Consider the following 63,767-nt stretch of genomic DNA (forward strand, 5'->3'; position numbering starts at 1 on the left):
CAACTTGTATGTTAGACCCTATACCGACTAAGCTACTGAAAGAGATGCTTCCAGAGGTCATAGATCCTCTTCTTAATATCATTAATTCGTCTTTGTCTCTAGGATATGTACCAAAAACCTTTAAGCTGGCTATGATAAAACCGCTTGTTAAAAAACCACAACTTGACCCTTCAGAATTAATCAATTACAGGCCGATCTCAAATCTGCCTTTTCTGTCAAAGATATTAGAAAAAGCAGTATCCTCACAACTATGTTCCTTTCTTGTAAGAAATGATATCTTTTTTCAGTCAGGATTTAGACAGTATCATAGTACTGAGACGGCTCTCGTTAGACTTACAAATTATTTGCTCTTATCATCCGATCGTGGTTGTATCTCGCTATTGGTGTTACTCGATCTTAGTGCTGCATTTGACACAATTGACCACAACATTCTTTGAAATAGACTAGAAAACTATGTTGGCATTAACGGAATTGCACTATCATGGTTTAAATCATACTTATCTGACCGTTATCAGTTTGTAGCAGTAAATGAAGAGATGTCTTATCGATCAGAAGTTCAGTATGGCGTACCACAAGGCTCAGTACTAGGACCGCTGCTGTTCACTCTGTACATGCTACCCTTAGGAGATATCATCAGGAAACATGGAATTAGCTTTCACTGTTATGCCGATGATACTCAGCTCTATATTTCTTCAAAACCAAACGAAACTTACCAATTCACAAAATTAACGGAATGCATAGCTGATATAAAAAATTGGATGACTAGTAATTTCCTACTACTAAATTCAGAAAAAACAGAGATTCTAATTATTGGACAAAAAAACGTCCACACGTAATAACCTAGAATACTGTCTAACACTTGATGGCTGCTCTGTTAAAGGGGCACTTGGTAACTATTTCAACTTAATAAAACCGTTTAGAAATCATTTGAATGGTTCAATAACCTGTTCTGGAGAGAATGGTGACTTTCCCCGCTCCCCCCAGCGTCCCCAGGCGGAAAACCAACCTTGCAACATGGGGACTAACATCCCGGTAAGTTGGAAATAGAAGTCTCGTGAAAAGCGAGAACGAGCAACAAACACGAACTGCTTTATGGCAATTCGACATAATTCTATGATACCGTGTATGATGTATTACCCACTTGGTAGACATACACTACCGTTCAAAAGTTTGGGGTCGGTACGATTTTAAATACTTTTAAAAGAATTCTCTTCTGCTAACCATGGCTGCGCTTATTTGATTAAAAATACAACAAAAATCAGTTATAGTATTAAATATTATTCCAGTGTAAATCAGCTGTTTTCTGTGTGAATATATAGTAAAGTGTAATTTATTCCTGTGATCAAAGCTGAATTTTCAGCATCACCAGTGTCAGTGTCTTCAGTGTCAAATGATCCTTCACAAATCAGTATAATATGAGGATTTGATGCTCAAGAAACATTTATTATTATTATCAATGTTGAAACAGTTGTTGGTCTGTCAGTTGTACAGTTTTTTTTTTTGATTCTTTGATGAATAGGAAGTTCAAAAGACTTTTGTAACATTATAAAAGTCTTTACTGTCACTTTCGATCAAATTAATTATTCCTTGATAAATAAAAGTATTGATTTCTTTCCTCCAAAAAATAAAAATAAAATTCTCACTGACCCCAAACTTTTGAACGGTAGTGTAGCTCCACACGATAAAGTTGGCCGGCTCCGATAATAACAAATGCACATGAGCAGCGGTAGAAAGCGGGAGGAAGGTGCCGCAAGTGAGTTTTTTTTATGACAGTGTTGTGAAAATATACGCCGCACAGCTGTAGGGGGAGCTCGACGAGAAAACATTCGGAAGAAATGACTAGAGTTGCCAAATGCCCCTTTAAGTCTTCGTCGTCGGTTAGGAACCTGGGTGTGCTCTTTGATACCAATCTTTCATTTGAAAGTCACATGTCTAGTATCTGTAAAACCGCATTTTTCCATCTTTAAAATATATCTAAATTACGTCATATGCTCTCATTAACAAATGCGGAACAGTTAGTTCATGCTTTCTGTTGTGTTCTCGTGTTACGTTGCCATTTGTTAAATGTCCGCTAGATGGAGATATTGGGCTAGATATGGAGATAGGAGGTTGGAGAGGAGGAGGTTGAAAAATGGAGAATGGAAAGTAAAGAGATCTGTTCGTTACTCTGTGTGCTCTCGTTTATTTTCATGTGATTACATAACAAATTGGCGACGAGGATGGCAGTTCATCTTCCTTCTACATACTTGCAATGTCCTGGTGAGCCTGCAGTTCCGTTTGGGATATGGACGCAAATGTTTGAGAAATGGAAGCTTTAGCTTAAGTTCTGTCAGGAAGACTCAATCAGCGCGTCATGTATTACCTCATCCCTATCCAATCAGGTGTTAACAGTCACAGTATATAAGATTGGTACTTACACTTGTCTGAGTTTGCAGATGCTGACGCTGCCATTCACCTCCATCCTCCCCAACCACCACCAAGACGGTACCTTCCCCTCCATCCTCCCCATCACCACCACCAGGATGGTCCCTTCCTTACCTCCAGGGGGTCGGCTGCGCCCCCGCCTTCATCTCAGGCGGGACATGCAGATTCGGCTAACCTCGCTTTGCTCGCTAAGGACGGGGCCTACGCCAAAGAACTCATAAATTTATGCTTGCTGAGCTGTCAATAAATGTATACAGCTTTTCCATTTATCTCCCGAGTCTTTCTGGTAGAACTACTTGTTGGCGATTCATGCTGAAGGAGATGACTGGCCTGATACTCGTAAGCGTGCTACACTGCTTCACTGCCTGGGCACAGAAGCGCAGAGAATTTTCTACACTCTTCCTAATACCGGTACGACCTATGCATCTGCTCTTACGGCTCTCAGAACGCATTTTGTACCGAAAGTTAATGTCATTGCTGAATGACATAAATTTCGTCAAAGGGAGCAAAGGCATGACGAAAATATACTTCAGTATGTGGCCGCGCTTCGTGATATGGTGTCCTTATGTGCATTTGGTGACAAAGAAGAGGAAATGCTAAGAGATCAAATTGTGGAAAAAGTGCACAGCACCCGAATTCGTGAATGCTTACTACTTGAAGCAGATTTAACGTTAGACAGAGCACTGCAAGTGGCCGTTCAAGTGGAAAATGCCATGGCTAATGCGAGTGACTTTGCTAAATCTGCCGACTTACCAGTCCAACGGCAATATGTCAGAAAAAAAGAAACGACTATGCGTAGAACCACAAAAGGTAAAACTCAGAGTCAATCTGCACGCAAATGTTATCGCTGTGATTCCAGCTGCCATTTGGCAAATTCCAAGCAGTGCCCTGCTTTAAATAAGACATGTAAATTATGTGGTAAAATGGGACATTTTGCAAAAGTGTGTCGCTCTGGACGAAGACAGGGCATCAGAGAAATCGAAGTCCCTGAACTGACTGTTTTGTACATGACTAACACATTTGATGCTGCAAACAAAATTGTGTGTGACATTGAAATGGGCACATTTTCTGGTACTACGACGCAAAAACTGATTGTTGATACTGGATCATCCGTATCTTTGCTTCCAGAGCATATATATACGCAATACTTCTCTGAACTACCCTTGAAACAGTCAGATGTGCGTCTCGTCACATATTCAAAAGAGGATCTTCCAGTGCTGGGATGTATTGAGACGTCTGCGCGACATGGTGAACATTCAGTACCTGCCACATTCTATATTGTGAAAAGTGGAAACGCACTTATAATTCATTACATTTATATAGCGCTTTTCTAGGCACTCAAAGCGCTTCACATGGAAGGGGGAATCTCCTCAACCACCACCAATGTGCAGCATCCACTTGGATGATGCGACGGCAGCCATAGTGCGCCAGAACGCTCACCACGCACCAGCTTACTGGTGGAGAGGAGACAGAGTGATGAAGCCAATCAGTGTATATATATATATATATATATATATGGGGATGATTAGGAGGCCATGATGGACAGAGGCCACTGGGCGAATTTGGCCAGGATGCCGGGGTTACACCCCTACTCTTTCGAAAGAAATCCTGGGATTTTTAATGACCACAGAGAGTCAGGACCTCGGTTTAACGTCTCATCCGAAGGACGGTGCTCTTTGACAGTATAGTGTCCCCGTCACTATACTGGGGCGTTATGACCCACACAGACCACAGGGTGAGCGCCCCCTGCTGGCCTCACTAACACCTCTTCCAGCAGCAACCTGGTTTTCTCAGAAGGTCTCCCATCCAGGTACTAACCAGGCTCAGCCCTGCTTAGCTTCAGTGGGCAACCAGTCTTGGGCTACAGGGTGATATGGCTGCTGGCTTCTGTTATGCAGTAATACTGCATAATTTACTGCTGTTATTATAGCAAGTACATGTAACGTGTAACAGACACTGTAAAATAAAGTGTTCCAAAAATGGTCATAATGTACTGTGTTTAATCAACTGGAGAATTATAGTGATATATTAGTTAAAATGTTTACCCAATTCACCTGTGGTGTCTTGCCTTAAATATTTCTCGCAACCAGTTCTTATGGGCATGGACTTAATATATTCCTTGAACTTGTGCATAACAGCAAATAAAGTACTCACCCCCAAACAGTCAGTGCAACAAGTGTTCCATACTGATACGCCATCTTTTGGCTGTGCAAAGAACTTTGTACACAAAGTGAAAATGCATGAAAACTTTATTCCTGTGCAACAGAAGCTACGCAGACTACCTTTTTCTGTAAGGGATGCTGTGTCTGCAGAGCTGAACCGCCTACTAGCAGTAGATATTATTGAAAGAGTGGATGCTTCGCCTTGGGTTTCGCCCATCGTAGTGACCAACAAAGCAATCGTTGTGGATAGCTACCCCATTCCACACATTGAAGAACTCTTTTCACAGTTGAGAGGGGCTGTGATGTTTTCTACAATCGACCTGGCAAATGCTTACCATCAGGTATCACTACATGAGGACAGTAGGGACCTTACTGCTTTTATAACACATGATGGTTTGTTTCGTTTCAAGCGAGTTTGCTACGGATTAGCATCAGCCCCAGCGGCTTTTCAAAAAATGATGTCTACTATTCTCAGGGGTGTTACAGGCGTCCAGTGTTATCTGGATGACATAATTGTGTTTGGCGACTCTATTGCTAGCCATGATGCTCACCTAAAAATAGTGCTGCACAAACTACAAGAAGCAGGTCTGCATCTAAATGAGAAGAAATGTACATTTCGCCAGGAAAAGCTCACATTTCTGGGACATACCATCTCCAAAGAGGGACTGATGCCTGATCACAGCCACGTGGAAGCAATACGCAATGCTCCACCACCTTCGGACGCGCCCACACTAAGATCATTTCTAGGCCTCACCGCTTGGTATGCTAAATTCATTCCTAACTACGCAGCTGTTGTTGAGCCTATGAGAGATGCCCTTAGAGGAAATTCAAATTTTGCATGGACTGATAAAGCACATGAAAGTTTCCAGGAAGTAAAAGAACTGATTGCACAGAGTCCTGCATTGGCTTTATTTGATCCTGCTTTGCCCACAATTGTTACAACAGATGCCTCAGACTACGGCATAGGTGGCATCCTGACTCAACTCCACCCAGATAAGTCAGAAAGGACTGTGGCTTTCGCATCCAGAACCTTGACATCGGCAGAAAGGAAATATTCTGTTGTTGAAAAAGAAGCCCTTGCTTGTGTCTGGGTCATTGAGCGTTGGAGAACATACCTGTGGGGCAAACACTTCACATTAAGATCAGACCACCAAGCCCTAACCACCCTTTTGACTACTAAAGGTATGGGACGAGCTGGACTGAGAGTAGCACGATGGTCTGCCAGATTGCTCTGCTTCAACTATACAATGCAGTACAAACGAGGGGTTGACAACCAGGTAGCGGATTGTCTTTCGCGTCTTCCATTGCCAAATGACATTAATTCTGACGTTGATTCTGAACCCGAAACTGTTGCTGCTATCACTACACTCCTGTCAGCTGTTCCTGTGGCCGAGTTTGCTGCTGAAAGCTCCTCGTGTCCTGAGCTTGCCAAACTTCGTCAACACATCGAGTATGGCTGGCCCGCTACATCCAAAGCCCTGCATCCTGACATGTCCAGGTACTTTCCAATACGAGACGAACTGTCTATTTTGGACTCGTATGTGCTACGAGGACCACACAGACTGATTGTGCCACTTAGTTTACGTTCACGTTTGGTCACCCTCGCTCATGATGGCCATCAAGGCATTGTGAGGACCAAGCAACGGCTTAGGGAGCTATACTGGTGGCCTAAGATGGATTCGCAGGTACAGTCTACAATTGCAACCTGCGTCACCTGCCAACTCAATGATAAAACTGCTAGAACCACACATGCAGGGGCGGATCTACAGGGGGGCAAGGGGGGGCAGGTGCCCCCCCACTCTAGAGCCTTGCCCCCCAGCTGCCCCCCTAACTTTGATGATCCAAAAACTGTACTTGTAAAAACAACCCGCCACTATGTCCACAAGCTTCTCAAAACAGTGAACTAAACAATACATTTACCAAAAGTGAACAATTTAATTTTTAATTTTAAATGTATTATTAGCCCCTCCCCCCTGCGTCCCTGATTCAAACGTGCAGAGCGGCGTTGGCGGCTCACACACACACAGCGAGTCTGCTGCGGTGCCCTGCAACCCGACTGGAGAGCTGCCCCAGAGCCTCTGAAGGTGAAGTGAGTTTCCCCAGGTGTAGTTTAAACACACACGTTTAACTTAAAGTTACATTTGTAATGAATGTATTGTATACTAAAGACGTTTCAGCATCAGCAAAAACAACGTTAGCCAAAATCAGCGGTCAAATCGCTCCCTCGTGATTTGTAAGAGCACTCTTCCCTTTGATTAGCCTAATTTTGATTTTAGTAAAAGACAAGAACAGCTTAAGGCGAGACACAAAAACATCGGGGTTTTTTTCACTGGTTAATTTTGAGATTTTGGGCTATTTGTCTTCAATAACATGTCTTCTTTCAGACTTGTCGTGAAAAAAATTCCAAAAAAACACATTTAGGACTTTATTTTACTACACTTTGTCTATTTGCGTCTGTAGATTTCTCCTAAATTCAACAAAAGTTGTCGCTCTAAATCAACATGCTGCTCCGCGATCGCTGCATGTCATCACATACATCTCCATTGGAAAGCTTTCTCTCTCCTGTACATTGTTGTCGTATCCAAATATGGTCATTTCCTTTTAATCAGCAACCAATCGTGAAAGTACAATGGGCATTTAACTCTAAAACCGAAATCTCATTGGCTGATGTCAATTTCTGACAACGTGATTCGTTCAGATGCATCACGTGACCTGGGGCATGTTCAAGATCACAACGGTGCGCAACGTTTTGCTACGGTTTCCAGGTTGAACGTCATGTTTCCTGGAAACGGCGTGCACCGGTGTGCAACGGGGTTTGAGATGCGTTTTCTCTTGTTTGGTGGGCGTGTCAGAACTGCAGTCCAATCAGCAGCAACATGTATATAAAGCACACGGTATTAAAGAGAACTCGCACAATGGAAGTAATTTACAAATGTGTTCGATACGCAACAACTAAGGATATCAGAAGACATGTTTGTCATAAGTATTATTGTAAAAATATAGGATATCAACATAATGATGTAGTTGTTTATATTTTTAGCTTCATTGCAAGTGTGTGACATTTGGTATAGAAATAAACAATGCATGTAAAGTGCTTTTCCTAAAAATGAGAAAGAAAATACAGGGTATTAATAAAACATTATGAACAACAAGAATGTGAGGCTAAATAGATGTGTTTTAGTCTTTATTAGGTAAGATGTGCTTCCATTTCAGTTTCCACAAATCCCTTCACTCGATTGGGATGTTCTCTTGTGTTCTGGGCGGCAAGTGCAGTAACTGTAACATCGGGCATATTTTGTAGTATTAAACATATTTATACCGACTTCATCAGGCTCCGAAAATTCTTCACAAAGAACACAAAAAGCCTTCTCAGCTGCCGTAGTTGCAACTCTTGCGTCATCACAACAGTGCGTTCAACGCATCACCGTTTCTGTTTAAAAAACGTTCTGCAACGTTTTGTCGGCGCTGAACGCAGCCGTGCTCTGACATTTAGATATGCGTTTTTGACTGTTTTTCTGTTCAGGTGAAGGCCATAAATGCTGTGATTTAGGTGGTTTGTATTGTTGTTGCTAATGATTTGATAAGATATTGTGTCTGTAAATAGTTGTTTCCACTAAAAAAAGTATGAATTTTTACATTACAAATCTTTAAAAGCCGTTTTCTCAAAATTAGTTTTTTTTTGTCATTCTCCAGTACAATCTCAGCCTGTGTAGCACCTATGTACACCAAACTTTCCAGTTATACACTTAGCAGTATTCTGAAGATATTTTCAGAGGGATTTGTCATTCCTAAAAACCTTTGTAGTGTGTAAGCAAGGGCATGATTGAAACAATAACTAGCTACTGTAGTTTAAAAGTGTTTTTCTGTTTGTTTTGTTAAAGCAATTCACATATAGGGATTCCCATGTACCATCTACCCCTGCCACCCTGCCAAGACCTCTTGCCACCCCTTTGCCCCCCCATGTAAAATCTTCTAGATCCGCCACTGCACACATGCACCACTTTACCCCAGTTGACTATCCATTAGGTGAGTCCTTTCGACACTGGCCCTGTTAGTTGTAGATACGCTATCACATTGATTGACTACCATTCAAAATGGCCAGAGGTAGCTTTTGCACCTCACGTGACTGCATCTACCATTAATTGTTTTCTGAGGTCAGTGTTCAGCCAGAAAGGGAATCCTCTGGAGGTTGTTAGTGATAATGGACCTCAGTTCCGGTCAACGGAGTTCAAACTATTCCTACAAGAAAGAGATGTAAAGCACATCCGTACTTCTATATATCACCCGGAAGGAAATGGAGCTGTGGAGCGCTGGAATAAGGTGTTGAAGGAGGCTATTCTGACTGCAGAAAGGGAGAGAGCCCCTTGGACATCGTTCATTGCGGATTTTCTGCAAACTTACCGAGCTACACCCCATGCCACGACAGGCATTTCTCCTTTTGAGCTGATGTTTAGAAGAAAAATGAGAACAAAATTGACAATTCTTCCAAAGTGCAATGTGAATCCGGCTATAAAAAAGCTGAAAACAAAAGTGATGCGAAATCAGAGGAAAATGAAAGCATACCTGGATACAAAGCGCAAAGCAAAGACTCCAGGGCTCAAGGAAGGCGACTTCGTACGGGTGAGAAAACCTGTGCTTGTGAGAAAAGGGAAATCAAAATTCAGCAACCCTATGCAGATTGTTAGAAGGAAGGGGACACATAGTTTTGAACTGAGTGATGGACGTACTTGGGACGTATCTCATTTGGCACCACTGCCCCCAGAATTTACTCAGGTTCCTGAACACACTGAGTCAACTCCTACTGCACCACCTGGAAGTGGTAACAATCACTTGGAAGGACGTTGTAGAAGGAAGCCAGTATGGTTGAAAGACTATGTAACCTAAACTGTCATAGTAGGCAAAGTAGAAAGTACTGGGAGGGGAAGAAAAAAAGAAAACCCAGAAGTTTAGTTCAGGAAAGTTGTGGTTTGAACTGAAAGGATGTTCATGCTATATTTGTTTGTTAAGAGATATTGTTAGACATTGTTCTGTGTTTCTAATATAAGTAAAGAAATTGGGTAAGAAAACAAAACGAATGAATATATTGTTAGCAATGTTATCGTAACTGTAGATGGAAACAAATTAAGTCAGGGGGAAATGTTGTGTTCTCGTGTTACGTTGCCATTTGTTAAATGTCCGCTAGATGGAGATATTGGGCTAGATATGGAGATAGGAGGTTGGAGAGGAGGAGGTTGAAAAATGGAGAATGGAAAGTAAAGAGATCTGTTCGTTACTCTGTGTTCTCTCGTTTATTTTCATGTGATTACATAACACTTTCATGACATCAAGGCTAGATTATTGTAATGCTCTACTGGGTGGTTGCCCTGCACGCTTAATAAAGAAACTACAGCTAGTTCAAAACGCAGCAGCTCGAGTTCTTACTAGAACCAGGAAATATGACCATATTAGCCCGGTTCTGTCAACACTGCATTGGCTGCCTATTAAACATCGTATAAATTTCAAAATATTGTTGATTACTTACAAAGCACTAAATGGTTTAGCTCCGCAGTACTTGAGCGAGCTCTTAACGGATTATAGTCCGTCACGTCTATTGCGATCTTAAAATGCAGGCCAGTTGATAATACCTAGAATATCAAAATCGACTGCTGGTGGTAGATCCTTTTCCTATTTAGCACCAAAACTTTGGAACAGTCTTCCTACCATTGTCCGGGAAGCAGACACACTCTGTAAGTTCAAAGCTAGACTAAAAACACATCTCTTTGAACTAGCATACACATATACATTATAGACCTCTATAATTCAATGTTAAGCTGCTTAGATTAGGTCAGCCGGAACTGGGAACACTTCCCTTAAATCCTGATGTACTCGCTACATCAAAAGAAGAATGGCATCTACTCTAATTTTAGTGTCTTTGTTTATCCCGAGGTTTTCCCGCAGCCTGCCGGATCCAGCCCGTATCCAGATCGGACTAGGACCTTCGCCTGGACCCGATGACAACGCAGTGCTGAAGTGCCAACTAGCCTCTCCCTATGGAGGATCCTTTTCCCACTCTACAGATAAAGCGTTGTGATTCCGGTTCGCGTACCAACCCCGAAGTGATAAAATAAAACACAATTCTGTATTAATTATAGGCAAGAGAAGTAGTTTGTTTAGGCATGGTTTGTAAGGAATTACAAACCTGCGCACATATATTCAAACGCACATAACTATAGAATAAATTCTTAATGCGCATGTGAACGCCACCAGCATTCATCACAGGTTCACGTTTAAAGTCTGTTTAGAGAGAACGGCGTCGTCTTTGCTGCCCCTAATTTAATAACAAATGATCATTTCAACAGAAGTAATCAATCAAAACAAACTTTAGCTGGAAATAACATTATTCGAGAATCGCTATAAAGCCAAAACAATCTCTGTTACCTTAAATTATGTTTGTCCCTGTAAAGCTGCTTTGAAACAATCCATTGTTAAAAGCGCTATATAAATAAGGATGGCTTGACTTGACTTGACTTGACTCTTAGGGTACATTTACATGACAACGAAACGGTTAAAACGGAGAAGTTTAAATCCCCATTTACACGGATCCGGAAAAAAGGACTAAAAACGCTGTATTCTGCTGCCAGGCCATTAGGAGGTGATGAAACACTAGACTGAACATGTAATACGCATGTGCATGACGTCATCGTCTTCAAAAATTCGCGTTTTGTTCTTTACCCGAAGACAGTTTACAAAAACTTGCACTTTGAAACCCATTTTCCAAACTTTGCGTTTTCAGGCACCCAAAATGGCGTTGTCGTTTAAATGAACGGCCAAAAGCATTTTACGTTTTTAGTTGGTGTCTGGGTGCCTGAAAACGCAAACTTTTGAAAATGGGTTTCAAAGTGCAACGGTCTCAGTGTAAACAACAAAAATGCGAATCTCTGAAGACGATGACGTCATACATGCGTATTACGTGTTCAGTCTATAGTGTTTCATCGCCATCTAATGGCCTGGCAGCAGAATACAGCGTTTTTATTATTTTTCTTTTCGCAGATCCGTGTGAATTGGGATCGTTTTGACAATGGTGTCTGTACGCCAAAAACTCAAAGGAAAGACAGTTTTTAGCATATCGTTGTCGTGTAAACGTACCCTTAGTCTCTCTCTGGCTCACTCTCTCTCTTATAATACTGTAGGCTACTTATGACTCCCCTGAAGCAGCAAGAGACTTTCTAGTTTCTAGTTCTAAAGTGACGATTTTGAATTATGAAGGTTTGGGTGTATCAGTCTTTGTTTTTCCTTATTTATTTACATACTCTTGTCAAACTGTTGTATAAAAGCACAATCCCAGTCTTGCAATACATTATGCATGCAGACGCCACTTTAGACAAAGATAAAATGTTCAGTGAGACAAGTGATGCAAAGTCATATTATTGAACTAAGTCCAGTAAGCCAGAACCGCCATTGCGTTGATCAATATTTTATTAAGACATTTCCATTACAGAGGATTTGTTAATGGCATCATCTATAATTCTTTTATATATACAATCTCAGGTGAAACCCTATTACATTTTGGTGTGTCACTCTCATTAAGTAATATAAAAGAAAACGAGATGATGCCACAATGTTGCTAACATGGAAGATAATGTGAATTAAAAACCATTGTCAATCTTGTTGTGTTGAGTTAATACATCACTAAATTATGACACATGATCAATTAATGTGTTTTTGATGTCAGCTTCAGCAGTCTTTGAATGTCTGGTTCAATATTGACAGTCTGAAACTTTCTACTGTATCTCTTGAAGGGTTCACCCTCTGGCCCAATTAGAAACTTTTCAAAATTCCATGAAATATCATTCCGACTGATGGGATTCCAGACCAGATATTTGGGGTCCTGCATAAGTGACATAGGATCATCATCTGGATAAGGAAGCTTGTCTTTCAAGTAGGAAAAAACAGGATGTGTATCACTCCCATTTACAACACACTTTTCAAAAATGGTGAACGCAGGCTTATACCCTTCACCGGGACGTACATACTTCAAGGAATTTAGAATTTCTGCATCAGAGCAGTTCTCCTGGAAAATAACAAAATGGAAAAAGTAGGGAGAATTCAGTGATTACAATAAAAATAAAATGATGTACAATATTCCTACAAAGTTCTTCATCAATACTAATAACAGCAGGAATAGTTACATTTACCATTTATATGACACTGAGGCTGAGCCCACAAGTAAAATACTTATGTAGAACTAAGTGTAACTAAAATCGTGAATAAAAGGTGAGTTGCACTTCCTCATTTACAAACCTGGTATCCAAACTGGTTGCAGGGAAAGCCCAGGACCACAAGTCGGTGAGGATATCTGCTCTGGAGCTCATTAAGCTGGATATAGTCCTGGGTGGTCGTCCCTCAGAGTGATGCCACATTTTCTATTAGTACCACTCGTCCTCTGAAAATATTGAAATCAATTGTTTCTCCTTCCAGCGTAGATGCATGTAGATCATAAAACGTCTTAGCTATAAATGTCATGTTCAGTCTTGCTCTCCTCTTCACAATGACATAAGCAGTGTCTTTTTCTACAATAATGTCGACAAAACAGGTCATGTGATGTCATGTATAATGCATGCCAGGTGTCTTTCACAGATATGTGATAGTCAACCTTTTGTAAAGATAACAGTCTTAAAATATGGAATTAAAGACCGGTGCAATGAAGCAAACAATGTAGTTTTGAATCCTGAACTTTTTGCCTGAACTATTAAATTTAGCTAGAATACTACAAAGTATTCATAAAACATTGAAATGTAAGGCCTGCTACAGATAAAATAAAACTCCATTGAGCTCTGTGGAAATTTGTAGCAACCGTATCAGTTTCTGGGCCATATTTTATTAATGATGTCTCGGTCTCCATTTCTTTGAACGTTATAAAAAATGGATGACTGCACAGGTTAATCTTCTTTAGATTGCCTAGATCGTTCATGCAGTGTAGTGAAAAAGAAGTCACTTAATTGCTCCTGTTAACGTTTTTTTTTATTTAGTACCATTAATTTCTTTGGAAATAGGTCAAAGCGTGGTGCAAATATGTATGCAGGGTTTCAGTTTCATGACCTTTTGTAGAAATCGTCCTTTGAAACTCTTTGAGATCTCGTCAATTCTGTTGACTTTCTGCACATAACATTTCATCTGACTAAATTAGATCATAACGTGAATCTCTATGATCTCTTGTTGACGGTACTTTGTTATTTATTGTGTGACAGTGAATTTGATGAGGTAAAGGGTTGATCCTTGCTCTTGCAATGATTCCTATTGATTAATTTTATGATTGTGGGGTTTAATGGAATGTCTGTCTTTATGAATAAGAGAAAGGAATATCGCAATTTCAAGGTTTTATGAAATGTTGTTGTCAATCAGTTTGGTAAAATATCAGTTTGTTGTATTTGTGCTGGTCAGACAAAGTCAGGGCTTTGAAACAATTCAATAAACAGCTATTTTTTATAATCATCACTTTATCTCCTGCTTTCTGTTCTTCCTGGCTTCCTCTGTCAACCTATCAGTTGATAGAAGACTTTTAAGTTAACTTGCTGTGACTTGCTGTTAACTGGTTTTGGGTATCAGACAAAACTCTGCCAAATGGTTTTGTCATAGACTTCTTCTGATGGGATCTGGTAAAAAGAATGGATCATCCAATCTTCCTGGAGATTCAGACTAACAATGATGTACCCTCCAGGGGCCCCAATTAACTGTTTTCCATTGTTGGAGTGCTCTGGCAGTGCACGTCACCTTTATTTTTATAGTGCTTTTTACAATACAGTTTGTTTAAAAGCAGCTTTACAGTGATAACAGGAAAATAATGCAACAAAGTTTGTTTCTGCTGTACAGCAGATTTAGAAGAAAATAGCGTCATAGTCCAGCTTAAGTAAGTTAAGTGATGGTTCATTTTTGTTGTAAAAAAGTTATTAATTTAGTTCATTTATATATATAGCCGCTCTGGAGAAAACAGTGATGTCATCATCCAGCTCAGTTCATTTCTCATATAATGGTGTCAATGCATGCAGATCAATAATGTTGTTGAATATTAATGTTAATGTGTGCAGGTCTTTACTATGTGCTAATTCTACCACAGGGATGAACTCTGAACTCTTGCACAAGTCTCTTTACTTTGTGTGGACATTATTATTGCTTTAGAATTAGCATCATCCAGCTTGAAGGACCATATTAAAGATTGTAGCATTTCAATGACAATGTTAAGGTACTTAGGTATTATTAGCAATCACCAATGTTCGATTCGAAAAAATTATGTTCAATTGGTGAGGAAATATATATGCACAGACCACTCATAGACCACTCTTTATAATAAAAACTTTTCTTATAAAAAGAACAAGTCTTAAAAACTCTTATAAAAAGAACAAGTCTTCACAAACTTGATAGATGCAAGTAGAGTATTTTAAAGGTGTGTAGGTGTGGTTTTAGATGAAAGAAACAATGCTATATAAAATATACACGCACCTAAAGGATTATTAGGAACACCTGTTCAATGTCTCATTAATGCAATTATCTAATCAACCAATCACATGGCAGTTGCTTCAATGCATTTAGGGGTGTGGTCCTGGTCAAGACAATCTCCTGAACTCCAAACTGAATGTCAGAATGGGAAAGAAAGGTGATTTAAGCAATTTTGAGCGTGGCATGGTTGTTGGTGCCAGACGGGCCGGTCTGAGTATTTCACAATCTGCTAAGTTACTGGGATTTTCACGCACAACCATTTCTAGGGTTTACAAAGAATGGTGTGAAAAGGGAAAGTATGCGGTAGTCCTGTGGGCGAAAATGCCTTGTTGATGCTAGAGGTCAGAGGAGAATGGGTTGACTGATTCAAGCTGATACAAGAGCAACTTTGACTGAAATAACCACTTGTTACAACCGAGGTATGCAGCAAAGCATTTGTGAAGCCACAACATGCACAACCTTGAGGCGGATGGGCTACAACAGCAGAAGACCCCACCGGGTACCACTCATCTCCACTACAAATAGAAAAAAGAGGATACAATTAGCAAGAGCTCACCAAAATTGGACAGTTGAAGACTGGAAAAATGTTGCCTGGTCTGACGAGTCTCGATTTCTGTTGAGACATTCAGATGGTAGAGTCAGAATTTGGCGTAAACAGAATGAGAACATGGATCTAGAGACCTGCGCGGGACACAATTTTCAGTCCAGCTCCCGCCCGCTCCCGCAGTGTTCAGTCCCGCTCCCGCCCGATCCCGCAAAGATTTGTCATTTTTAGTCCCGCTCCCGCCCGCATCTGTGATATTATGTCCCGCTCCCGCCCGCAAGACGGCAGACAGGATGTTCACTTTCTGTCTCACGAAAGGTCTAGGGGGAAACATGCGTGCGCACTAATTCTTGATAAAGCTTAAAGCTTGGTAGGCTAACATATTTATTGGTAAGCCTGCATATGTTCAACCATACAAAATATTAAATAGGCATCAGTAACTAACGCCAACAAAGATAAACATTAATCGGCAATAGGCTTAATTATCGTGTAGCCTAACATAAAAACAGCCTTAGGCTGTAACCAAAAACAAAAATATAAAATATATTCGATGAGGTAATATTATTATCTATCTAATATATATAATTATATATTAGATGTTCTGGTCACATTATAGGGTAGCCATGAACATTCGTAAAAGGCTAAAAAAAACTATTTGGGCTTTGAGCTCAGTGAAGGTGTTAAACTGAAAACAGCCTGTGCATACCTTTTAATAATAATAATAAAAATAAAAACTCAGCAGGTCGCTACCAGCATGTCTAAATGAAAATGATCAAAATAAAGGTAAAAGAAGCAGCTGCTGCTTAGGCTAGAGGCGCTGTTCCTCGTCCATGCTGTCTATTTTGAACTTGAAGCTTTTGAATTCGAACACGGAGCAGCGGGAAGGACGTCTCTAAAACAAGTGTGCGTGAGATTAGGCCCCGCCCTACCCCAAACGACAACATCCACAAGTTTTGGCTGCTTAAAACGTTTTTATTGCTGCCAAATAGAATATCCCTCACAACTACAAATTATGTACGCTTCTTTAATCATTTATTTTACTTTACACTCATATTTAATTTGTGGGAGTGAGGCGTAGGCTATCATCCCTCCCGCCCGCACCCGCAAGTGCACCTCCATCATCCCGCCCGCTCCCGCAATGACCTTTCAAAATTTGTCCCGCGCCGCACTGTTTTGCGCCGCGACCCGCGGGACGCGGGACGCGGGACTCCCGCGGGAGTGCAGACCTCTACATGGATCCATCATGCCTTGTTGCCACTGTGCAGGCTGGTGGTGGTGGTGTAATGGTGTGGGGGATGTTTTCTTGGCACACTTTAGGACCCTTAGTGCCAATTGGGCATCATTTAAATGCCACGGCCTACCTGAGCATTGTTTCTGACCATGTCCATTTCCATCCCTTTATGGCCACCATGTACCCATCCTCTGATGGCTACTTCCAGCAAGATAATGTACCATGTCACAAAGCTCGAATCATTTCAAATTGGTTTCTTGAACATGACAATGAGTTCACTGTACTAAAATGGCCCCCATAGTCACCAGATCTCAACCCAATAGAGCATCTTTGGGATGTGGTGGAACGGGAGCACAAATCTCCATCAACTGCAAGATGCTATCCTATCAATATGGGCCAACATTTCTAAAGAATGATTTCAGCACCTTGTTGAATCAATGCCACGTAGAATTAAGGCAGTTCTGAAGGCTAAAGGGGGTCAAACACAGTATTAGTATAGTGTTCCTAATAATCCTTTAGGTGAGTGTATGTATGCAACGTCAAGGCATAAATAAAAAAACTCTATAACTATCAATAGTCGGTAACACTTTGCAATACGGGTGCACTAATATGCATTAATTCATACTTAACTAATGCACAGATAGTCATGAGTTAATGTATGACTCATGAAGAACTAAACCATTAATTAATTATTACTGCATCAGCAACTAATAAAGAGTCTATATGATTAATAGATTAAGTAATACATGAATTGCTATTAATTAAACGTGTCATCATGTATTAATTCCTTAATAACATATCTTATTAACTAATAGTGTAAATTAATGTGTAATTACCACAATTAGTCAAAGCTATGCACTTCAAGTTCCAGTTGTCTGCTTTAATTAATCATTAGCTAATGATTTGCGAATCTATCATTATGTTATGACTTTACTTGTTGAGGCACATGACTATTAACTAATTGTTAAGTAATATGTAATTTTGGTTTTGACACTGTGGATTTCAATTTCCAGCCTTCTACAACCAGAATTCCACTGTGCCAGATGAACCGCCGCATCCAACAGTTCATGGCACAGGAGTGTGTCAGGTTAAGCTTGAACTCTAGGATTTAAAGGAAGAACACTGAGAATATGCGGCCGGGCTCTGCTATTTCATAACACTGTGTCTAGACCGGATAAAGAAACCAGAACCTGTTATAATCAGTGATACAACACTGGATGCGACACAATGCAACACGACACAACAAAACCCCGACAGTAAACTGATGCCTCACTCTATTTCTGACGTACTCCGAGCTCTTGCGCTACTTCTGTTATGAAGGACAAATGGACTTGCAATGGTCTGTCATGTCCAGTGTAGACAGCTGTAATGGTCTCGTCCAGTTTAAACACGGTGTAACAGCGTCAGTATTTCAGATTCTGGTGTGCTGATATTTGTCTGCGGCCCAACTTACCCAATCCTTCAAACACTCTCTGACATTACACTCACTGGATGTGCAACTGCCCCACAGACCTTTAGTTGGGATGACAAAACCCATAACCATAATGACATATTACTTAACAGTTAGTTAATAGTCATGTGCCTCAACAAGTAAAGTCATAACATAATGATAGATTTGCAAATCATTAGCTAATGATTAATTAAAGCAGACAACTGGAAGTTGAAGTGCATAGCTTTGACTAATTGTGGTAATTAACACATTAATTTACACTATTAGTTAATAAAATATGTTATTAAGGAATTAATACATGATGACACGTTTAATTAATATCAATTCATGTATTACTTAATCTATTAATCATATAGACTCTTTATTAGTTGCTGATGCAGTAATAATTAATTAATGGTTTAGTTCTTCATGAGTCATACATTAACTCATGATTATCTGTGCATTAGTTAAGTATGAATTAATGCTTATTAGTGCACCCGTATTGTAAAGTGTTACCAGAGGGAATACTATTAATTGCACACACACAATATGAATCAACATTAATTACAATAGTAGTAAAGAACATCTTGGTTGAATTAAGCAACAGATTCTATAATCATCATGGTGACATGCGGCTCAACTGACTTTCATCATCACTATTGGTCATTAGCACAGGATGGGTGCCAGTTGTAGGAAAGTGACTGCCTGATTAAAATCTTAAAAGAGGATGAGTTATACTATTGCATGAACACTACGGTATAAACATATTCAGCTGGCCCTCAATTTAAGACAACTACTGAGGAAAATATAGACCATGGGCATATACCATGAAGCCGGTTTAGGTGGATAGCTAAACTATGCTCTGTGTCCGGTTATATTCTACGTAGGGATGCTCCAATACCACTTTTTCCAGGACGAGTCCAATACCAATACTTTCATCGATAATAAGCACCGATACCAGTATATTCATTGCATTTGTAATTTTTGTAAATATTGGGTTGAGAAACCAAAAGAATATGAATCAAATTAGTTGGCTAAATTCGTTTTGAAAATAGATATTTTCTTCAGTTCTTTTCCACACCAAATTATGCTTGTTAAAATGTATTGTAGATGCTTCTGTTACTCTTACTGTACTGTATTTCATCTTTCATTTAATAGCACAGTGAATATTTAGAGCTGCTTCAGCAGGGCTCAACGCTAAGGATTTTTTTCTACTGGTCCGGTTGGGCCAGTGGTTCAAATTTTTATTTTAATGCCTTGTTTAAGACTTGAAGCATTACTTGTGACTTGCAAAAACATGACTTAGACCTACCTCTGCTAGAATGTTCCTGGCAGCTAATCTGTTGCTACAACAAACAGTAATGTTTGATGTTAACCAGCAGTTAGAATTCAAACTGAATTCATTTGGAGCGATTGTGCTCAAGATTATATTGTCTGTCAGTAAAAACAAAAATCCCTCTTATCTTTTGCTCTTGCTACAATAGGCCCCCAGGGCCCTATACAGACTTCCTTAAGGAATTTGGAGATTTTCTCTCAAAGGTTGTAGTTGACATTGATAGAGTTTTGATTGTTGGAGACTTTAACATCCACATGGATAATAAAAAGGATACATTAAGCTTTATGGACATTCTCAACCATATTGGAGTCAGAAAAAAGTGAAAGGTCCTACTCATTCTCATAATCATATGCTAGATTTTGTTTTAAGTTGATGTTTAAAACATAGCAGTCTGAGCGATTACATCTCAGATCACTACCTTAGCCAAGGTCAGTTGCTCCACGCCGCATTTTCAAATTTGTAGAACCATTACATCTTCTACTAAAGTTAACTTCACTAATCTCCCACACCTATCAGAATTGGTCAGTGCATTAAGTTTTAAAAAAAACCTAATTGTTGCAACAAAAACGATAAATACAGGGCAGTGTGGGGTGTTGTGCTGTGGGCCCCTAGAATCCTCACCACCTTTCGTCCCGCTAGCATCAGCCCTGAGTACAGTATGGAGGCCAGCTAGTAAGAGCTGCATGAATAAACCTCATTCTAGAGAGAAAACAAAACTAGAGTTTTTTCGCATTTCATGGAAAGAGAGCACGATTGCGTACGAGAGGCCTTAAAAGCTGCTAGATCTGCTTATTTTTCAACCCTATTAGAAGAAAATTTAAAACCTAGCGTTTTGTTTTTTGAAATACCTTCAACCAGATGGAACTGGATAATATTCTGATTGTTCCAAACCAATCTGACTTCTGACCTATAATGCTGCCTGAATCATAATCATACACTGTTCATTCATTGGCCAGAGGAGAACTTCTCCCAAAGTTTTTTTCTCCATTCTGCCACCTGATGGAGTTTTGGTTCCTTGCCACTATCACCATTTTCCACCTTTGTTGCCATTGGCTTGGCTTGCTTAGTTGGGGACATTAAATTTACCATTTAATTTAATATTCAACAATAATATTGATCTGCCTGCATTGACACTATTATATGAGAACTGAACTGAGCTGGACGATGACATCACGGTTTACTCCAGAGCGGCTATATATATATATATATATATATATATATATATATATATATATATATATATATATATAAATTAACTAAATTAATAACTTTAAAAAAAAAAAATTAAACATCACTGAACTTACTTAAGCTGAACTGTGATGCCATTTTCTTCTGGAAACAAACTTTTTTGCATTATTTTCCTGTTATCTCTGTAAAGCTCCTTTGAAACAATCTGTATTGTAAAAAGCGCTATATATACGTAAATAAATGTGACTTGACTTGAAACAGTGGCTAAACTAACAAAAAATAAAGCTTCAACCCCAGACGTTTCCAAGCAGCACAGCAGTAATGACTTTATGAACTTCTTTACTTACAAGATTGATAATATCAGGAAGAAAATTATAACTATGCAACCGTCTACCACAGTATCGCATCAGGCAGTGCATTATAGTCTCCTTGAGGAAAAATTCGAAATTCATTTTTATAGGAGAGGAAGAATTGTCTAAACTCGTTAAATCATCTAAATCGACAACATGTATGCTAGCAGCTAGACCCTATACCGACTAAACTACTGAAAGAGATGCTTCCAGAGGTCATAGATCCTCTTCTTAATATCATTAATTCATCTTTGCCATTAGGATACATATCAAAAAGTTTTAAGCTGGCTATGATTAAACCGCTTGTTAAACAAAACGCCACTGTATCCTACAAAGTCAATTACAGGTCGATCTCGATTCTGCCTTTTCTGTCAAAGATACTAGAAAGGGCAGTATCCTCACAACTATGTCCCTTTTTAGAAAGAAATGGTATCTGCGAGGATTTTCAGTCAGGATTTATACCATAGTCAAGTCAAGTCACATTTATTTATATAGCGATTTTTACAATACAGATTTCAAAGCAGCTTTACAGAGATAGCAGGAAAATAATGCAAAAAAGTTTGTTTCCAGAAGAAAATAGCGTCACAGCCCAGCTTAAGTTCAGTGATGTTTAATTTTTGTTTTAAAAAAAGTTATTAATTTAGTTAATTTATATATAAATAACCGCTCTGGAGTAAACTGTGATGTCATCGTCCAGCTCAGTTCAGTTCTTGTATAATAGTGTAAATGCAGGCAGACCAATATTATTGTTGAATATTAAATTAAATGTTCAATTTAATGTCCCCAACTAAGCAAGCCAATGGCAACAAAGGTGAAAAAAGGCGACAGTGGCAAGGAACAAAAACTCCATCAGGTGACAGAATGGAGAAAAAAACCTTGGGAGAAACCAGGCTCAGTCGGGGGCCAGTTCTCCTCTGGCCAATGAACAGTGTATGATTATGATTTAGGCAGCATTATAGGTCAGAAGTCAGATTGGTTTGGAACAATCAGAATATTATCCAGTTCCATCAGGTTGAAGATCAGAGTCTAATTGTGTCAGATCAGATCTAAGATCAGTCAAATCATTTGTAACTCTACTGAGAGTCTCAGTACTATGGTGCGGTCTAAATCCTGACTGGAAAATCCTTGCAGATACCATTTCTTTCTAAGTAATGGTAGTACTGAGACAGCTCTCATTAGAGTCACAAATTATTTGCTCTTATCATCCGATCGTGGTTGTATCTCTCTATTAGTGTTACTCTATCTTAGTGCTGCATTTGATGCTATTGACCACAGCATTCTTTTAAATAGACTCGAAAATTATGTTGGCATTAGTGGAATTAGCATGGTTTAAATAATACTTATCTGACCGTTATCAGTTTGTAGCAGTAAATGAAGAGATGTCTTATCGATCAAGTTCAGTATGGTGTACTACAAGGCTCAGTACTAGGACCGTTGCTGTTCACTCTGTACATGCTACCCTTGGGAGATATCATTAGGAAGCATGACATTAGTTTTCACTGTTATGCTGGTGATACTCAGCTCTATATTTCTTCACGCCCCGACGAAACTTACCAATTCACCAAATTACAGTTTTTTTCAGTCGCTAACAAGCGTTTGTCCAACCAGTAGTCACATTTTCAAAACTCTAAACACAATTAGCACAGCATCGGTCTATTGTGGCCATACCATTCACACATTTCATGTCGTTTTCACACAATATGCAGTCAGTGAACACATTTCCACAATGCTTACATTTTCTTAACAGACAAGTTATACCTCCCAACAAAATTATGGATTGTTTTTGTAGTATTTGCGAATGTTAACACACACCATCCCACAATAGCAAAAACAATATTCCAAACCTTAGATACAGTATAAAAACCTCTGCTTTTGCAATGATATCAGTTCCAAAAACAATATATCTCAGCAAAATAATAAACAAACAATTGAATAATTGACACACAGCTGATTTATGTTGGGTAAATTGGGCCAACCCAAAATTACCCAATTTTTTTCTATTACATTGACACTTATACAGTAAAATTAGGACTTTGAAGAGTGATGTTTTTGGAAACAGAAACAGAAAAAGACAAACACTGTAATGTCTGGACGAGGAAGAGTAAGAGCAAGGGGCCCAGGGAGAATAGCAGGAGCAGTGAGAGATGCAGTGAGATATGCAGTGAGAGGTGCAGTGAGATATGCAGTGAGAGGTGCAGTGAGAGGTGCAGTGAGTGATGCAGTGAGAGGTGCAGTGAGTGATGCAGTGAGAGGTGCAGTGAGAGGTGCAGTGAGTGATGCAGTGAGTGATGCAGTGAGAGGTGCAGTGAGTGATGCAGTGAGAGGTGCAGTGAGAGGTGCAGTGAGTGATGCAGTGAGAGATGCAGTGAGAGGTGCAGTGAGTGATGCAGTGAGAGGTGCAGTGAGATGTGCAGTGAGAGGTGCAGTGAGAGGTGCAGAAGTGCAATATTTGCTGAAAACATGTGGCCTAACCCTGAAGATCGCAGAGTTTAGATACAGTAATTTTGTGCTTTTTTTGTAAGCAATACTGTAAAACTTTTTCTGTTCTTTCATACCATGTTTCTACTGTACCTCCTGTTGTAAACAGTAAAGGGAAAAAACTGATTTGCTTTTTACTAGAATGCTTTTGAATGTGAACATTACTGTACATGTGGACATATAGTTCCCAACCAAGAAATTTAGTGTAAAAAGGTTGGATTGCATGTTTTGCATGCAAATACCTGTAAAACTGAAACATCAAAGTCTATGTAGTTTTTGTAATGTCAACAATAGCCAGTATTTTGAAACCTGGTGTACTTTGATTGACTGCATGTACCATGTGAAGTGAAAACAAGTGTTATTCTTTGACAGAATAATTTCATTTTGAGACAGATTTTCAGTGTTTTGGTAAAGTTAGTGTGTGCAGAGAAAGATGTGTTCTATTTTGAAATGAAGAGTTAGTATATATTTAACAAAATGTGTTTTTGAGAAGAAAATTAACCATTTGGCCAATTGTGTTTTGTAGGTGTGAGTCTGTGTTAAGAGTTTAGAAAAAGTATCTGAAGTATGGGTAAGCGCTTGTTAGCGATTGAAAAAAACTGTAACGGAATGCATAGCTGATATATATATATATATAAAATGGATGACTAGTAATTTCCTACTACTTAATAATGAAAAAACAAAGATTGTAATTATTGGACCAAAAACCTAAGCACGTAATAACCTAGAATACTGTCTAACACTTTATGGCTGCTCTGTCAAGTCTTCGTCGTCGGATAGAAACCTGGGTGTGCTCTTTGATACCAATCTTTCATTTGAAAGTCACGTTTCTAGTATCTGTAAAACCACATTCTTCCATCTTAAAAATATATCAAAATTATGACATATGCTTTAAATGACAAATGCGGAACAGTTAGTTCATGGGTTCATGACATCAATTCTAGATTATTGTAATGCTCTTATGGGTGGTTGCCCTGCATGCTTAATCTACAGCTGGTCCAAAACGCAGCAGCTCAAGTTCTTACTAGAACCAAGAACTATGACCATATTAGCCCCGTTCTGTCAACACTGCATTGGCTCCCTATTAAACATTGTATAAATAAAAAATGGTGCGAATTACTTAAAAAGCATTAAATGGTTTAGTTCCCCAGTACTTAAGCGAGCTCTTAACGCATTATAGTCCGTCACATCTATTGCGATCTCAAAATTCTGTCCAGTTGATAATACCTAAAATATCAAAATCTACTGCAGGCGGCAGATACTTTTCCTATTTAGGACCTAAACTTTGAAACAGTCTCCCTAACATTGTTCGGGAAGCAGACACACTGTTAGTTTAAATCTGGACTAAAAAAATCTATTTAACCTGGCATACACAACAAATGATCAATTTCTATAATTCAAATCAGTTAAATTATTGTTAGGCTGCATAAACTAGGTCAGCCGGAACCGGGAAGACTTCCCTTAACACCTGATGTGCTTGTTACATCATAAGAAGAATGGCATCAACGCTAATATTAGTCTCTCTGTTTATCCCAAAGTTTACCGTAGTCAGCCGGATCCGGGACAATCCAGATCAGAAGATGGACCTGCACCTAGACACGACCACAACGTATCCCTGAAGTGTCAGCAGAGACTGTGTCAACTTGACTATCACTTGCGAAGGCCTCATTGACACAACAAAGTTTTTTTCCTCTGTACATATGAAAACGTTATCAAAATGATTCCCGTTCAAAAACGTATTTACTTAAACCTATTTCAAAGTTTGCATTAAAAGATTTCGGTTTTCAGTTGAAAACAGTGTCGTGTAAGCGATGTTAATACTAATGATTTTTACAACAGAAATTAATCAATCAAAAACTTATTTAAGCTGGACAATGACTTTCTTCTAGAGCTGCTGTTCAGCCAAAACAATCTTGTTGCACTATTTTCCTGTTATCACTGTAAAGCTGCTTTGAAACAATCTCTACTGTAAAAAGCGCAATATAAGATTTTTTTAAAATTACAAACATAATACATATTCCATTTAGTCTCTCAATTATTGGGCTCATAATCACTGCATGCTAACTGGCTATGCTTTTTAAAGTTGTTTTAGATGAAGCTAGTCAGTCAAGTAGCAACAAGAAGTACTAAAGAAAAATCATAAATTAGATTTCAAGTGTTTCTCCTACATAGCAATGAAAATAAATACAAACTTATTGGTAACTTTTTGTGAACTCTTGCTTCTCAGATTCTCAAATCAAAAGCTGGCATTTCAGACACATATGAGATTGATTGATTGCTTGATTGATTTATTTGAATTTTTTATTCACACAATGTAAACATTCAAAAATAATCTGACAATCTTTCAGTATACAGAAGCTTACCTACTCTCATTTGGCACTTGACAAGTTTCAAATTGTAGCCAGAAACCTTATAGACAGAACATAGTTCTTAACCGAAATAACACAAGTGTTCATAATGTTTCGAAAGGACAATTAATTTCAAAAAAAATGTTTAACCACTTACAAAAACACTTGGACCAGACCATACCAAGGACAGTTTTGTGCTCCATATAGCAGCAACAATATTTATTAGAAATAAATGGTCATTAGGAAACTGGACAAAAGGTAATAGATCAGAATATATCAAAAGTTATGACATCTGTTCTGTTAGAAATATAAACAACCAATAACCTCTGATCTGAGAGGATGGAAGACTTTAGTCCATTGGAAGGAATCCTATGTGGACTGCCACAAACTGTAATGTTAAACAAGAAAATTAATAATTGCAACTGCATTCAAAGATGTACCATTTTATGGATGCATTTTGATGCGATTATTACATACCCCAATAAAAGTGCCTCATTTAAAAAAGTCCAATAACCTCTCCACTCTCGGTGTTAAGATCAATGTCGTAGAAACATGGTCGAGTAGGAAGGCCAGGAATAGTCGGCATCTGCATAAAATTAGGAACATTTAGTTTACATGGTACCAATCACATTATAACTACTGCTTTTACATAATTACAGATTGAATGAAATAACGAATGAAAAGTTATTTAAACAATCAGGAAAATCCTCTGAGGGGTTGAAAAAAAGAGATGCATATTGTTAAAAATGTCCATATTACGCTACTTACTGTGCCAACCAGTGGGTAGAGAAAGCCTGCCCCTACACTGGCACGAATGTCACGAATGGGGAGAACAAATCCAGTGGGGACGCCTTTCTTTTCAGCATCATGTGACAGAGACAGATGAGTTTTTGCCATGCATATGGGTAGACTTGAAAAACCCTTGAGGGAGACAAAAAAGCTGTATAAACATAATGGCAATCTCATGTTTAAGGTTCTCTAATAAGACACAAAAATTCCAAGTTCAAAATCCCACCCTCTTTACAATTCATCCCATCCTCTTTGCTATTCATACCTGTTTGCTATACAGGTCCACCTTTTGCTGGGCATCTGGGAGAAGTTCAATGTCATCTGCACCATAGATCTTCTGCGCAATGATTCTGATCTTGTCTGCAATGGGTAACTAAGATAACAACAAAAACAAATAAGCAAATGGTGTGGGAATGGGTTCATTGGTAAAATATGGCAGTAGAGTAACCCCTCTAATATTGTGTAAAACATGCCTCCTTGCAAATGTTTTATTTATAAAATAATAATAATGCTACAACACTAACATTCTTATTTTTTACCTTAATGTCATAAAGAAATTTGAAGCTGCTGGGTAAATCTGCAGCTTTTTGTACTGCTCTAGCCAGATCTACAGCCCCGGCGCCCCCATCAGCCCAATGAGAGCAATGCACAGCATCAAACGCTCCTGCCTCTTTGGCTAGTTTACAGATCAGATCCAGTTCAGCCTTTGTGTCTGTCCTGCAAACATGAGACAGCAAGATTTAGTTTGAACAGCATATTAGCTATACAGCAGTTTGATTTACATTGTCTGTGCAGAAAATAAAACCCATAATTCCTAAATGATGCTCAATATCATTCAATATCAAGAACCTTTACTCAAAGAAATAAATCTAGTCACAGTCAAACATGCTGTTGGCTTAATTTTACCATGATATGGTAATTTAGTCACATTAATCATGTATGGCCTTCAATCATATTTACTAAGAGCAATGTTTTAATTGTGTGTTGTCTGTGTACATGTGCAATCTGATGTCTTTGGCCATTGCATCTTAAAAATCCTGACATCTACCCATCTTGACAGCTCTTCTTGACATAGGAGACGTAACAAATGTCCATTACACATACAATTTGTAAACTGAATGATTCAATCGCGAATCAGACAGATCTGGTTCTGTCTGATCTGGTCAGACAGAAGTAAACGGCATACTGAAGGTAAACTTTCAGTGAACTTAAATGAGAGACTTTAAATGTGATGGTTTTTTTTACACAAAATATTGTACCGTTTCAGAAGACCTATTTTTGGGTTAGCTATTCCTTCAGAAGTGGTTCAAGTTTGAAAAATGTGTCTTGAGACTGCTGCATTTTATTGTTATCCACTGGGCTCTGTCTAGCTTTTTTTTTTTTAAATGCAAGGCGTCATGTCTGTTATTAGGGCAAAAAGCACATTCTTTTGGTTACTTACATTTTTCAACCATCTCTGTCCATCGTAAACTATTATAGAACTGTGACCAACTACTCAATACACAAAGCTTTGGGAATTTCAATAGACGCTGTATATGCTCTACCATAAAATGGATATATTTATCTTGAATACCTATATTCTATAGGTTTATTTAGCAGATTCAGTCTTACTTGAAAGCATTGACAGCTACAACTACTGGAACTCCAAAAAGCTGAGCATTCTCCACTTGTTTCCTCATGTTACTACAGCCGGCTTCCAGCAGTCCCAGATTCTGTAAGAGTTCAAACCACTTTCATCAGAACCACATTAAGTTTCACTCAGAACAGTTTAAGTTATTTCTCTTAGATATAGTTCAATTATATGTAGATACATCTAAGATACCACTTACACAGTGCAGCTTGTTTTAATTACGCAAATGACGAGTACATAACAAAAAAAAAAACACTCAAGGTGCGTCCCAAATCATGTACTTGTGCACTATTCTACGTCATTTTGTAGTATAAATAGTGCGAGTAGTGCGTGATGCACTTATTTAACCAAAAAAACTAAGTGTGTAACGTTGGACACTTCATGCACTCAACTGTCGCAGCTTTAATTACATAGCGGAGGGGCTATCAGACTCCAATGTTGAAAGACAAAAGAAACTTTTTTTAAAAGTTCATACACATACACTATGCACTATGTACTCAACCGTGTAAAGTGCATAGTGTATAGTGCGTCATTTGGGACACAGCTTCAGACTCAGAGGTATTCTCTCAAGTCTTGAGTCATTTGCAAATGTAGACACTTTCTATCTCCCCAACTAAAGAGCATGCCATTTAAAACTGGAACTGTTTCAATTAAAGGGATAGTTCACCATAAAATGATAATTAAGTCATCATTTACTCACCCTGGTGTTGTTCTAATGCCGAATGCCTTTCTTTTATGGACCACAAAAAAAAAAAAAAAAAAAAAAAAAAAAAAAAAAAAAAAAAAAAAAAAAAATCCTGCTCGCGCTCATCCATATAATGGCAGTGATTAGTGACCAGCATCAATCTTTTTAGAAAAGATGCACAAGTATCACAGAATGATCCCATGCAACACGTGAAATTGTATTTAAAAATCGAAATCTAATGTATTATTTAACGAAATTCTTGACCTTGGCCATTGGTCTTCTCTGCACAGCTACACGACGTGCACATTCGTGAGACTCAATTAGCACAGCAGTTTCACGCTGCCCAGGAAAAATTTTGAAATCAAGATGAACAAAAAGTGACATTGGTGATATGTCCAGTCTGGTGATATAAGACACGGATGCTTTTTTGGGATTTCTAGGCATTGTATTTAATGTCTTGTTTTTGTTACATGAGATTGTTGTGTGATACTTTTGCATCTTTTTTTAAAAAGCTTGATGCTGGTCACTATTCACTGCCATTATATGGACAAGCACGAGTGGGACATTTCTTAAAAATTCTCATTTTGTGATCCATAGAAAGAAGAAATATAAGAGCATACAGAAAATAGGGCATACAGCATTAAAACAACACCAGGGTGAGTAAACGACTTTATTGACATAATTTTAATTATGTCAATAATCCAATGTTCTGGAGTGACTCCTGTGATTCGCTCATATTTAAATGTGGCTGGCACTCTCAAAATGTTACAGTGTGTGTGGTCTTTCAGTAATGCCTTGAGTGGTACACTACACTGGGGGAAAATAATTTCATTTTTAAGCAGATAAATGCTTAGACAAACAGCTATAAAATAAAACATTTGGTATATACATTATGACCAAAATATTATGACTCATCATGCTATGAGTAATTTTATATTATATGGTAATGGTATACACTATTGATCAAAAGGTTTAGAACACCTTTATATTTTAAGTTTAATCTTTAAATTAAAGCATTATAATTAATGGAATGGTTATGTTTAATCAAAATGTAAATAAAAAACATTTGTGGCATTCTTTCAACAATAAAAACATACATTTGACTTGCTTAAATTTCCATAAGTAAATGGTGCTGTAAAATTGACTCGTAGCAAACATCACAATATAGTCATCTTTCCTTGGAAATTCTCTCCAAATAGGTTATACATTTTCATACAAATAGACCATACATACAGTGGGATTTTGGACAACCTCACCATAAATCCTTTTTCTTAGCATAAATTCATTAAAGCTTGGCTAGCAAATGAAGACTAGCAACAATTATTTTTTATTTGATGACAAAATAGCAATTTATACAAGTCACAGTCAGGCATGTGCCTTTGGCAGATATGATATGTCTGATTACTGGATTCAATTTGTCCCAGGTTTCTTTTTTGAAGATGTGTCAGCATACATTCACGGCTTTATTGATTGATACTGGACTGATGAGATACAAGCTATCTCTGTGACGGAGAATCTAACCTGCAAGTATTCTTTGAGATTAAAGTCACACAAAATGACAAATGTGTAAATGGACTGGATTGAATTAATCTCCTCATATTTTAATATACACTCACCGGCCACTTTATTAGGTACCCCATGCTAGTAACGGGTTGGACCCCCTTTTGCCTTCAGAACTGCCTCAATTCTTCGTGGCATAGATTCAACAAGGTGCTGGAAGCATTCCTCAGGGAGTTTGGTCCATATTGACATGATGGCATCACACAGTTGCCGCAGATTTGTCGGCTGCACATCCATGATGCGAATCTCCCGTTCCACCACATCCCAAAGATGCTCTATTGGGTTGAGATCTGGTGACTGTGGAGGCCATTTTAGTACAGTGAACTCATTGTCATGTTCAAGAAACCAATTTGAAATGATTAGAGCTTTGTGACATGGTGGAAGTAGCCATCAGAGGATGGGTACATGGTGGCCATAAAGGAATGGACATGGTCAGAAACAATGCTCAGGTAGGCCGTGGCATTTAAACGATGCCCATTTGGCACTAAGGGGCCTAAAGTGTGCCAGGAAAACATCCCCCACACCATTACACCACCACCACCAGCCTGCACAGTGGTAACAAGGCATGATGGTTCCATGTTCTCATTCTGTTTACGCCAAATTCTGACTCTAACATCTGAATGTCTCAACAGAAATCGAGACTCATCAGACCAGGCAACATTTTTCCAGTCTTCAACTGTTCAATATTGGTGAGCTCTTGCAAATTGTAGCCTCTTTTTCCTATTTGTAGTGGAGATGAGTGGTACCCGGTGGAGTCTTCTGCTGTTGTAGCCCATCCGCCTCAAGGTTGTGCATGGTGTGGCTTCACAAATGCTTTGCTGCATACCTCGGTTGTAACGAGTGGTTATTTCAGTCACTGTTGCCCTTCTATCAGCTCGAACCAGTCTGGCCATTCTCCTCTGACCTCTGGCATCAACAAGGCATTTCCGCCCACAGAACTGCCGCTCACTGGATGTTTTTTCTTTTTCGGACCATTCTCTGTAAACCCTAGAGATGGTTGTGCGTGAAAATCCCAGTAGATTAGCAGTTTCTGAAATACTCAGACCAGCCCTTCTGGCACCAACAATCATGCCACGTTCAAAGTCACTCAAATCAACTTTCTTCCCCATACTGATGCTCGGTTTGAACTGCAGGAGATTGTCTTGACCATGTCTACATGCCTAAATGCACTGAGTTGCCGCCATGTGATTGGCTGCTTAGAAATTAAGTGTTAACGAGCAGTTGGACAGGTGTACCTAATAAAGTGGCCGGTGAGTGTATATTACCATATAAAAGAAATGGAAACAACAGAATTTTTTCTCAGAATGATTTGCACATTAAGGCTACACTGAATGCACTGAACAGATTTTAAAATGCTACACATCAAACACTTGCAAACTTTAAAATTGGTTACAGAGAGAAACTGGGCATCATACACTACCAGACTTACAAGTCATACCGAACACACGCCAACATGCTGACTCCTTCAGACTACAAATAGGGACAAAAAATATTAAATATTTAAACCAAAAATGCCCTTTTGTTAACAGCCAGGTTTGTTTTTTGTGAAAAAAACAACAACACAGTGCTGTTTTGTTTATATTTATTTGTTGCGCTTTCTGTAAAATTAATAGAATTTTAATTTTAAAAATGAAACAAATCTATAAAAAAAAAATCTAATTTAGTTTTTCCAGCCCGGTTGACCACCTAAATGTGCATACCTTACAAAGCATAAATCTGTATTCAAAATGAACACTGCAATATGTATGTTAAGGTGCTCCTTCGCCAATGGATCTGTTGTTTGCTACTATAGTTAAGATGCGAGAAGATACTTGCTCGCACTTTCAATAAACAAGGACAATCTAGACTCAATTACATATGTAATCAAAAAACTAATTAACTGTGGAGATGCAGTGGCTGTATTGTCATCTGTATTGACTGAACTCATTAATAAAAGTTATTCTTTTACCGGCTACTCAAATCCCCACTGTAAATACTGACCAGAACACATTTCAAAGACTACTTTATCTACAAGATCCCAGACTAGCAGAAAAACATTAAAAATCTTACAGTACCTCTTCAATATATTCTTTCGGAAGAGGCGCACCTGCAGTGACCTGTAGAAAAGATACAAGCAATGCACATTAATAACTCCCTGTACAGAATTGTGTACAAGAGGTGATGCAAAATGTCAAACAGCGTGAAACTAAATCATGCCAACAATGTTCTCACTTAAATTTTTAATTTCTCTCCCACGACACAGTAAAGGGGTTATTCTCAGACTCACCGTTGGCCCACCTCCATGCATCTTAAGTGCTCGAACTGTGGCAACCAAGACCACAACATGAGGCTTGAGACCAGAGTAGCGACACTTGATGTTGAAAAATTTCTCCATCCCAATATCTGCTCCAAAACCTGCTTCTGTGACTGCAAGAAAAAAACAACTACAGTAAATCCATGCTGATGGGATCCTTGACAACATTTTGTACAATTTTGTAAGTATTAAATTACTTTTGGTCCTTAACAACAATTTTTTTTTAAACCGAACTGTCTTTTTAATTGACAAAACTTTATAAAAATTGGCAAATTATATTGACTCTTCATAGATAGATTTAAATTATGACAATAACAAATTTCTTTAATCTGTGTAACTTACCCACAAATCCCTGAGGTCCAACTAGTTTCAGAGCAATTTTATCAGCCAAGATTGACGAGTTTCCATGCGCAATGTTTGCAAAAGGTCCAGCATGAACAAACACGGGGTTTCCCTAAACAAGTGTTCATACAACAGCTTAAGACACAACTCAAAAGCACCAGAGAAAGAAGTGACAAGAAAACAGCTGCAAAACTGAGCTAAGCAACTAGTGGATTTGAGTATGAAGTAGAGAAGATGTATCTATGAAGCCTTCAAGGCCTGTGTAGCTCTAGGTCAGTGGTTCTCAAACTTTTTACACCAAGTACCACCTCAGAATATATCTGGCTCTCCAAGTACCATCATAATCAGTGGTTAAATTGGCTTTTATAGGGAGGGGAGCCCTTATTTACGGTGAATGGTCATCATTAAAAGTCGTGCCGTAAAATAACTTAATGTGTTTTTAATGTGGTGTGCAGGGGTTTTTATAAATAAAAGTTCCCAAAAATTATCTTGCTAGGGGGGTTTGGGGGCATGCTCCCCCAATAAAATTTTGATTTTCCTGATCTCGACATGTCCATTTTAAGGTGTTTTGAAGGCCAAAAAAATGGACAACAGTAGCTTTAAAAGCATGTCAGTGGTCAGTAGCATGAAGTAGGCCTATTTTATCAGATAACAGATTCTTTAAAGTCCCCTGAACAGGAAGTTGCAAACGACTTTTCTGCAGTGTTGTGACGTATTTCCGAGAGAAACGGAATACTAAGTGAGGCAAAATAGTGGGCGTGGCTTTTTTTCCAACTAGCACCTGATTGGATCTAGAAAAGTAGGTGTTTTCATTCAGCCTGTCTACTGTCAGTTGGAGGGGCGTGGTTACGGATGTTAAGCAGACACCCAAACCGTCAAACCTACGTCATTACGAAGCCAAAAATTTTTTTTGTGTGGATTGACTTGCATGGATGAATTGTTCACCACAAAACGATCAATTTAGGCAAACAAAGTAAGGTCAATTTTGAATTCATGGGGACTTTAACATGAGAATCAGTTTAAATGTCGCAATGAGTGATCCACACTATAAAATGGAAATGCAGAATGTTTATGCATATTGTTGACAATACACAATCACATATTCGAAACGGGAATGTCCTTAAATAAGAAATGATTCAAGTATTATTTTGTAGATGTTACTTTTCAAACATTCTGTGCCCAGAGGCATATGAGCAATTATATGAGCATGAAAGATGTTTCAGCTACTTTTTTAATCAATATTTTTGGACTAGCTAATCTGTTCATTTAATCAATGGTTAATTAATCACTCATAAAGACAGTCACTTGTCGCCACCTTCTGGCTTAATGATGCAAGTTGCGCAAACACGAACAAGCGGAGTGATACAAACAGTGAAAAGTCGAACACATTCGAGGTAACGTTATACAAATATATTACAATAATAATGGCAATATATTTAATAGGGTGCTGTTAAATTCAGCTTATAGTATCCACTGTCTTTGATCAAACTGATTATTTCTGTCGATCATTTAAAACTTCTATCGACAAACAGCTGTTTAGATTAGCTACTTGCATCTTATCTCGCACTGTATGCCCGTTAACTGAAGTGTGAAGCGTCGCATTGGGATTCGCGCTTGGCTTGCGCTTCTGTGAACATAAATCCCCACTTGTACGGTGGCCGAGAGAGCTCAACGCGCTGCAACTGAAGAAAACGCATGCAAATAGAAGAAAACACATGCAAATAGAAAACAACGTGTGCAAATAGAAAAAAACACATGCAAATAAAATAAAACGCATGCAAATAGAAAAAAACGCGTGCAAATAAAAAAACACCTGCAAATTAAGAAAACATCTTCATCAGTTTCACAACACACGTGTGCTCCAAATACTCTATTTGCATGTGTTTGCTTCAGTTGCAGCGGGTTGAGCTGTCTCGGCGTACACTTGCTTTGATTGGACTCAAATATTTTGACATTGACGGGCGGGTGAGTGCTGAAGCAGCTCAGACGAGAAGGTCAGTTATCGTTGCGATGGGCGATCATTGCAGCACCAAATTAGAGTTAATATAACCAGTTATTTAATAACTTTCATTATATACACTCAACAAAATGTATATATTTGGTGCTGAAGGAGTGGCCCCAAAGAGGAGGAGCTGCGCTCCGCCCCAATTTAACCTCTGACTATGATGACCATTGACCAATATAAAAATACAGTAGCGTAGGCCTAACTATTCAGCTACAGTTATGCACAGCTCAAAAATGAGGCAGTTTAATTTCTAATAAGAATATTTATTATTGTCAGCCACTTTAAACATTGTAAAAACACAGTTTGAACATTGACACTGCACTGTTCTGCTTACATACAGGTAAATAAAAAACTTAAATAATGATTAAATTCAAATGTATTGCACCTAAAAGTGAAATAAAAACTGTAGCCTACTTAATAAAAAAAAAGCACAGGCTGTGTATTCAGATTTAACCTTTTTAAACGTACATGTAAAATATTTTTCAAGGCGATCATTATTTAGAACTTATCACTTTATTGTTTCCATGGTGACACGTCATTGTTTGTCACGTGACACACCGCAGCCGCTTTTATTTCATTTTTTTATTCAAAATATTCACAAATTTGTTAGCTATGGCATGAAATATTTGATAATCCGATTGTCAAATATTTGCAAGTGGAAATGTTATGTTGTTTAAACACCTTTATAACGATCGCGTTAGTTGAGCTATATGCACCTCCATGTTAGTTTGTGCCACTGTTCAGAGAATCGGATCTGTTGGATTTACAGCACGTGAATTCGTCCACTTCTCCCGAAATACATGAAAGTAAGTGGCCGGTGAACTGGGAGAAGAATAGAGTTAACTTTAAAAGTTACTTACACAATGTGTAACATTATCTGATATGAATAAAACGTGTCGTCTAATTATAATGGAAATTATTATTAGTTCCGCTTCTATAGACATCAGTGTGTATTTTACAAATTCTAAATGTATTGTTTTTTTAGTACTTATGTGAATTTAAATGTCTGAAACCTAAAATAAACATGTGGTTAAAAACACTGAATAATTGTGATATTTGACAGCGCCTGAGTGGCGTGCGTCCGTCTCTGGCTCAGCGCCAGCCAACTCCGAAAGCACGTTTGAATTTAGCAGTTGATCTCGTGATCACTGGCAGTTCTACTCACACCGGTGTAATCGTATCGTACGCTCCAGGGACCAGCCAAGACTGCTCACACAATAGTAAACGATCACACCGGTTTGATCTTACGTTACGTGCGAAATTTAGTGATTCCTCTGCGTACCACTAGACGGAGCCTGCGTACCACTAGTGGTACGCGTACCACACTTTGAGAACCACTGCTCTAGGTGATTCACGTATTAACTTGAATATAGTACACACAACCCAGGACAACTCCTCTTACCTCTAGTGTCTGCATGAGGTTTGGCTTGATGGCATCTCGCATGAGTACTGTCAGAGCTCCACATACTCCCTAAGACACAAGCATTACAGAATCAAAACACATACAAAACATTTCGACATTTTAATTTGAGATCAAATGAGACAGATGACAGCAGCACACCAAATCCTCTGTGGTGACAGGCTGACCACTGCGACTGGTGGCCACCACCATTTTTGCAAGTCTCTGCTTCATGTCCTCCAGACTGGTGGTGAGAGCTAAAACTGCCATAATCTCACTGGCCACTGTGATGTCAAACTGGGCCTGGAAAACAAAACTTAAAAAAGTTACTTGGCCTGGTCTGCTAACAGAATAAAATAAAATGTTCATCATTACAATTGATTGCACATGAATGTCCTGCCCGTTTCAAACTTATCTAGCATCATGCATTGTTTACACAAAGAAATGACTGTCATTAGCTAGTTACATGGCTCACTTGGGAAATAATTAAATGTTAAACTATAATAACATGTGAATTATTAAAGAAAATGTATAACTACGGAGTTCTTAAGAAATGTGTTCTTGTTTGAAGAACCTTGCATATGCTGTGTTTTTTAATTGGTCTACATTGCAATCTTTCGCCACATTGCTGCATTACAATGCCAGCTCAAAATTTGTTGAGGTTTTCTGCATTTTTTTTAGGTGAACCAACTGGCATGGTTTACAGAACAATGTGTCTGTAGCGATGCTGTATTCAAGCCAAAGGAAAGCATTATTCCACTGTACAGAAAAGAGTCGGTACTGGAGGCTCTGCCTCAGACAAAAAACATGTTCACTTTGGAAAAAGGGATTTTATTCCAGCTTTCTATTACATTCTTCCAAAATTTTTATGTTTTAGATTTTCGTTCCTTTAAAGTCCAAAATGTCCTAAAATGTCACATTATTCAAGGACCAAATTATGACCTTATTATGGCATACATGTACTGAATTAAAAAGGTCAATTTTATGTTCTCGAAACTTTAATACTCAAAATATTAATTCCAGTCGCTTCATTTTCCCCAGCTGCCAAAAATGAAAAATGTATTCTGGACATATGTTATAAATAAATAGAGAAAAATTATTTGCAGTCTGCAACAGCCCATATCTATGAGTGAAAAAATAAATAAACCTAAAGTTACTTATAAAAGGCAGACATGGTAACACTGGAACCCATTACTGCAGAAAGAAATGAAAGACATTTCTACATTTTCAGTATCCGATAGCCACTAGCCTACCAAAGCCACTACTTTCAACATCATCCAAAAAAATGTTTTTAGAGATTTTAGTTTGAAATACGCTTTGTGAAAGTCAATATTAAATGAATCAACATTGACATATACGTAATTATACAAGAGTTGCCGAATTATTTCCGCATTTGCATCGATTGAGTTCCTTTTTAGGTTTTTGGAACCTATGAGCAAATCAATAGCTGTGCTACTGTGTATTATTGGCTAGATTTATGGATTTACGAGGATGCGCAGAGTTTTTCTGTACAATGCTAAAATGTGTTCCTTTGGCTTAAATACAATATTGCCACAGATGCATTGTTCTGTAAACCATGTTGCCACTGCAGCAGCTGGGGAGATTGGTTTACCAAAGTGAAAACAATTGTCTGGAGAGTTGTGTGGCATTCATGAAAATCAGTATTAGTAGTGTTCAATTGTGGATGTTTGTCTAGAATGTTTTACTCTAAGGATAAAGAATGATGTATGCTGTAATGGATGCGGTTATAGCTGACAAGGTTTCTGACATGATTTTGTTTTTTTATTTTTCTGATTTAGATTTTTTGCTTATTTTGTTGCGTTTTGTAGCAGAGGAAATAGGACTGACATGACGAGTTATATTTTATTATTATTTTGTCTTGTGTGAATGTAAAATTGATCTAGCATCATTCATTGTGTTTGCAGAGAAATTACTGTCATTAGCGAGATATCTGGTTCACTTGAGAAAGTATTAAATGTGACAAGAACAATTTTTTTTTGTCTCATGTGGACATCTTTGTCCATTGAAGTGTCTTGCGCCACAAGTGCTGCATTACAATGCCATGTCAAAGTGTTTTTTTAGATGCACAGTATATTTTAAGCATAGTCCAGCGGTCTTTGAACACACTATGGCAACACTATTTGGATGGTCCCTTTTGAGCATTATGTTGACTAAGTAACGTTGAACCTATGTGTCAACTAACTCTCATTACAGTATAGTAGACTGTCTGCTTAATATCTGCTAACTCTTTGTGATGGTCCTCCAACAGACATTCTACTGACTATAAGTAACTTTGCAACTACATTTCAACTTATTCTAACTCTAATAGTCTACTAACAATCTAATGAGTTAATAGAGATGTAGGTACAATGTTACTTGTAGACAACAGAATGTGTTAAATAGACCATCAAAATAAAGTGAAGCCAACACTATTTATTTAATTTAGAATTTAATGTGTTAAGATAATTATTGAATTCTAAAAAATAATTAAATATTTAGTTTCAGACAACTGAAGTGATGTAGGCTGTGGACAGTGAAGTGGCTGGTCAAACAATGTTTGACCATACCTGTGCATGCTTGTGTTCATTAGTATATAAAGCATTAGGTAATATGTGTGATGCTCACAGTTCTGGTAAAGCCCTTCTCAGTTGGAGACTGGCCAATGGTGATTTTTCTCAGAAAACGATCATTTGTGTCCAGCACTGTGATAAAATCCAAAAAAGATTTACCTGTCACCTAAATGTGTATACAGTATACAGCAATTCATAATGTTCTGTAACACCATCAAAGCCAAAAGCAATCTACAAAAATGTTCTAGTTTTATAGATTCAGTTTGAGATGAATTTTCTCAGTTTGAATTCAGTTTGATATTCATTTTAGCTTATTCATCTCCTTAGCATAAATTGCAAGAAGAACAGAAACAACAATACACATTCTATCGCACCTCGCTGCCATGTGATGGACTCAGGGTCCATGTCCAGCCTGACGAAGCGTGTGATTTCCTCCTCTGTTAACGTGCTGGGGTCTGTTTTCTTTATGCCTAGTTTCTATGGGTACAAGAATCATCAAATATATTAAAATTACAGAAAGCATGACAAAGTTTATATGAGCAAATCTAAATGTAAAGATTAGTTTAAGGGTGTTTACACTTGTAGTTCGGTTCTCTTGGTTGTTTTGGTCTGGAGCAAAAAATTAAATAAAAGATACATTTAGTCCTGGTTCGCTTTTATGACGCATATATTGCTGCGGACCTTGTCGAACATCCATAACATTGCTGTGTGCTGAGCTAAATGCGTTGACTGTACCATACGCGTGTACATATGATTGAGGTGACAGCTCGTGAAGATCTTATAAAATTTGTAAAGGAGTCAAAACAGCGGCCGTCACACACAAAAGAAGATCTGCTGTGAGAAGACGCGGTTCTGATGCCTGTAACGAATTGTAATGGGCAACATCACGACTATGACGAGAAAAAACAGGTATGCTTGAGCAATCGGTCCTTTTTAGGGTCGCATCTTGTGACATATCCTGTTTTGGTTAGTATACATGTCTTTGGTCTGTGTTGCATTCATATTTTAGAAGACCCAAAGAGTTCATTTGAAAGCGTACAGACACCCATCTTTTCAGTGGTCTCGGTGCGCACCAGGGTTCGGATGGCAGTATCAAATGAACCGCCACTAACAGAGCAATCGCACCGGGTTTGTTTTAAATCGAACCAAACCTGCCAAGTGTGAACACACTCTTAGAGAGGGGGATATGAAATCACACACACACACACACACTTCTTACTTCAAGTCTGTTGATCTGAACTGGGGAAAACTTCCTCTGACCTTCAGTCAAGGGTACCAAGCGATTAAAGAGAGCCTAGTGCAGTGATAGAATAATATTTAGCTGTTGATTTGGACTTTTTAACAGCACACTTAAATAGCATATCTTCTCAGTTTTAATTCATCTTAGCGCATCCTCACTGTTCCCCACATTAAATGTCAACATTTAAGGACACAGCCATGGTCCCTATTTTGTATAAAAGCAATACAAGAGCTCTGTTCAGAACACCGTCTGTGATAAGGAATCATGGAGATAAAGAATTTTACCACAGTCTTTCTCTTTTGCACTGTTGTGAGTCTGATAATAGCCCAAAAAGGGGAATAAAACTTTTAATGCACTTCTATGAATACTGACTGAGCAAGATACTTAAGCGAGGAGAGAAGCAAGAGATTAAGTGTAATTCAGTGGAATTATTAATGTGACGACTTTTGACCTTTCAAATCAAATATTTTTGACCAGTTTTGAGACTCTCACAATTGTCATTTGTCCATCATTTTAGTTCTTTAAAATGTCCTTTGCTTCGTCATAAGCAGGTTACAGAACTAAACTCAAATTACATAGGCCTAAAATAATTCAATGCTGCTATTGCACTAAAAAAAAAAAAAAACATAACATACATGATAGCTGAGTTACTAAAATGAGCTACCCACAGATAAACACAGATAAACTCTAAACAGGGGTTATGCATGTAGGTTACAGTAAGATACTGTATGAACAGTCATTTTTATTTACTAAAAAAAGTCATAATAGTGGGTATATGCCAAGATGAAATCATTGGAGCATTTCAAGCTTTTTCAATTTAGAATGAATTTTAATTCAGAGTCATTAAAAGAAAAAAGAAGAAAAAAAAACTGTAAAAAAAATAAAAGTTAAAAAAAACTTTTGTTTTACATTAAAAATGTCCAAAAATTCTTAAAACAAAAGGTACATTAATTAGAGAAGTAACACTGCATTGTTTCATAGATTCTATCATAAACTTTGTCTTTTAATCACTTGCAGTTTTTTCATTTGTCTTTAACTTGTTCTGCCAGTGCAGGAAGACAAAATACACTCAAATTAAAGACATTCTCTGAAAACCAAATATCATATGTGGTGTTGTTTTTGAAGTAAATGTATCCTGTTTCAAGTATTTTTTAGATATCTTAACTGGAAAATTAGACAAAAATACTATAAATAATACTTTTTTTGTGTGCAGTATACTGACTTCTAAAAGGCACTTTTTGTGATGTCTATCCAATGTTTTTCTGTCTGCAAAAAAATTTAATCTTTAATTTATTTGGAGCATTTCAGAGTAGTTTTGTCTGTAAATATTAATATACAATTAAAACGCAATTAATTTGATTAAATAATCAGCATGTAATTAATTAGATTAAAATATTTAAATCAACTGACAGCACTAATAATTTTCCAACAAATCACACCAGAATGTGATTTCCGTGATCAAATAAATGAATGAAGATAGACATTACCTTATCAGACTGGGTGGCTTCATGAAAGATACGAGCATCAATGGCAGCAGCTACTAGGTTATTGGCTGCTGTGATTGCATGAATGTCACCAGTCAGATGAAGATTGAACTAAGAAGAAAAGACCATCACTTAACACATGATTTCATACATCTTTATTAATCAACAAAGCAGCTGACAAAAAAAGAAAAAATACCTCTTCCATGGGAATAACTTGAGAGTAGCCCCCACCAGCAGCACCACCTACAGACATGAGAATTGAGGTAGACATTTCATTTTCCATAGTTGCTCTCATTTCTATGCAAACTGACAAAAAACCATCATGATTGCACAGGAAATTCACTTGCTTTGTCATGTGGTACTATAAATCAAATGCTTGGTAAACAAAACTTGGTCCATCGTTTTTACACATTTTTGACCGAACTTTAACCTCAGTGGTAACCAATTGGTATATGACTGTCTTATCAGCCTAACTTACCTTTGATGCCAAACGTTGGGCCTTGTGATGGTTGGCGCACAGCTGCAAACGCATTAAGTCTGAGATGAGCACCGAGTGCTTGAACCAACCCTATTGTAGTTGTGCTCTTTCCTTCACCCAGAGGAGTTGGAGTGATTCTACATTAAACAAAATGTTACTTCCTTGCACAAGTATCAAAATCTTCAACACAATACATGCCTATAAAACATGAATTTGATTTTCATCTCTTAGAATAACACTTGACAGAGAAAAAGATTACCCAGTAACAACCACATATTTGCCATCAGGTTGAGCCTGCAGTCGATCAATTGTTTTCAGTTGGACTTTGGCCTTGGTCCTGCCATAGAGCTCAACCTCATCCGAAAAAAGACCAATTTCCTTAGCAAGACACTCAATGGGTTTAGGTACACAGGATCGAGAGATGGCAACATCACTGCATGATGAAAATAAACAAACTAGCTATTAAAATGAACAAACAACAAAAAGTCAAAAGTAAAATATATTGGAACAACCGTTTACTTCAAGAAATCGTTCATATATTAAAATCCGGCCCCCCCCACCCCCCCACCCCCCCCACCCCCAAAATCATACCACCAAGAAAAGAAATGCATGCATCATAACAGTAGTCCATATTTTTTCAACCATTCCTATAAAAGTCACAGTTTACTCAACCTCAAGCCATCCTAAGTGTAAATGACTTTCTTCTTTCAGCCAAACACAAACAGAGTTATCACCCGACGGATGATGTATTGACGAACTCGGAAGCGCGTAGGATAGACAGAGCAAAAAAAAAAAAACACTGGACACGAATTAGAAGTCTAAACCGAGAATTTTTAAAGCAGTTACCATAAGACAATGATTTTAGTTTATAAAGTTCTAAATATGGGAATTTATTTTTACAAAAACGCATCGCTTCGCTTTAGAAGGCCTTTATTAACACCCTGGAGCTGTATGGATTACTTGGTAACACTTTACAATAAGGTTCATTAACATTGATTAGCTGATGTATTAACTAACAATGAGCAATTAATTTGTTACAGTATTTATTCATCTTTGTTAATGTTAATTAATAAAAATACAGCTGTTCATTATTTGCTCATGCTAGTTCACAGTGCATTAACTAATGTTAACAAATACAACCTTTGATTTTAATAACATATTAGTAAATGTTGAAATTAATATTAACTAAGATTAATATAAGTAAAAAGAACAATAAGAAGTATTGTTCATTCTTAGTTCATGTTAACTAAGGTAGTTAACTAATGAACCTTATTGTAAAGTGTTACCGATTACTTTTATGATCGATGGATGGATGCACTTTTTGAAGCTTCAAAAACTCCGGCTCTTATTAATCCCATTATAAAGCTCTTGCTTTTTGCATACGCAATCTCACCTTGGAACTGGTCTTTGCAGGTTGAGTTTAGTGTAGTTTATATTCCACTTCCCAGGTTTGTGTGCTTGAAGGAAATGCTTGGCACTCAGAACTGTGTTCTGTGACATTAAAAGCAAACATTGAATTTTCTAAGAACCATAATAAATACATGCTACTTCACTTTGTCACAAAAAACCCACAATCGTAACGGCTGTGATCTCCATGAGAAACAGGAATAATGTACCTGCATGAGCATGGCTACAGTCATTGGGCCCACTCCTCCAGGTACAGGCGTAATAAACCCAGCCTGATCTTTGGCTGAATCATAGTGAACGTCTCCAACAAGTCTCTTTCCACTCGGTCTGCTGGTGTCTGAGAGATAAAATGTAAGAAACTCGATTATTAATATTCCTGAAAAATTTGATATCACTAATTGAGACCATTTAAACAACTAGAGGAAATGCAGAAAACCAAAAAAATAATATCTTTGTAAATGAAACTGAAAACAATGTAGACTCCTACCAAAACCGACTTGAATTAAAAATATATCTGTTACACATACACACCTGTGATGGTGTTAATACCACAGTCAATGACCAAAGCACCATTCTTCAGCCACTCTCCGCGAACCATCTCTGGTTTACCAATCCCAGTCACCAGGATGTCTGCCTTTCCCACCTACAACAGAAACAAAAGGGTGCACAAACGACAATTATTATGATTTAAGCTGTTTGGAAACGTGGAGAAAATTTACAACAGTAAACAAGTGTGTATTAATAGAATGTTATCATATATTATTACACGGCTCTGTGGAATACTTGATTCTGCGCCATCCAGCGGTAAATTATTCCCAGATAACAACCACTGAAAACAGATAACGCAGGCTCATCCGGGTTACTGAAGTCAGCAGCGCTATACGCCTGCTAGGAACGGGTTTTCTTCTCATTTAATTATGCCATCCAATATCGTGGACTCGCTCTCTCTCGTTTCATACAAATGCAGCTGCTGCCATTTTGTGACTATTGTTTTGTGCACTGTTGGATTATAAAATACAGGTACGATTTTAAAACGGTTTAATCTGAAATCAATATCTCTTATCTCCATAATTATTTATGTGGCAAAATGCTGTGTAATAAGTGGTATGACTGTATACCCGTATCTCTTGAATGTCCATCTAGTTTGGACTTGCCGCGGTTTGAACAACTGCTCTCTCCATGGAACCTTTGCGTTTAAAGACCTAATAAAATAGTTCAACTCAGATCAATATTTTTGTGTCTAATTATTTACTTGTGTGGCAAGTAGCCGTGTAATAAGTGGGATAATGTACATCCAGCTGGTTGTTCTTCAGGCTGATCGAGACTCCGACGCGCACCACCCTGTCGGGGGTTTATTTTGAGAAGACAACCAGCTGGATGTACATTATCCTTTACATATATTATCTTGAAAAGACAAATAAAATGGTCTCTTCATTTTAAATGGACAGCAATATATTTTTCAGCTCTGGCAACTTGAAAAATATATTTTATTGGGGTCTATAAAAGTGAAATAAACATTTAAGGATATATAAGCATTTCACAGATTTTACAGACTATACTGTCACAGACATTATACTGTAGTTACAAAAATTAATTAGATCAATGCATTTATTATTTCAAAGGGATGGAAACTGATAAAAAAAAATCTGGCTTAAAAGATTCCTCATCCTGTGGGTCCCTCTAGTAGAGGGAGTTGAAATGGCTTTTGTAGGACTCAGGGGATTTATAATCCAAAATGCAAATTGATTCTTAGGGGTGCACGATTCGGAAAATGTCACGATTCGATTCGATACCGATTTTTTGTCTCAAGATTCGATTCAAAATCGACTTTCGATTCAAAAACGATTCTCGATTCAAAAAACGATTCGCAGTAGGCTATATAAATGTAGTTTACTTTTTCCTATGTGATTGATTGCAGTAGACACAATTTAAAAGAAAAAAACCCACAACAAATTAAATGTAGTTTGATATTACTTTATATGTCATCATACAAAAATTAAAAACTTTTGCAACTAAAAAGTGCAAAGTGCCAAGCTTTGGCCAGCTTTCAAATACATTTAATTCAAGTTTAAAAATAAAACTTAAATAAAAAGCTTTTACATTTAGCTTTAAAGTGCTGTAGTCAGATCAAACAAACAATTATGCTAAATGTGGTTTAAGGAGTACTTCAGCTAGGTTGACTGTTGAAATGTGAACTCGACTGGGCACATTGAACTTCCTAAAAATATATAGCTAAGCTACTAATGTCATAGAACCCTTGCGAAATTATTTTAAATAGATTTTAAAAAGCCACTGCTACTGGTAACATCTATGGTTAGATTGATTTGTTTAGATCCAGTGAAGTCGTTCATAGGCGTAATTTGCGGGTATCTCCAGTTAACTAGCAGAGCATTCATTTAGTTCGCTATTAAATAAGAGATCTGTTGTTTTTGAAATCAAGCTGCGCGCTCGTTGCCGCTGCTATGTGTCATGGATACAGTGTTCAGTGGCTCGCGCAGTATTCCCTCGGACGCGCTTCATATCGCCGTTGTGGTTGCGGTGAAATTACAAAATAAAATGCACACAAACGTGATGAACATATTCGGTTTTGATGAGAGAGAGAAAAAACTATACAAGTGCGGTTTAGAACCCATAACCTCTGACACGCTTGGCAAAAAGATCTACAGAACTCAAACATAAGATCTGCGGATCGATGCATTTATTCACGGGTTGAGCAGAGAGGCTGCACAGTTTGACCAGCGGGCGGCAAGAACTTGCAACGTAACTATTTATCAGACCGGCCCTCGCAGCCTCGAAACACTACCGGACCACCGGTAAAAGTCCCGACTCACCAGATTGTAACTCCGCCCGTGCACGCCATAAAAAAAAAAGAATCGATTTTTGGAATTCTATGAATCGATTCTGAATCGGTAAAGATTGAATCGCGATTCAAATGTGAATCGATTTTTTTGCACACCCCTATATGATTCTTATAGCTGCCTAGTGTCGGACAAATGTGTATCTGTGAGCCTGAGTAGTGGTGAGTGATTGGGACCATCCTGCTGAAGTCTGGGGTCTCTGACGCCTATATACTTTTATAGAAGAGGCGGCGGAAGAAGAAGAAACAGAAAGAAACAAGTACAAGGTTTCTACAGCTTTACGGTTAAACCCCTAATATTCCTGGGAAAATAACTATAGGGTTCCCAGCATTTTTAGCTTCTCTTTGATTAATCTGTTGCCATATTCATAACCAGACTAATGCAAGCCTCATAAAAATGCCACATAAGTGACAAAAGCAGACAAAAGAATTTCCATGAAATTTCCAGGCTCTTTCCAAAAGACTTTTTTCCATGTTTTAATTCATAGTTGTGATACTTTAGTATTCTAAAATGTGAATAGTGTGTGTGCGGATTTTGATTAGCTAATATAATTTTATTATATTATAATATTGCAAAAAAACAGAGTGTAAATAAAGCTCCAGAGCTCTGTACCTCAGAGGCCAAGTCTGCAGTCTTTGAATGACAAGTTGTTACAGTGGCATGATTCCAAAGGAGAAGGTCGTGCATTGGTGCACCAACAATCTTACTGCGGCCAATTACCACAGCTCTTTTTCCAGCCACAGACACACCTAAACACAAGACATTAAATATATACACTGTTATAATTCAAGTTCATTTAAGGTAGATGAATGGTTCAACCAAAAATTATGTCAGCATTTACTCACCTTCATGTCAAACACTTCTGTGGAACACAGGAGGAGATGTTTGAAGAATGTCTAATTTTTTCCAGACAATGAAACTCAATGGGGTCCAAGCTCTGATAAGGACTTATCCTAAAATCCAGTCCATAATCTATTGAACTCCAATCCAAGTCCTCTGAAGCAATCTGATAATTTTTTAGGAACAAATTAAGTAGTTTTTCACTCTCAAGTAAATTTAAATCATTGATTAACTCATATACACAAAGGCCAAATCATGACACAGGTGGCAAACAGGTTTGATATTTTTGACAGGTTGCCCCATTTGATTTGGACTTTGTATACATGAGTCGGATTGAAGATTTATGGATTACTTATACTCTACCTTTATGTCATTTTTGGAACTATTTTGGAACTGTTTGACCCCATTAAGTTTCATTGTATGGACAAAAACAGCTGTAGCATACTTCAAGTATCTCCTTTTGTGTTCCGCAGAAGAAAGAGTTTGAAACGGCAGTAAATTATGACACAAAAACTGTACAGACACACAAAAAAACTGTATAGACACCAAAACTGTACAGAAGAAAATAGCGTCATAGTCCAGCTTAAGTAAGTTCAGTGATGGTTCATTTCTGTTGTAAAAAAGTTATTTAGTTAATTTATCTATACAGCTACTCTGGAGAAAACAGTGATGTCATCGTCCAGCTCAGTTCAGTTCTCATATAATGGTGTCAATGCAGGCAGATCAATAATATTGTTGAATATTAAGTAGGGCTGGGAAAAAATTAATCGTGATTAATCGCATCCAAAATAAAAGTTTTGTTTACATAAAATATGTGTGTGTAGTGTGTATAATTATTTTGTATATATAAATACACACACATGCATGTATATATTTAAGAAAAATGTGTTTTTAATATAAAAATATGTATATTTATATATAATATAAATGATGTATAAATATATATACAGTATATACATGCAAATATTTCTTAAATATATACATGCATATGTGTGTATTTATATATACAAAATAATTATACACACTACACACACATATATTATGTAAACAAAACTTTTATTTTGGATGCGATTAATTACGATTAATTTTTTCCCAGCCCTAATATTAAGTGTCCCCAACTAAGCAAGCCAAAATCCAAAGGCGCTAAAGGCGAAAAAAGGCGACAGTGCCAAATTAACCAAAACTCCATCAGTGACTGAATCGAGAAAAGAAACCTTGGAAGAAACCAGGCTCAGTCGGGGGGCCGGTTTTCCTCTGGCCAACGAACGAACAGCGTATGATTAATAAATAGAACAGCTTCTAAATAAATCTAAATAAATAATAGCCTAATAAATGTGTTTGTATAATAGCCTTTCACAATAAATCATTTGACAGGAAATAGGCCTAGAAGTGGACACCCTTCCAAAAAACATGGGCATGGGTCTTTCTGATAAAAAGTTATTTTGTTTCTTAATAAATTAAACCTATATGTCTAGATCAGATGGAGGACCCGCGCTTAGACACGACCACAACGCATCCCTGAAGTGTCAGCAGAGGTTGTGTCAACTAGACTCTCCTGTGAAGGCCTCATCGACACGACAGCCATCGGCACTGATCCTCAACAAACCCGTCTCCATCCCGGCGTGACTCTGATCTTCAACCAGATGGAACTGGATAATATTCTGATTGTTCCAATCCAATCTGACTTCTGACCTATAATGCTGCCTGAATCATAATCATACACTGTTCGTTCGTTGGCCAGAGGAGAACTGGCCCCCTGACTGAGCCTGGTTTCTCCCAAGGTTTTTTTGGTGTTTTGGTTCCTTGCCACTGTCGCCTTTTTTCACCTTTGTTGCCATTGGCTTTTGGCTTGCTTCGTTGGGGACATTAAATAAAACATTTAATTTATTATTCAACAATAATATTGATCTGCCTGCATTGGCACCATTATATGAGAACTGAACTGAGCTGGACGATGACATCACGGTTTACTCCAGAGCGGCTATATATATAAATTAACTTTTTTTAAACAAAAATTAAACATCACTGAGCTTACTTAAGCTGGACTGTGACACTATTTTCTTCTGGAAACAAACTTTGTTGCATTATTTTCCTGTTATCTCTGTAAAGCTGCTTTGAAACAATCTGTATTGTAAAAAGCGCTATATAAAAAAAGATGACTTGACTGGAGCTTCACTCGTCAGGGCCTTTTAAGGTTGCAAAGGCCGGGACTTACCTTGCTAAAGAGCATAGAAGCTCAGGTATCGTTCTATTATTAGAGAATATTGACTTAGGGAATTAATTTCGTGAGGAGAGCTGTTGAAGAAACACTGCACACTACACAATTTTAAGCGAGCGCAACTCACCTGTTTGGGCATGATCAATTTTCACAACCAAATTACATTGATAATCGGTTGTGTAGTGTGTTCCCTGCTTTAGTCTAAGGTGCCCGTCTCACCTGTTTGCTTAATGAGCTCCATACATCCATTAGGAGTACATGGGATAAAACAGTCTCCAAGATCACCACGTGCCAGTTTCCCTGCATTTATACTCGTCAAACTGCAAGCAAACAAACAGACATCAAAACACCTTTCATTATTTCATGGAGCAGAATACAATTTGTTGAAAGTCACATTAAATCAGAATTATAATAATGGCATAATGGTAAAGACTGAATTATATTTTCTGTACCCATCAACATCTTTCTCTGGAGCCACAGCATTGATAATCCTTTCTGTATTAATAGTGTGGATGGAGTCGAGGGGCAGCTGGACTATGAGCCCATGAACTTTGGAGTTTTCATTGACTTCAATTACACTGCGCATAACCTTCAAAATGTGTAACAGTTAATCATAAACTGACAAAATCTGAAACAATGGTTAATCACTCCTTCAGATGATCTGCCCTACCTCATTTTCAGTTGCAGTCTGTGGAAGCTTCACATGTACAGCATTGATCCCGATCTAAAAATCAAGACAGTAATAGTAATTAAAGTGTAAAATAATAAAGAAATGTAGTTCAGGACCAATGAACAACAATCCACTTATAATTTAGGTCAGTTTTTTTCATAAAAAGCTGTTTTCTACCATGTTATTAACACTCCGGTTTGAACACTCAGTTTATGTTTCCTTTAAGACTTCAATGTAAATGCCAATTGCTATGATTGCATTGCATCTTTGCATATTGAATAATTATTATATATGTGGAACTGTTGAAACTTGAATTATGATTGCAGTTGCTGAAATTAATCATGCAAAGTGTGGATTACAGTGCTGTTTAAAGTACATCTACTCCATCAAAGGTTTCTTTTAACAATGTGTTTTTGCAGCACTGAGCATTGAAGCCAATCAATGCTTCAGTAAAATGGCTAGAGTTTAGTTAAGTGCAAGCTCAGATTCCCGTGAATGCTCTCCACATAACCAACAAAGTGTAGACAATGTAAATATGAGATTTATTATGTAGTAGACGGTTTCAATGATTTTAATATGAATTTCTGAAAGCTTTGTTGGTTATAATGAAAGGATTTGTGCGCGTTAGGCGTTTGTTGAACAAAACCTTTAAGTTTTTGTTATATATTTTGTAACCATTACAATTACAACTAACTGTAATGCCTTATGTGTTGTACTGTATTTGTGTTGTACTGTATTAATCACAGCTGCCGGTAATTTTCTGTAAAAATACTATAATATTTCATACAGTTGTATTGTATTTATTACGGAGATAGACTGTACGTAGGTTTAAAGTATGTTTGTTAAAGTAGTTAACCGTAAAACAAGTTTACATTTACAGCTGCTATTTTTAAAGTAAATGACTGTAAACAGATTTACATTATATCTGTTTTATTTAAGAGTAATTTACTGTAAACAAACAATTCACAACTGTAAAATTTACAGTTGCCAAAAAGCATTCTGTACAGTGTATATATTTTACGGTGAAGTTCTGGCAACCACAGCTGCCGGTATTTTACACAAAACATTTTTTACAGTGTAGACAATGCAAATATTCTACCATAAAACCCTATGGCTGGTTATGTCTAAGGACAGCCTGTCTCTTTGGTAGAAGTGGTGGCAACAGAGATTTCCCTTTGAGAAACTGCTCACCCTCGGGTTGGAGCTTAGTCAAGTCAAGTCAGTTAAGTCTTGGAGCTTAGGGGATGATAGTTTTAGGCACATTATACCCTTGTTTTCATTTCCCCTCTATGACTAATGTAGGGAAATAGGCTTTACCGTTGAATGAAGGAGAAAGGTAACTATCAATGGGTCTTGGAGAGGAGTAGGGGTCTCGCTCTCCTTTGGATGAATGCTCTACTAAACTATTTACTAGCCATAGCAGGCTTTGAGTAGAATGCTTATCCTCTAGATGGGGTATGAGCTGCTCTCCCCCAATAACATTGAGGGTTTTAAAGGCGTTTTTACAGTTCGGTACGGCTCACTTAAATAGTACCACCTCGGCTGAGGTTCCAAGTGAACAGTACCGATACTAAAATGTGACGTGTAACAGTGCAGATCACCACTAACCTGTAACTGCAGTGGTGGTTAAATTAATCTGTAACTTAAACTAAACTGGCAGTAAAAACAGTTTAAACTTGTTTTTGTAGTTTTTGGACATTTGTTTTCTTTTTAAATTGCTGAAGGACATTTGATTGACTGTTTAAAACACAATAGATATCATCAATGCACTTTTTGGGTAAAACTGCTGTGTATTTTGGCCATGATCAATGCATTGTCACTTTAATTCAGCGTGAGCGGCACAGCAACAATAGACTCAGCGCCGCCTCTGCGTGGAGTGTGAATGCTCTAATCTGTTAACATGGGCGCCGAAAAAAATATGCGCTGCTAACGCATGCAGTGTGAAACCGGCGTTAGGGTAGAGCAGGGTGAATGGAACCAGACTAGCGTTGTGTCATGAAGCAGGGATATTGCTCCCCTTTGGATGGGTGCTCAACCATGGTCACAGTGCTAATGAGTAGAGGAAGTTTGCTTGTGGGCATCCTTATAGTAGGGCTCCCCTATAGCTGGGTCTCATGCAAAGTCTCAGGTTGACCCATGCTTGGAGATAGATAGAGGTGAACTATGCTTGAACCCGTCCTCCAAGAGATTCACCAAGGACTTTGGTTTCAGCTAAAAGTCTTCTTTACATTTCTACTGAAGAACAAAAAGACACCTACATCTTGGATGGCCTAAGGGTGAGTAAATTAACAGCAATTTTTCATTTTTGGGTGAACCATCCCTTTAAGCACCATCCCTATACACCGTTTTGACGTGGCCTTACCTCAGCAGCAGCTTTCAGCTTCATGCTGATGTACAAGTTTGAGTCCTCTCTGTCTCCCACCTATAACAGACAAACAATCAACATTTAATCAACAAGTATACCAAACATACTGTAGCTTGTAAAACCTTTCAGAGAACTTTCATACATTTTTTTAGTAATTTTTTAGCTTAAGTAATGTGTTTTCCTAGTACTATAATGTGCGTTTCCTACTAGATGAAAAGGATGGGCAACTCCTGGGGGACCACTGTCTCTCAGATTTGTATTCTGTGAAGTATCCAGCAAGTTAGTGGGGTAGAGAAAGGTAACGGAACATATACTGTATGCGCAATCTCAGTTGGGTTTTTACATCCAACTACAGTAATCAACATTTGAAGTGGATCAAAAAAGTTCAAAGTTGTCCTAGGACAAGAACCGGTATTGTTCAAAATTCATGTATAAAAGGTTTTGATTCACTTCAAATGTTGACTACTGTATTTTGATTTAATAAATCCTGAATGTAAACAGACATGAAAATATACTCTCTGAATTAAAATGTAATGCGCTAGAGCGGTACAACAGCGCAAATTAACAGGGCTAAACCTAGCACCATTGATGCAGGGCAATTTTATTTCTTCCTACACATTGTATTATATAATGACCATATAAAGTTTTTTTCCCCTTCCAGTTTTCTTTCAGATTGTTAATTTACAATCTGCTCCCCCTTCCCTGTTTGTTTGTTTGAATGGATGTTATTTTGTTATATCTAAAGACAATAAAAAGTTGATCACAAAAAAAAAAAAATCACTTGAATGTTTAAATTGACATGTCATAGTGCATATGATAAACTTTAGAAACGATGCAACACTGGCCCGATTAGGCAAGTGAAAATTGTGTCCCGAAACGCGAGCGAAAGACTTGTATTGCAGCATGCAACTGGCTTGTACAGACGATGATGGTGATGTGAAGCCATGTACGCATTTTAAAATAGAGACAGGAAGCAATACCGGATACAAAAAAACGGTACAAGGTTAACCACTCTCTCGATGTTTGTGAAATTATGTCTCACATCAGATCAAATCAGTAATTTGAAACCTTTATAATCTGTGTGGATTGATTTTCTCATTCAACCAAAAAACTAATTGTTTGGAGGAATTTCCCACCTTACAAGTGCGAACCCTGCGGGAATGAGTAAAATTATGCGCAATACCCGAGCCGAAATTTAAGCCTAGTATATTCTATAACGTTGCTTGTTATGCATTGAAAATGCGAATTGTGGTCAAATCCAATAAATCGTCACCAAAACATGGCATGGACCACTTAGCTGCATTTCTTCCACTTAATTTCTTTTATACATTTATCCTGGCAAGTTATTAACAACATTATCATTATTATACTTAATTTTCCTGAACATACGTAAACAGGTCATTGCATAAATATCTTTCAGTGGTGTATGAGATTTCCCAGGTGCCGGATCCGGATCTGGCTTGTTCCATCACAGATTAAACCTTGCCCTTGAAGGGCCCATCCACAAGTTCAGTAGTGAAGCATACAGACAATGGTCACTTCAATGAAGGCATTTTATTGTTTATTGTCACGTGACCCAGGGTGACGAGTCCTCGCAATTTATTTAAAAGCTAAATGGCCTGAGAGTTTAAGTAAATGTAAACAGAATAATTCAAGATGTTTTGTTGTGATATTATACACATTTTCTTAATTTAAAAAATGTATAGGTAAGAAATGTTTGATAGTATGTTAAGTAAAGTTTCATAAAGTTAAGAGCAGATTCAAAACATATTTAAAACACATTTTAGAAACTTTTGAATTGCAACAGAAAAAGAAATTGCAACAATATTTAAAAGCAATAATAAGGCACTGCGTGATGGACACGGCGATGTGTTGACAAGGTAACATTCCAGTTGAAAAAGAGGAAATTATCTTTCTTTGATTCCTTCAGCAAGTGCATTCCAAACAGCTACATAACGGCACGTCAGCGCCCTGCTCCATCCATCCACTTCAAGGGCTCTTAGAAGTGAATATAGGGATGCTAATTCTGATTGGAATTCGCCCAAAATATGCAGTGCTGTTGGTCCCCAGGACCAGGATTGAAATTCTAATCAAAGTCTTCAGGATTACTTGAAAAATTACAATACAGGCAGGTGTGTTTGATTTGGGCTGGAACTAAAATTTGCAGGACAGCGGTCCTCCAGGAGCAGCGCTACCCATCCCAGTTTTAACATATGCAAATATAAGAGGACAGTTTAAACAACTTCAGACTGACTGGAAACACCTTCATTAAAAGTTAATACATTTTTAATAATTAAATCAGACCAATAAAGTGGCAAAGCACAATTGCCAATAGGCAAACCTTCTTTTTATTCAAATATTTCTGAGATTATAAATTTGAAAAAATATCAAACACTTAAATCTAAATAAAACAGCAAAACCACTCTCTTCAAAAGAAAGTTGGTCTCAATCACTGAACCACTGCTCACGCGCACAATAAAAACACTACCATAATTTCCCCCTGCAGTCAATAATTGTATCCCTTAAAGGAACACTCCGACTTTTTGGGACTTTAGCCTATTCACCTTATCCCCCAGAGTTAGATAAGTCCATACATACCTTTTTCATCTCCGTGCGTGCTATAAGTCTGTTTGACGCACCCACCGCTAGCCTAGCTTAGCACAAAGACTGGATGTAAATGGTTGCAGCTAGCATACTAATCCAAATAAGTGTCAAAATAACGCAAACATTTTCCTATTTACATGTTGGGATTTGCATAGTCACAGAGTGTACAAAAAACAAAGTCACATGAGACACAGACATATTTTAACCGTATAAATACTGGGAACTATATTCTCTGAAGGCGAAGCACTGCTACTTGGGCGGAGTGATAACCGCAGCACCTGAGACGAGCCGTGGTGAGGAGCAGAGAGCGCGTCTCAGGTGCTGCGGTTATCACTCCGCCCAAGTAGCAGTGCTTCGCCTTCAGAGAATATAGTTCCCAGTATTTATACGGTTAAAATACGTCTGTGTCTCATGTGACTTTGTTTTTTGTACACTCTGTGACTATGCAAATCCCAACATGTAAATAGGAAAATGTTTGCGTTATTTTGTCACTTATTTGGATTAGTATGCTAGCTGCAACCATTTACATCCAGTCTTTGTGCTAAGCTAGGCTAGCGGTGGGTGCGTCAAACAGACTTATAGCACGCACGGAGATGAAAAAGGTATGTATGGACTTATCTAACTCTGGGGGATAAGGTGAATAGTCTAAAGTCCCAAAAAGTCGGAGTGTTCCTTTAAAACTCATCTTTGATAATCAAAATTATTATCACATTGAAACGTATTTTTTCTCTGTGAAAAATAACTTCATGCCTTAACCGTCTGGGGTCTGAGGTGTTTTCTGGGCTTTGGAGGTGTTTTGACATGCTCTGACATTTGTGCTTATTTCAGTAACTTGTAATATGTTCATGGCTAAAGTCTGATTGCTCTGTATTCAGCACAAACTCTGCTACAATAATATGTGAGCAACATGCGTGTAAAAGTTTGTATTTTTGAGAAAAAAAGACATTTACTGAAAAAGAAATATTTTGAAGTCACTGAAATAAGGCCATAAAACACATACTGTGTCATTCAACATTTAAACCAGTAACTTGTCACCACTAACCTGTAACACCACAAGGCCGGGTTTGAAATTGGGATGAGTCATCCTCATGCCTTTCACCTCTTCCTTCAACCTCTCTCTGACCTGACTGGAGAAACATAAGGATTCAAAATTAGTTATGCATGGTCACACATTTATGATATACAGTCAAACCAAAAATGATTCAGGCACCAGATATAATTTTAGATTTTTTTTTTACTAGTGGGTGCAGGACACTATAGTTCATTTATGTAAGTGAGGATAGCAAAATAAAGTAAACTGTGACATATACCCAAAAATTCTTCACACAGTGAACTACCAGTAAAATTTATAAAAATTTGGGACCAAAAATTATTCAGACACTTTGACCTGACCCTGTTTTGCTTAAGTGTTTTTTCTTTAATTGCTAATGCAACCTTTTTACACCACAGACTGCACAAAATGAAGCATTGCTTGGTAATTGGTTGACTTAAATTGGAATTATCTAATTGTTTACTTAAATCTAACCGCTGACAGCTATTCAACCCGATTCATTTGTGAGACAGTCTAACAGAAGGGTGGCCAAAACCAGTGAATTATCAACTGATTTGATAACTGAGTTCTTGTCATATTTTATTACCATTTTCTAAACTATAGCGAATAAACTGATAATGTGAGAAATGTTGAAGGTGTCTGAATAAATTTTGGTTTGACTGTAAAAATCACAAACAGGCAATATTGGAGCTCATTGCCAATTATGTTCCCACTCAGCTGTCCTGATTCAGAAGAACGCTGGTTGTAACGCTTATGAGCTTAATCTGAATTTTTGTTCTAAGTATTGTGTTTACATGAGATACAGTTGAAATCACAATTTTGCCTAAATCTCATTACACAATCACATTATGAGGGCGCATGTAAACGTAGTCATCGACATCTGAATTTGGCTGCAAGTTTTTAGCTTGAATGCTCACTTTTCAGGTCGGGAAATACATGTTTATTTTAATTTTGCAACCAAGTGTTAAAATTATTGTTTAAATTAGCCTACATGTTAGAACTACAGTAGAAAATGGCCCATGTAAATTAGTTACACACATTGGATACTAGATGTCCAATGTACTCTACGTGATGTGAGTACTCTACGAAGACTGAACCAATTGTATAATGTTAGCTAAATTAAAATTAACCATGAGGGTAAATAAGACACATTTTATTAGGTTTAAAAACATTCGTGTGTGCACTGCAAGTTAACTAAATGGCTGATTATTTACTGACTGAGCCATTCTTTCAGATGGTCAGAAGATGGAGATCATGTGATGTTTGGTCTCCATACATAAAAACAATATAAAATCCCTACACCTTTTGAGTGTGTCCTGGTTTACATAATACTCTTTCAGACTTTAATATCATCGATAAACCGATCAATAAAAAACCTGCAGTGCATTTCTCAAGAGTTCAGAGTTCAATTCGTGACAAAAATCCATTCAAACAACCACGAATCTGAGCGGTGTAAAAAACAAACAAACAAACAAACAGGCACTCTCTCTGTCTCTAAAATATTATTGCTTTCTAAATCACACAAGTAGGCCTACGTTTTGAACAAACAACATAAAAATTATTTTATATCTTTATCAACGTAACATGAAAAATATTAGAAAATAGCTTACGCTGAGATCGCTTTTCCGCAGATGATTTGGGCTGGCATCGTAAGATTTTAAGTTTTCCTTTAAAGTGAGACAAAGTTGTGTGTTCCACAGTTTACGCTGCTAACTGAGAGCACGTGTTGAACTCTTCTTCTACTTCTGTGTGTGTCTGTCTGGCTCATAGACTGTAAAAAAAATAGGTCTGGCGTTACTTCTTCTTCTTCTTCTCTTAGTTAATGGCGGATTGCAAACAACTTAAAGTGCATACCGCCACGTACTGTACTGGAGTGTGTAACATCATATCACTCAACTATAAACCCTTTTAGGTATCATATTAAGATACTCTCATATTCTGTTCACCAACCCAGTGTCTTTAAGAAATTTAAATAATGCCTTCCTGGTGATTCTTATCCCTTTTTCTTCTCCATCTGTTCCCAATAACCCCATCAGATTCCATTCTCGCCCTGCCTCTTGTACCCTATCATGAAATATCTGTCTTTCCAACTCAAACAATATACAATGCAAAATTACATGTTCAACATTTTCTTTAATCCCGCAGTTTTCACACGTTTCACTATTCCTTTTCCCCAATAAAAACAAGGTGCTATTCAGACCTGTATGATCTACTCTCATTCTTGTCATTATTATTTCCTCCCGCCTGTTCCTTTCCCTATAATTTTTATTACTGACTGACTTTTGTATTTTATAATAACTCCTTCCTTTCCTGTCTTCCTCCCACCATTTCTGCCATATTTCAATGCCTTTCTTCTTAATGAGTGCTTTTCCTTCTCCTTTTCCTAGTGGTATTTGTACTGTTATTTCCTTTTTTAATGCCTCTTTTGCTAGTTTGTCTGCAATCTCATTTCCATTTACTCCCTCATGAGCTGGCACCCAACAAAACTGAACATCCATCCCTCCCCGATGTAACCTAAATAAGCTGTGAAACATTTCAATCAACAGGTCTTCTCTAACAGATGTCATTGACTGAATACTTTTAATAGCTGCTAATGAGTCTGTGCATAAAATCACCCTATCCGGTCTGACCTCTTCAACCCACTGTAATGCTATGATGATTGCCACTATTTCTGCTGTATATACGGATAGCCTATCTGATAATCGTTTTGAGATATTTATTTTGAATTCTGGTATATGTATTCCGATTCCCACACATTCCTGTTTATTTTTAGATCCATCTGTATATATTTTTAGATAATTATAGTAACTGTTTCTCAGATAGCTGCCTGTCCGTATTCCTACTTCCTCCATTTCCCATCCTCTTTTCTTTTCCAGTATACTAAAATCTGTTTTAACTTCTGGATAAAGCCAAGGTGGAATATTACTGACTGTATTGAGTGTGGTGAAATCTATTGCTTCCATTCCATATTTCCTTACTTTCTTTTCCCCTGTCCATCCAAACCCACGCCCCTGAAACTTGAAATACTCCCAACAATCCTCTCTAATCTTCTTTGCAGGGTTTTCTTTCCCACTTCCTCTCAGTTTGACCCAATATGCTAACGCTAGTTTTTCTCTTCTTAATTCTAGTGGTGTCTCTCCAGCTTCTATAAGTAGTGTGTTAATGGGGGTTGTCTTAATAGCTCCAATGCATATCCGTAAAGCTCTGTATTGTAATTTATTTATTTTTTCCAGGTCTGGCGTTACGAAATGAATCCGCCCCTATACGTTTGTGAATATCACCAAGTGAGTAAATTTACGTCAATGATGTAGGTGTAGCTGTCTGCACCAATCAACTTTCCTCTTGTTTTTTTTTTGTCTGCTGAAATAAGAGTGGAACTTTTTCTTTACTATTATTTACAAATGAACAATATTTTTTTATTTTATTTTTTATTTTTTTATTTTTTTATTTAGTTAGTTAGTTAACCTACCAAGCAACAAACATATTTTCAGACAGCTATTAAAAAGGTGGAAGAAGGTCTATTGATTGGAATATTAAGATGTCAACAAGTCATGCTATATTATGTAGCCTATAATAGAAGTAAAATATGTGAAAACTGATGTTATATGAAATTTTGAAAGGCCAATAGAAAGAGTGTTTTCAAGTACCTAGGATTATGTTTTGAAAGCCATTTAAGATTAAAAAAAAAAATGTAGGAGGATCATTAACACTAAGAGGGAAATAGATGGAAAGGGGGGGGGGGATAGACATTTGATCTACCAAGTGATGATAAGATCATTGATTGATCTTGATTATGCCTGTGTCGAAATGCTTTGTTAACAACACTAAAATGATAAGAGAGAACAAAACAGAGCACTAAGAATTTTTTCTAGGAGCAGTTAAATCAACACGCGATTTACATGCAATCATATTGCATTAGATGTCTGGAATAATTGTTGGTAGTTAAATGATGGTAATTAATCCCCATTATGCAGATGTGCGCCTATAAGGTTTATCCTAGAATTTCATAGAGGTTTAGATATACAAAGAAAAAAAATAGGAGGAAATGCATACCATTAAATTCTGTGTAGTAAACCCATTCAGAGCAGATTTTATGCCATTTTATGACTCCAAAATAAACAAAAGAGTAATGTCTGAAAAAGCCACACACATAGAGACAAAAGGCCTGTCCTTAAAACATTGCCAGAACTCATAGGATATTATGAGATTAATCCACAAGTTCTGCATAAGTGGCATATGTACGTACAGTAAGTGTAAGTGACGTAATTAAATTACATGTAAACATTGATGCAGTCCTGTAAGTAAAGCTGTTTGAATGATTGCACATGGGTGTCTTCTTCTTTGTACTTGTCTTGTATGTAACATGGTCTCAGAAGCGATGGATGGACTGAAACCTCCAGCGGGACTTGAGTTGTGCCATGGGAATTTATCTGAAAACAGGAGAAGATACAGTTGCAGTACAGATGTCTTATTTATAACATGACCACCTGTTGCAGTTTTGTGTTTGTTAAAATATTTGAACCAGCTACTGTCGTGGAAAAAGTCTTCTTTTTTGTAAGAAATCACTCGAGTCACGGAGTTCCAGAAACGTAGAAAACGTAGACTTTATTGGTGGAGACAATAAAGCCGAGATGCCAGCAGAACATCTAACAACCTCTCACTTAAAGGCCGGCTCTCACTTTTATAGTTTCTTACACCTCGCCCCCAACTTTGCTCAGCCAATGAGCGTTCATTAGACTGTATTTTTTACGTAGACTCAGACTTTATGGAGTTGACCAGAAAATGATGTGGTTGTTTTATCAGGCAGTTATAGAGAGCATAGTCAGATATGGCATTACAGTTTGGTTTGGTAACCTTACAATTCAGGTAAAGTCGAAGCTTGCACGTTTGGTTAGAATAGCGATGAAGACCATTGGGAGAAAATAACTTTTGTCTCTTGAGTCATTATATGAACAATCGGTCCTGAGAGAAGCACATAAAATCGTGGTTGATCCATTGCATGTTCTGTAGACTGAGTATGAATTGTTACCTTCTGGAAGACGATACAGATTTCCGAAGTCTTTTATCCCTTTTTCAATTAAATTGTTAAATGATAAATGATGTGTATATGTGTGTATGTATAGGAATTGTTATTTATTATAATACTAGTAAAAATTTTTATGCATTTCAATGTTTCAATGTCAATGTAAACACCTTGAGTCCAACACAAATTTCCCCTTTGGGGACAATAAAGTGTATTTCATTCATTCATTAGGTCATGTTTAATTATTGTTCACTAGGGGTGTAACGTTACACAAACATGACGGTTCGGTACGTACCTCGGTATTGAAGTCACTGTTCGGTACAGCAGGGGGGAGAAAACAAAACATAAAATTGCTTCTTCTTTTTTAAATTATTATTATTATTTTTAATTATTATAAAAAAAATATATATATATTTTTTTTTTTACAAATGTGTATATGTGTTTAAATAAATGATATTATAACTAAAATAATATAATATACTAAAATTATCTTAAGGATAAAAAATCTATCTTAGCTAATGTGGTAAACTATATGGGAAACCCTTAATGATATATTATTATAATATAAAAGGTTACAATTAACAACAGAGCCCAAATTATTAAATTCAGTTGCTATTTACTTTTAGATATAATAATCAACACTAAAAAACAACAACAATCTAAATCTAATTATTAAGTAAATTTTCTACTCCAATTAATTTTTGAAATATAATCATTTACTCAGTGGCTGACATAAATTTATTTAAACATACATTAAATAATCAAGATATTCCTAACAGGTTAAGTAAATATAATCAATAGGCTAATATAGTGCATTTACAAAATGCTTCTCTATCCTGCTGTCGACACTAAATGCCTGAGGTAAATGTAATGCTACTTGAGATATTATTCTTAAGTTGCTTTATTGATTTCTTTCCACATGCCGTTGAAAGACTGGTTGAGAGATGTAAACGGGGTGCTTCTCATTTATTATTTGTGCATCCTGGTTTCCTTTTCTCGTTTCCTTTTTCTCACGTTTCAGCTCCACCCCCTGTAGGATGCAAGGTAAGAAAATGAGGACAGAGGAGTCGAAGGAAAGCTTATTGGTGCTTCTCAATATCCCTCCTCATCTCCTCGCTCCTCAGGATCGAGGAGTGAGGAGGCGAGGATCGAGGAGTGAGGAGGCGGGGATCGAGGAGTGAGGAGGCGAGGATCGAGGGAGTGAGGAGGCGAGGATTGAGGGAGTGAGGAGGCGAGGATCGAGGGAGTGAGGATCGAGGAGTGAGGAGGCGAGGATCGAGGAGTGAGGAGGCGAGGATCGAGGAGTGAGGAGGCGAGGATCGAGGAGTGAGGAGGCGAGGATCGGGAGAGTGAGGAGGCGAGGATTGAGGGAGTGAGGAGGCGAGGATCGAGGGAGTGAGGATCGAGGAGTGAGGAGGCGAGGATCAAGGGAGTGAGGATCGAGGAGTGATCGAGGAGTGAGGAGGCGAGGATCGAGGAGTGAGGAGGCGAGGATCGGGAGAGTGAGGAGGCGAGGATTGAGGGAGTGAGGAGGCGAGGATTGAGGGAGTGAGGAGGCGAGGATCGAGGGAGTGAGGATCGAGGAGTGAGGAGGCGAGGATCGAGGAGTGAGGAGGCGAGGATCGAGGAGTGAGGAGGCGAGGATCGTGAGAGTGAGGAGGCGAGGATTGAGGGAGTGAGGAGGCGAGGATTGAGGGAGTGAGGAGGCGAGGATCGAGGGAGTGAGGATCGAGGAGTGAGGAGTAGAGATGCGCGGTTGGCGGTTACAGCCGCGGACTCCGCGGATAAACCGCGGATCGGGCGGATGACGGGACGAAAAAAAATATTTTAATTAAATTTGGGCGGGTGGCGGGCGGTTGAACCAATCAAATGAAAAAATATAAATTGTTAAATATTGTTATCTGACTATATACCTACATCCCAAAAAAAAATAAAAAATCGAGCACACTTTGAAATGGTCAAATTTTCATCAGCTAGTCGAGTCTATGCAGAGACTGCTTGTTGTTATCAGAGATGGCAACACCGGCGAAGGAGGTACGTGACAAACTCAAAAAAAGGAGAATTAAAAACAAAGGAAATAGAAGGTCAGAAAAGTGTTGCCTGGAATAAGTTGTGCGCTCTCTTGATATGCGCCCGTTCGATATTGTTTCTGGTAAAGGATTCCACCAAGTTGCCCAGACGTTGATTGACATTGGAGCTAAGTTCGGTGCTGTTGACGCTGGACGAGCCTGTTCTGAAGACTCCCGTTAATTTTGAATGCACGGGAAGAGAGCGGAGAGCGCGTCTTTTTCAG

The 63,767-nt window shown here is 37.8% G+C and overlaps 2 protein-coding genes across 2 annotated transcripts; both read right to left on the reverse strand.

The window, feature by feature from the left end:
* Window positions 1–12,023: 12,023 nt before the first annotated feature.
* Window positions 12,024–13,151, reverse strand: gpx2 (glutathione peroxidase 2). Its single transcript, XM_056255931.1, has 2 exons — window positions 12,867–13,151; window positions 12,024–12,636 (listed from the first exon to the last, which is right to left on the reverse strand). The coding sequence occupies exons 1-2, from the start codon at window positions 13,086–13,088 to the stop codon at window positions 12,277–12,279; spliced, it is 582 nt and encodes a 193-aa protein (XP_056111906.1). The 5' UTR covers window positions 13,089–13,151; the 3' UTR covers window positions 12,024–12,276.
* A 13,016-nt stretch (window positions 13,152–26,167) lies between these two features.
* Window positions 26,168–58,226, reverse strand: mthfd1b (methylenetetrahydrofolate dehydrogenase (NADP+ dependent) 1b). Its single transcript, XM_056255930.1, has 28 exons — window positions 58,062–58,226; window positions 56,443–56,527; window positions 52,794–52,853; window positions 50,432–50,485; window positions 50,214–50,350; window positions 49,981–50,081; window positions 47,316–47,452; window positions 44,377–44,488; window positions 44,055–44,182; window positions 43,832–43,929; window positions 42,698–42,871; window positions 42,439–42,575; window positions 42,157–42,203; window positions 41,964–42,071; window positions 40,456–40,530; window positions 39,611–39,713; window positions 39,292–39,368; window positions 36,829–36,969; window positions 36,670–36,738; window positions 33,263–33,374; window positions 32,894–33,033; window positions 32,682–32,723; window positions 28,364–28,464; window positions 27,292–27,469; window positions 27,018–27,125; window positions 26,732–26,884; window positions 26,441–26,549; window positions 26,168–26,351 (listed from the first exon to the last, which is right to left on the reverse strand). The coding sequence occupies exons 1-27, from the start codon at window positions 58,097–58,099 to the stop codon at window positions 26,460–26,462; spliced, it is 2,805 nt and encodes a 934-aa protein (XP_056111905.1). The 5' UTR covers window positions 58,100–58,226; the 3' UTR covers window positions 26,168–26,351; window positions 26,441–26,459.
* Between the last annotated feature and the right edge of the window lie 5,541 nt (window positions 58,227–63,767).

Source organism: Rhinichthys klamathensis, unplaced genomic scaffold (assembly GCF_029890125.1).
Source record: "Rhinichthys klamathensis goyatoka isolate OS25496 unplaced genomic scaffold, OSU_Roscu_1.1 h1tg000123l_1, whole genome shotgun sequence".
NCBI lineage: Eukaryota > Metazoa > Chordata > Actinopteri > Cypriniformes > Leuciscidae > Rhinichthys > Rhinichthys klamathensis.

What these genes read in the sequence shown, in the direction of transcription:
- mthfd1b (XM_056255930.1), bottom strand. Translation starts at nt 58,099, where the DNA reads ATGCCAGCCCAAATCATCTGCGGAAAAGCGATCTCAGC. An exon ending in GGAGCTCATTAAGCAAACAG is followed by an intron (nt 47,453 to 49,980) that starts GTGAGACGGGCA and finishes TCTTGTGTTTAG; the next exon opens with GTGTGTCTGTGGCTGGAAAA. An exon ending in TTCAGATCAACAGACTTGAA is followed by an intron (nt 39,714 to 40,455) that starts GTAAGAAGTGTG and finishes TTGTACCCATAG; the next exon opens with AAACTAGGCATAAAGAAAAC.